At 49.5% G+C, this 70,641-nt stretch overlaps 2 protein-coding genes across 2 annotated transcripts; one reads left to right on the top strand and one right to left on the bottom strand.

Annotated features, from left to right (window-relative positions):
• The first annotated feature begins 6,459 nt into the window (after nt 1-6,459).
• Nucleotides 6,460-7,723, top strand: HSPB1 (heat shock protein family B (small) member 1). Its single transcript, XM_007517945.3, has 3 exons — nt 6,460-6,933; nt 7,172-7,235; nt 7,407-7,723. Exons 1-3 carry the CDS (start codon nt 6,573-6,575, stop codon nt 7,579-7,581), a joined length of 600 nt encoding a protein of 199 aa, XP_007518007.1. The 5' UTR covers nt 6,460-6,572; the 3' UTR covers nt 7,582-7,723.
• Nucleotides 7,724-33,372: 25,649 nt separating this feature from the next.
• Nucleotides 33,373-61,518, bottom strand: YWHAG (tyrosine 3-monooxygenase/tryptophan 5-monooxygenase activation protein gamma). The gene is made up of 2 exons (XM_007517944.3): nt 61,051-61,518; nt 33,373-36,663 (listed from the first exon to the last, which is right to left on the bottom strand). Exons 1-2 carry the CDS (start codon nt 61,135-61,137, stop codon nt 36,007-36,009), a joined length of 744 nt encoding a protein of 247 aa, XP_007518006.1. The 5' UTR covers nt 61,138-61,518; the 3' UTR covers nt 33,373-36,006.
• Nucleotides 61,519-70,641: the final 9,123 nt, after the last annotated feature.

Below are 70,641 nucleotides of genomic sequence, written 5' to 3'. Positions count from 1 at the left end.
TGGTTGAGCGCACATGCTACAGTGCACAAAGACCCAAATTTGAGCCCCTGGTCCCCACTTGCAGGGGGAAAGCTTTGCAAGTGGTGAGGCAATGCTGCAGGTGTCTCTCTGTCTCTCTTCCTCTCTAGCTCCCCCTTCCCTCTTGATTTTTTTACTGTCTCTATCCAATAAATAAATAAAGATAATTAAAGTTTTTAAAAAATTTTTTGTTCTCTTTATAAGTCAGAGCTGAACAGTGCTCTGGTAGAGAGAGAGAGAGACACAGAGAGAAACATGCATCCCTGCTTAGTTGGGGAAGGTTGAGAGCCTTCTCTTAGTAAGAATGGGACATGCTCACAATTTGCTGTGTCATTTTGGGTCCCCCTGAACCCCTTCTCCAAAAGCCCAATGGAGGGTCCACAGACTAGAACCTTGGCCCCTCTGCTCAGGGGAAATCAGCATGGCCACAGCTCTGGTCCATGGAGGGACAAGATCTGGCCTGACCACCTGCTCCAGACACCTCTGGCTGGTTCCACCACCACCACTACCATCACCTTACAGGCCCCCTCTACCACCTCTTCCACATGGAGCTTTCCAGAAAGACCAAGACCGGAGTGACTGCTTCCTCTCCTGGGTGCCTCCAGCTCAGAGTCCAGTCCAGCCCTGCTCTGAGGAGCCCTAAGAAAATTGTTGGCATCCCTTCCCTCCCCTAGCAAATGGCTGTGGAATGAGGCAATGACTGAATGAGTCAGAGGAACGGGATTCAGGGCAAGAAGGGCGCCATGGCAGCAATGAGACACTAGAGGGCGACAAAGAGGGGGAACGGAGGCCACCGGAAGTAGCGCTGCCCCCCCCCCCCCCCGAGGGTGCCAGGACCGTGACCCCCACCCCCACCTCCCAGGCCTAGGGTTTCAGCATTTTGAAGGCGGAAGAGTGGGAGGAGAAGAGGAAAAATACTGCCAGGAAGTTGTGCAGATAAACAGGAAATTCCATTGGTGTGGCGGGGACAGGGAGCTGATGCTGGGTACTGTAGGTCCTCTCCCGGTTTAAGGAGCCTATGGGGACCCCCACATTCTACTCAAAAAACAAAACCTGTGGTCCGGGTGGTGGCGCAGTGGGAGGTCCCAAATTTAATCCCCGGCAGCACGTGTACCAGACTGATGTCGGTTTTCTCTCCTATGTCTTTCATGAAAAAATAAATTAATTAAAAAACAACAACAACCAGCAGCAGCTTCTGGTCAGGGCAGCCCTGGGTCCTCACCCGCCTCCCCCATTAGCCAAGTTAAAAACTACACAATTCCCCTGCTTCCCTCTCTCAACAACCTGGTCCTGGAGCCTGACACGTGCCTTTCTCCTGAGAGGCCAGGGAGGGCCTCTCTATTTTTCTTTAAATATTTATTTATTTTGTTACAGACAGAAAGCAATGAAGAGGGGGAGATAGAGATAGGGAAACACCTGCAGACCTGCTGCACCACTCATGAAGTTTCTCCTCCTGCAGGCGGGGACTGGGAGGCTTAAACTCAGATCTTTGTGTATGGTAATATACAGTGGTGCACCTGGCTAAGCACACGCATTACAGTGCACAGGGACCCAGGTTCAAGACCTCTGTCTCTTTCCTTCTCTCTATCTCCCCCTCCCCTCTCATTTGCTCTTTTCTCCATCCAATAATAAATTAAATTTTTAAAAAGTAAGACCTGTGGTAAAATGTAGGCTCTGCTAAGCCCTTCTCTCCCTCTCTTTTTTAAAGCACTTTATTTTATTCTTATATTCATTTACTTTTCCTTTTGTTGCCCTTTTTTAAAAATTACTGTAGTTATTGTTGTTGTTCTTGATGTCGCCATTGCTGGATAGGACAGAGAGAAATGGAGAGAGGAGGGGAAGACAGAGAGGAGGAGACAAAGATAGACACCTGCAGACCTGCTTCACCGCCTGTGAAGCGACTCCCCTGCCGGTGGGAGCCGGGGGCTCGAACCAGGATCCTTATGCCGGATCCTTGCACTTTGCACCAACACCACCCCCTCTCTTTTAAAAATATTTTTATTAGCTCAGCGGGTTAAGCGCAGGTGGCGCAAAGCTCAAGGACAGGTGTAAGGATCCCTGTTCAAGCCCCCGGCTCCCCACCTGCAGGGAAACCGCTTCACAAGCGGTGAAGCAGGTCTGCAGGTGTCTCTCTATCTCTCTTTCTCCCCCTCTCTATCTTCCCCTCCTCTCTCCATTTCTCTGTGTCCTATCCAACAACGATGACATCAATAATAATAATAACTACAACAATAACACAAGGGCAACAAAAGGGAATAAGTAAATAAATATTTTTTAAATATATATTTTTTTATTTGGGAGTTGGGGCAGTAATGCAGTGGGTTAAGCGCAGGTGGCGCGAAGCACAAGGACCAGTGTAAGGATCCCAGTTCGAGCCCCCAGCTCCTTACCTGCAGGGGAACCGCTTCACAAGCGGTGAAACAGGTCTGCAGGTGTCTATCTTTCTCTCCTCCCTGTGTCTTCCCCTCCTCTCTCCATTTCTCTCTGTCCTATCCAACAACTACAGCAATAACAATAATAACAAGGGCAACAAAAATGGTCTCCAGGAGTAGTGGATTATTAGTGCAGGCACTGAGCCCCAGCAATAACCCTGGAGGCAATAAATAAATAAAGGACCAGGTAGTGGTGCACCTGGTTGAGCATACACATTACAATGCTCAAGGACCCGGGTTCAAGCTCTGGGTCCCCACCTGCAGGGGGAAAGCTTTACAAGTGGTGAAGCAGGGATGATGGTGTTTCTCTATCTCTCTCCCTATCACCCCCTTCCCTCTCAATTTCTGTCTGTGTCTATCCAATAAATAAAGATAACACCAATAAATAAATAAATACACAAAATGTTAAAAATAAGATCTGTTACCATGCAGTGGCTGGGGCGGATGGGGTGGGGGTGGTGGCAGTGTGGAGGAGAAACTGTTGATTCACTGAGCTGGAAGGAGCCTTCCAGAACATCTAGTGTGTTGGCCTCATTGTCCACATGAAGGAGGTGAGTCACCCTTGTGGGCCCCCTGCCAAGGCTGCAGAGTGAAGACACACAGGTCCCCAGACTCCCAGGCTAGACACCTTCTCTCTGGTGGATGGAGATGTCCCCCCCTTACTGGCCTCTCCTTGCCCCCTAGTTAGGACTGCTGAGGGTGGAGCAACCCAGAAGCCAAGGTCTGGGGGGAGGACAGGCTGCTGGAGATGAGTTTGGGGAAATGGGCTCCCAGAGGGACAAGTGTCTAGAAGCTTCTAGAAAGACCTGGATGCCCCCCATCCCCTTGGGCTCTGATTAATGCTGCCTGTATGGGGGGGGGATTCCCAGCAGCTCCCGCAAGGACGAGCTGCAACTATCAGCTGTCAGGCCTCCCCCCAGGGGCTTGGACAACTGCTAGAACAATCTGGAGCGTTCTCTGAGGCCAGCCTACGAGAGAGGGCGGCAGGCGGGGCTGGCCCTGTTCCAGTTGGTAGATGTCCACCCCAGGCGTGGCCAGGCCTAGGGCACAGTGGTGGGGAAGCAGGAAGCTGGCCTTGGTACGGCTGTAGAGTACCCTGACTTTGGGGCTAGGAATGAGGGGAGCACCACTCTGAGGAAATAACCCCAGACTCTGGGGTGCCACCCCCACCCCCACTCCCCCACCCCTCGTGGCTTCTGGAAGCCTGTGGAGCATGGGCAGATCTGTCCACTTAATCCCAGAAAATCCACCCCTGGCAGGGAGAGACTTTGCAAAGCCTCCGGGCAGGTGGGCATGTGGAAGCTGGTATTCAGCTGTGCCGGGCTGGGGGGGTGTGCATGGGGAGGTTGTCTCCTCCTGGAAGAAAGGGCCTGGTAAGGGCTGGGGGGGGCCCTGCCTGCACAGGGGCTTGGCACCAAGGAGACCCACCCTACCCCCAGCCCTCCCTGGATGCCTCAGAAAGTCTCTATCTCCTGTGAAGCAGAGAGAGGCAGGACACCCCCCACCCCACCCACCTCTGTCTCTCTCACGGGCGTGGGCCGCCTGGGCCCTCAGTATTCTTATCCGGAAATGGGTCTCTGTGGAGATTATCAGATCAGGGACACACAGACCATGGGGTCATGAGCCTCATTCGTCTGAGGTGAAATGGATGTGCTCAGCTCTGGCTTCCGGTGGTGTGGGGCGATTGAAGCTGTGATCTTTGACAACTCAAGCAGGAGAGTTTCTGCATCACCACTATGCACCACCTCATCCCAAGGAGGGTGAAAGCTGGGGGGTGGGGTGGCCACCCTATGCTGGCTCAAGAGGTGACCAGACCAGCACACCCAGATCCCAGCCCAGTCTTGTCTGACCCCAATACCCAGTTCCCCCTTGCCTCCCACACTCCCCACCCCTGGCCCTGCATCCACACGCCTCCTCAAAGTTGGTTGATGGTTCTGATCTTAGTTTGAAGGTGGGTGTGGATTCTCTGTTCTGCCCCCGCACCCGCCCGCAGCTGGGACAGCAGGGTGGGGACCCCACCCTGGTTCCAGGCAAGATGAAGGGAGGTTACCCCACCCAGAGCGTGGCAGCCATCCCAAGTTGAAAGTGGCTGCACCCACACCTTACAGCTGAGGGCAGGGCCCAGTGGGCAGGCAGGAGCTCGAGCAGGGGCCCTCCCTGTCTCCTGTCCTCACTCCGACTTTTGATGTATTCATAAGAGGTGAGGTGGGGTGGGGGGTGGCAGGCAGCCAGAACCCAGAAGCTTCTGGAAACAGACTGATGGGGAGGGGGCCCCCTGTAGTGTTCAGCTGGGATCCACCAGGCACCAGGCCCCCATGATTGGTCCAAGAGAGCCCCAGAGGCTCAGGGGCCTGCCTGGAGGTGACCCCAGCATGTGACCCAACCCCAGCTCTTCTCTGATGGGGAGCAGGTGGGTACCTAGGAGTTCACTCTCAAAAGGGAAACTGAGGCTGAGAGAGGAAAAAAAGAGAAAAGAAAGAATACCTGTAGCAGTGCTTTACCGTTCATGAAGCTTCCGCCTTCAGTGGGGAGTGGGGACTTGAACGCAGATCCTTGTGCATTATAACATGTGTTCTGACTGTACCAACACCCAGCCTGCCTGACTTTCTCTCCCTGCCCCCCCCCCCTTTCTTTCTCTTTTTATACCAGAGCCCTGCTCAGCTCTGGCTTATGGTAGTCAGGAGGATTGAACCTGGGACCTTAGAGCCTCAGGCAAAAGAGTGTCAATAACCATTGTGCTGTCTCCTCCACCCAGTACTATGGTACTGTTCCCTTTCCAAGCCTGGACTCTGCCAGCCAGGGGTCCTGTGGGATGGGGGAACATGAAAATGAAGCACTGAGCTCCTCAGCTGTCAAAAAGGGAAATGGGGGCGTGTAGCACACCGGGTTAAGTGTACAGTGTGAAAGCGCTACAACTGGTGCAAGGATCCCAGTTCGAGCCCCCAACTGGCTCCCCACCTGTGGGGGGAGGTCACCTCACAAATGGTGAAGCAGGTCTGCAGGTGTCTATCTCTTTCCTCCTCTGCCTTCCCCTCATCTCTCAATTTCTCTCTGTTCTATCCAGCAATAATAATAACATAACAGCAATAATAATGGGGGGAAAATGGCCTCCAGGAGCAGTGCATCCATGGTGCAGGCACCGAGCCCCAGAGATAACCTTGGAGGCAAAAAAAAAGAAGAGAAAAGAAAAGAAAAGAAAAGAAAAAGAGTGGTCTGGGTGGTGGCACAGTGGATAAAGCTTTGGATTCTCAACCATGATGTCTCAAGTTCAATCCCCGGCAGCACATGTACCAGAGTGATGTCTGGTTCTTTCTCTCTCTGCCTGTTTTTCTCATGAATAAATAAATTTTAAAAGAAAGAAAAAAAGAAAGAAAAAGAAATGGAAACTGAGGCCTTGAGGAAGGAGAGACCACAGTGTGTCCGCAGCAAAGCTCAGGCTGGAGTCTAGATGACTTTCCAGGGCTCCCCAAGAAAATGGGGATAAAGTATTGAAAGTCCACTGCTTTATCCACTGCACCACCTCCCAGACCACTAGACAGTGGTCTTCATCACGGACAGTTTGTACCCACCAGCCTGTAGCCAATGGCTCTGAGTGCCCACACTCAGCCGCAGCTCCGTTTCCCAGACTGGGGAACACAGCACAGGGCTGGTACAAGGTCCTCTGACTAGTAGCAGAACCAGGATGTGAATTTGGGGCATGTGTGTGTTTTGGGGGATTAGAAGGGGAGCTTCAGTTCCAGAGCCTGCCTCCTGACATACTTTGTGGGGTTCCAACCCCGGCTCCACAGTTCCCTAGCAACTTCTCTGGGTTTTGGCCTCAGGGACAAAAGGATGGGACTGTCCACGGGTGGCCAGCTGCTCCAGAGAAGGTTCCAGATGAGGGCTGGGCCTTCCTCGCCCCGCCCCAGCCCCGGTATGCAGGGAGGGGCCGCCCCCCAGCCGGTCATTGCCATTAATAGAGACCTGAGCCACAACTGGCTAAAAATACCCGGCTGGGAGCCCATAAAAGGCCTGGGCTCGCGCTGCTGTCCCCAGACTCCGGCTGCTGTCCCAGGCTCACCAGCTGCTGTCACCAGACTCCTGGCTGCTGTCCCCAACCGTTGCTGTCCCTGACCCAGCAGGATGACCGAACGCCGTGTGCCCTTCTCACTGCTACGCAGCCCCCACTGGGAGCCCTTCCGTGACTGGTACTCAGTCCACAGCCGCCTCCTAGACCAGCCGTTCGGGATGCCCCGGCTGCCCGAGGAGCTGGCAGCCTGGCTGGGCACTGGCGCCTGGCCCGGCTACGTGCGCCCTCTGCCTGGGCCGGTGGGGGAGACTGCCCCGGTGCCCGCCCTCAGCCGTGCACTCAGCCGCCAGCTCAGCAGTGGGGTATCCGAGATCCGCCACACGTCTGACCGGTGGCGGGTGGCGCTGGATGTCAACCACTTTGCCCCCGAGGAGCTGACAGTCAAGACCAAGGATGGTGTGGTGGAAATCACGGGTGAGCCCCTCCCACAGAGACCTTCCCACTCCCTGCACCCTGCGTGCGGCGCCCAGGTGGAGCTGTCAAGGGGACAGTGGCCCCCCCAAGCAAACTTTCCAAGATTTTCTGGGGTCCCAAGTGGGATCCCCCAAACTCCTCCCCGCCAGTCCGGGGCTGACTTGGGACCAGGTGACTGGCCGGTGGAATGTTGGCGGTCCCTCACGCCCACCTGAGCACCCTCTCCCCCCCCCCCCAGGCAAACATGAAGAGAGGCAAGACGAACACGGCTTCATCTCTCGGTGCTTCACACGCAAGTACACGTGAGTCCTGGACCTTGGGGGGCAGGGACCCTGGTGGGGAGGGGGACAGGGGGAGGAGGGGGACCTGGGGATAAAGAGCACGGGTGCCTGACTCCGCCTTCCTCCTTCTCTCTCTCTTTCTGTCTCTGTCTCTGTCTCTCTCCCTTCTTCACTCTCTCCTCCTCTGTCCAGGCTGCCCGCTGGTGTGGACCCCACGCTGGTGTCGTCGTCCCTGTCCCCCGAGGGCATGCTGACTGTGGAAGCGCCCCTGCCCAAGCCCGCCACTCAGTCCTCGGAGATCACCATCCCCGTTACCTTTGAGTCACGTGCCCAGCTGGGGGGCCCTGAGGCTGGCAAAACTGACTGATCCCGGGAGCCAAGGGGAGGCCTCCCCGCCACAGCCCTCCAGATCCCAACCCCCACCCCCAAGCCCTGGGCCCGTCCAGCCGGCGGCTCTTTTGATACGTGTCTGCCTTCTGATTTTCACAAATAAAGTTGGAGCGACTGTCCAGGTGTCTGAGCTGCTGGTGTTGGCACCAGCACTGGCTGCTACATTCGTCACAGTGATTGTGATTGCCCTGTATGCATCGGCCCCTGGGGGGTGTGAGGGAGCCCAGCAGGTGCACAACTGGGCACCCCAACACCCAGCACATTCAGGGAGAAGATGCCAGGTGCTCCAGTCCTTGTGACCCCGAGGGCCAGGCGCGTGGAGGGTGGTGGGTGGTGGGTGGTGGGAAAGGGACCCGCCCAGGCGGGGGCCAGGACAAGGGAGCTTGAGAGGCACCCTGGGGTGAGGGCAGAACAAAAGGGAGACAAGACAAGACAAGTGTAGTCAGCCAGCATGAATGAGGCTCGGGCTGGGTGGGGGTGGGGGCGGGGACAGTAACAACACACCCGCCCTGATCAGCTCCCCCATCTGGCTCCTCCTCCCCTGGCCCAGAGGCTCCCCAGGGATCTAAGTGAGGCTTTGGGGTAGGTCCAGTGACAGTCCCCACAAGGTCCCAGAGCCTGACGCCCCTCATTCTGTTCTTGCCCTTGTCCCCTACCCATTTATTCATTTATTGCCACCAGGCTCATCTGTGGGGCTCCACTCCAGATGGACTCCCCTGTTTTATTTTATTATTTTATTTAGAGTGAAACAGAGAGGGAAAAACACCATATTCCTGCTCCACCCTCCTCAAAGCTTCCCTGTGAAGGTGCTCACACATAGTGGCCATGGGCTCTCTGGGTCCTCACACATGGTAAAGAGCGCACTTTCCTGGGTGACCTAACTCCAGCCTCTACACCCCACCCCTACTCAACCCCCATTCTCCCCCCCCCAAAAAAAAAAAAAAAAAACTGCTCAGTTCTGGCCGGGGATTAAACCTGGGACTTTGGAGCCTCAGGCATGAGAGTCTCTTTGCACAACTATTAGGCTATCTATCCCCCGCCTGCCTTTTCTTTAAACCACCCAGTCATATGTGGTGCCTGGACTGACAGCTGACAGGAGCCCCCTCATTGGCAAGTCCGGTGCTCCAGCCTTTGCCCCACCCACCCCTGTGCTAATGCTCTCTCATCTACTTGCCTAGTAGCTTTTGTTTCTATCTTTATTTGATAGGACAGAGAGAAATAGAGAGAGAGAAAGGCACCTAGAGATGTGCTTCACCTCTCATGAAGCTTCCCCACAGCTGGGGACTGGGGGCTCGAATCTGGGTCCATACACACTGTAATGTGTGTGCTCAAACAGGTGCACCACTGCCTAACCCCAATAAAGAAAAACTTGAAAAAAAAAAAGGGGGAGTCGGGCAGTAGCACAGCGCGTTAAGCGCACGTGGTGCAAAGCACAAGGACCAGCATAAGGACCCTGGTTCGAGCGCCCAGCTCCCCACCTGCAGGGGAGTCACTCCACAGGTGGTGAAGTAGGTCTCCAGGTGTCTATCTTTCTCTCCTCTTCTCTGTCTTCCCTTCCTCTCTCCATTTGTCTCTATCCTATCTAACAATGACGACATCAATAACAACAATAATAACTACAACAACAATAAAAAAGACAACAAGGGCAACAAAAGGGAAAATAAATAAATAAAATTTAAAAATATATATATATTTTAAAAAGATAAAATAAGGAATAAAAACAGGGCTGGGGAAATAGCACAGTGGTTTTGCAAATGACTCTCATGCCTAAGACTCTGAAGTTCCAGGTTCAATCCCCATAACCACCATAAGCCAGAGATAAACAGTGCTTTGGTAATAAGCAAATGAACAAAAATAAATACTTGTGTTTTCTTCATCTTCATTCATATCCCCTCACCTACACCCCTCAACCCTTCTCCCTTTCCTGAGGGTAACTACCACTATTTGGTCTTAGAGTTTAAAACTACATTCACAGAGCCAGGCAGTGGTGCACCTGTTTAAGCGAACACATGATAGTGTTCAAGGACCTGGGTTCAAGCCCCTGGTCCCCACCTTTGGGGGAAGATTCATGAGTGGTGAAACAAGGCTGCAGGTGTCCCTCTCCCTCTCTATCTCCCCATCCTCTCTCAATTTCTTTAAGTCTCTATCCAATAATAAATAAATAAATAAATAAATGTGGCCCAGGAGGTGGCGCAATGGATAAAGCACTGGACTCTCAAGCATGAGGTCTTGAGTTCAATCCCCAGCAGCATGTACCAGAGTGATGTCTGGTTCTCTCTCCTATCTTTCTCATTAATAAATAAATAAAATCTTAAATATAAATAAATAATAAATTAAAAACTGCATTCACTCATTCATTCTATTTAGTTCATCTGTTTGTTGCCCTTATTGTTTTATTGTTGTAGTTATTGATGCAGTTGTTGTTGGACAGGACAGAGATAAATAGAGAGAGGAGTGGAAGACAGAGAGGGGAAGAGAAAGACTCATTGCCTGTGAAGTGACTCCCTTGCAGGTGGGGAGCAGGGGCTTGAACCAGGATCCTTACACTGGTCCTTGTGCTTTGTGCCATGTGCGCTTAACCCACTGCGCTACACTCCCTCTTTTTTCCTTTTCTTCTTCTTGTTGTTATTGATGTCATTGTTGTTGGATAGGACAGAGAGAAATGGAAAGATGAGGGGAAGACAGAGAGGGGGGAAAGACACCTACAGACCTGCTTCACCATTTGTGAAGCAACCCCCTGCAGGTGGTGAGCCAGGGGGCTCAAACCAGGATCCTTATGTCAGTCTGTGGGCTTAACCCATTAACCCACTGTGCTACCATCCAACCCTGCTCCTTTGTTTCTTTAAAGATAATTACTTATTTATGTTTTGTAAGAGTGACAGAGACCAGAGCACTGCTCAACTCTAGCTTACGGTAGTCTGGGGACTTGAACCTGTGGCCTCTGGGGCTTCAAGCATACACGTCCTGTGGTCTGAGGCTGAGTGTCCTCCCCAGCACCTCACCCAGCTCCCCCCACTTTTCTTTCTTTCTTTCTCCCTTCCTTTTCTTTCTTTCTTTCTTTCTTTCTTTCTTTCTTTCTTTCTTTCTTTCTTTCTTTAACCAGAGCTTTGCTCAGCTCTGGCTTTTGGTGGTGTGGGAGATTGAACCTGGGAGTTTGGAGCCTCAGGCATGAGAGTCTCTTTGCAATAACCATTATGCTACCTAATCCCTCCCCTGGATCCCCTCTCATTCTCCCAGTGAGCTGGGAGGATTCAGAGCAAGACTGGTCCTCCCTCCCTCCCTCCCTGGGATCTCAGCAGGACCTGGAGGGAGGCCATCAGGGAAATAACCATGCAGGCACTGTGCCCAGGCCTGGCAGCTCAGCCGGGCCCCCAGCTTCCCTACCCTTCCACCCCACCCTCTTTTTTCCTGATGGGATCCCCCAAGCCCTCCTCAAACCACACCTGTCCAACACTCAGGTGCCCCTCCCAACTCCTCAAGCTCCCAAGGCCACCACAGGCACCCCAACCTGGCCTCCAGTCCCCTGGGCCACTACCAGGGTCCCCTGGGCACAGCATGGTGGCTCTGCAGGTCCCCAGGTCGTGTGGACAGGGGGAGACAAGGTGATCCCTGCAGGGAGGTGGAGCAGACTTGGCTGACTACTGCAGTCTTGGGAGGGCTCCTGGCGGTGTGTGTGTGGGGTTACTCAGGCATCAGTTGAGGTGCAGCTGGGCACAAGGTTGGCACCAAGCCCAAGAGATGGGAAGAGCAGGGAGCAGGCTGGGAGATGGCTCACCTGGTACAGAATATGCTTGAGGTAAGATCAGAGCCCCAGCACCACATGGGAATCCCATCTGGGTGCTGTCTCTCTCTCTCTCTCTCTCTCTCTCTCTCTCTCTCCCATCCAGGGTTATCACTGGGGCTTGGTGCCTGCACTATGAATCCACTGCTCCTGAAGGCTCTTTTTTCCCCCTATTGTTGGCCTTGTTGTGATTATTATTGTTGTTGTTGTTATTGTTGGCTAGGACAGAAAGAAATTGAGAGGGGAAGGGATGACAGAGAGGGGAGAGAAGGATAGACACCTGCAGACCTGCTTCACCGCTTTTGAGGCAAGTCCCCCCCCCCCGCCCCAATGTGGGAAGCCAGGGGCTCAAACTGTGATCCTTTCTCCAGTCCTTACACTTCATACTATGTGCACTTAGCCTGGTGCACCACCACCTGGCTCCTCCTCCCATCCCACCCCCACCCCCAAAACATAAGGAGCAAAAGGGCAGACTGGAGAGATGGTTCACTGGATAGGTGCGTGCACTGTCTTGCACTCCTCCCAGGCTCAACCCCAGTACCACATGGGAGGTATTATAGCAGCAGAGGAAACTCCAGTATTGTAATCGGATTCTCAGGCCAAGAGAGACGGAACACACTGAGGCTTTAGTGCAGGAAGCAGTGTTTATTATGCTGGCAGACCCAGTCCCCGGCCTGACAATGGTGCTTGACCTTCATACAGTTCTCAACTTTCTGAGAAAGTTGCCCTCCCTCATCACTAGGCCCAGCCCAGCCCAGGGACTTGCCCTTGGCCCTGCTGCCTCCCAGTGAGAAAGCCTGTGCTCCCATGATTGCCTCCTCTGGGCCCAGCACCCGCTGCCCTGCTCTCAGGAGATGAACAGCCTGTGTGTGTGTGGGGGGGGGGCTTGGTGGGTGGGGAGGAGGAAAAAGAGGTGAAGGTGAAGGGGGCCAGGGGTGAGGGCTGGAAGGCTGGGCCTTCAGGGAGAGGGGTATTGGACAACAAGCACATCCCCCCTCACCACAGATTATACAACTCTGCTTTCTCCCCTCTCCTTCCTCTACCTCCTCTTCCTCCTCCTCCCCCTCTTCCTTCTCCTTCCCCCTCTCCCCCATCTTCCCTCCCCTTCTCCTCTCCCTCCTCTTCCTTTTCCTCTTTTTTATTCTTTGTGGCCTAGAAGAATGAACCCTGAGCATCACACACACACACACACACACACACACACACACACACACACACACACACACCATATTCTCACTGAGAGACAGACACAGACTAGAGAGAGGAGAGAGACCACAGCACTGCTCCACCATCCATGGACTTCATACCTAGAGTCTCAGGCATAGAAAGGCATTCACTCTACTGGGTGAGCTATCTCCCAGTCCCAAACACACTCTTACTTTATTTTGTGTATGTATGTATGTATGTATGTATGTATGTATGTATGTATGTATTTTGCCTCCAGGGTTATCACTGGGGCTTGGTGCCTGCACTACGAATTCACTGCTCCTGGAGGCCATTTTTCCCATTTTGTTGCCCTTGTTGTGGTTGTTATTGTTGTTACAGCTATTGTTGTTGTTGGATAGGACAAAAAGAAATGGAGAGAAGAGGGGAAGACAGAGAGGGGTAGAGAAAGACAGACACCTGCAGACCTGCTTCACCGCTTGTGATCCTTGGGCTAGTCCCTGCATTTTGTACTATGTGTGCTTAACACAGTGGCCCACCACCTGGCCCCACCTATTTTATTTTTTAATGATTATTTATGAGATAGAGAGAGAAAGAGAACAAAGTACAAGGACACGTGCAAGGATCCAGGTTTGAGTCCCCACAGTCCCCACTCTCCACAAGCAGTGAAGCAGGTCTGCAGGTGTCTATCTTTCTCTCCTCCTCTCTCTTCTTCTCCTTTCTCAATTTCTCTCCCTCTTTATTTCCCCTCCCCTCTCAGCTGCTCTCTGTCCTAGCCAACAAAATGGAAAAGATGGCCACCAGGAGCCATGGATTCACATTGCTGGCGTGGAGCACCAGCTATAACCATGGAGGTGAGAGAGAGAGAGAGAGAGAGAGAGAGAGAGAGAGAACCTAGCATCACTCTGGCATACCTTTTCCTCCTCTTTCTAATAGAGACAGAGAGAAATGGATGGGGGCAGGGGCTGAGGAGAAAGAGAGATACCTGCAGCACTGCTCCAATTCTTGAGATGTTTCCCCCCTGCAGGTGGGGGGGGTCCTGGACCTGGTAACGTGTGTACTCTACCGGATACATCACTGCCTGACTGCCTACATCCCTACTGTTGAAAAGTACCAAGGAACATAACTGGTGCCAGCTGTAATTGTGCCAGAACCATCACTGCAGTGAAGCTTGTAAACTGAGTCAGGCCCTGGGCTGGGCAGAGCTGTCAGTACTGCCAGCATGAAAGAGCCTGTGAGCCTGGGAAGGCTGGTGAGAGAGGGCCATCCCTGTCTTTCCTGGGCGCCTGCTCCACCTGCCCTGAGCTCACTCTTGGCACCTTCTGCTGTGACCTCATCCTTTTCTTCCCTCTATTAAAAAAAAAAAAAATCCCTTTATCTCTCCTTTCCTTTTTCTGCAGTGCCAGGGAATGAACCCAAAGCTTTGTTCATGTGTAAGACAGCTGAGTCATCTCTTGGCTCAATTTTTATTCCATATTTTTTCTGAGAGAGAGAGGAGAGAAAGGGGGGGTGTGAGGAAAGATACCATAGCATCACTCCATTGACCCCTGGTGTGACCCAAGCAGCCGCAGCTTATTGCTGGAATGATGGGCTGTGGGGCAGGAGGGCTACAGGGGCCCAAGGTGGCAAGAGCAGGTTCTGTATTGAGGCAACAGACTGAAGGGGGGGTGGGCATCTGTGACGGCTGATTTCAGAATCTCTGGGGACCATGCTTTTCTCTGGAGGGATCTGTTATGGAATCCCCTGGGCTTGCAAGGAGCAGACTAGGGGATCAGGGCACAGAGCAGAGGTCCCCAGTGCAGGGTCAAGGGGCAAGGCTAGAACACTCAGTGGTGGGGAGAGGGGAAGCCCTAAAGGGAAACCAGGAGAGGAGGTCAGGCAGGACCAGAGCCTCCCAGGAAGTGACCCCAGACCCCTTAGTCTGCTGGCAGTCACCCAAGTCCAAGTCCATCTTGTCAGGGGCTCCAGGGTGAGGTGGGCTGGGGCTCACTCCAGTGGGGCTCTTACCTCAGCCTCCCTGCACCCCTGCTCCCCACTCCCATTTGCAGGCACCCACAGTGGGATGTGGGGACAGACTCAGAGCTTAGGGCCATACAGCCTTGACTAAGCTACTAGCTTAGTCATTTCCAAGAATGCAGGAGTACCTGCCCTTCTGAAGCCTATGAGGCAGCCCTCAGGAAGCAGGGTCCACAGAGGGTGACCCCACATGGGTGTCTTGCACACACAGGATGCTTTGACTCCTCTTACTCAAGGACTCCAGCTCCTGGTTTTTGTTTTGTTTTGTTTTGTTTAGAGCACTATTCAGCTCTGCTTATGGTGGTGCAGGAGGATCAAACCTGGGACTTGGGAGTGCAGGGATGACAGATTTCCCCTAACCATTATGCTATTATCTCCCTCGTCACACCCCCACCCCCTTTGGAAAGATTTATTCATGAAAACCAGAAAATAGTTCACCTGGTAAAGTGCACAGTTTTCTTTTTCTTTTTTCTTTTTTTCCCTTCTTCTCCTTTTCCTTCTCCTTCTTCTTTTTCCAGCACACTGCTCAGCTCTGGCTGATGGTAGTGTTGGGACTGAGTGCAGGTCTGGGTTCTTTGGTGCCTCAGGCGTGAAAGGCTTTTGGCAGAACTATTATGCTGTCTCCCCAGCCCCTAGTGCAAAGTTTTCCATGAGCAAGGACCCAGGTTTGAGTCGGGCCACCACCTAGGAGCACTTGAACAAGGGTGATGGGACTGTACTGTCAGGTCTCTCTCTCTCTTTAAATATTTTATTTATTTATTATATAGTTACATAACCATACATATAATGTGGTTATTGCTGGGGTTTCCACATCTATATGATTCCTCTGCTCCCAGTGGATGTGTCTTTTTTTAAAAAAAATATTTATTTATTAATGTATGTATTCCCTTTTGTTGCCCTTGTTGTAGTTATTATATTGTTGTCGTCATTGTTGGATAGGACAGAGAGAAATGGTGAGAGGAGGGGAAGACAGAGAGGGGGAGAGAAAGAGACACCTGCAGCCCTGCTTCACTGCCTGTGAAACTTCCCCCTGCAGGTGGAGACTGGGGGCTTGAACCTGGGTCCCTTGTGCATTGTAACATGCACGTTCAGCCAGGTACACCACTGCTCAGCCCCTGGCCTTCTCTCTCTGTCTCTGTCTGAAGAAGGAGGAAAAAAAAAAAAGACACTCCCACCTGCAGGGGAGTCGCTTCACAAGCGGTGAAGCAGGTCTGCAGGTGTCTATCTTTCTCTCCCCCTCTCTGTCTTCCCCTCCTCTCTCCATTTCTCTCTGTCCTATCCAACAGTGACGACAGACAACAATATAATAACTACAGCAAGGGCAAAAAAAGGGAATATAAACATTAATAAATATATATTTTAAATAAGACACATCCACTGGGAGCAGAGGAATCATATAGATGTGGAAACCCCAGCAATAACCATGGTGGGGGGGGGGAGAGAAGAATGAGAAGAAAGAGGATAAAGATAGAAGAAGGAAAGAAGATTGAAGTATGAGTGAGAGAAGCAGAGCAGTGCTGTGCCATCCGAGCTGCTGCCTGGGACTGAAATTGGAACCTCAAACGTACAAGCCCCTGCACCCCGTCCTGGGCCACTCTGGTTCCTCCCCACCCCACCCCACACCCTGCTTACCTCATTGGGGGAGGCAGTTGAGAAGATGACACCCACTGGAGCCCTGTCATCTGGGTGTCTCTGCCTCACCCTGCTCCCCACCCCCGCCCCAAGTGCCCCAGGACAGATCCTAGATAAGCCACCCACGTCCAGCCTCTGCAGAATCCTGTTGGAGCTGGTGCAGAAGGTGCCTGGGGTCATTCAGATGCCACCTGCCTGCCCCTCTCCCTTTGCCCAACTTTGTGTGGGTGGGGGGCTTGGGGGCATCACATCATACCTGGGAGGCTTCTGGCTTGTGACCCCACAGCACACCTGGCCAGGTGACCCAGGACCACACAGGTTTGAGCCCTGACACCACAAGGCAGCAAGCACAGGGGTGGGGTGGGGAGCTCCAGTGCTCTGTTAACTCTCTCCCTCTCTCCCTCTGTCTGTTTGTCTCCCTTTCTCTCACTCTCTACCTGAAATACAAAGAGTTAACAGTGAAGCAAGCCAGAAGGATGAATCCCAAATGAGCTCACTCATACTTGAGGGAGCATGCAGGGTGGAACTTGAAGTTATCTCTGCTCTGTTGCAGGAGATTCACGAACACAAGGGGTGGGGGAAGGGCTGTGGGGGACCCAGCGGTCTGGGGAGGGGTGGGGGAAGACAGTGGGTGGCCGGTGTGCTGACCCCATCTGTTTCAGGAGATGTGAAACTGTCCACCCAGGGGCAAAACCAGTCTGATAAGTCAACTCTCCCCAAATAAAATGTCTTTAAGAAAACAAAAAGAGTGGTCTGGGAGGTAGCACAGTGATAAACCTTTGAACTCTCAAGCATGAGGTCCTGAGTTCCATCCCCGGCAGCACATGTACCAGAGTGATGTCTGGTTCTTTCTCTCTCTTTCTCTTATCATTTCTCATGAATAAATAAATAAAATATTTAAAAAAAAAGAAAGAAAGAGGGAGGGAGATGGGCAGTGGCAAAGCGGGTTAAGCACACGTGGTGCGAAGCGCAAGAACCAGCTTAAGGATCCCGGTTCGAGGCCCTAGCTCCCCACCTGCAGGGGAGTCGCTTCACAGGCGGTGAAGGTCTACAGGTGTCTATCTTTCTCTCCCACCTCTGTCTTCCACTCCTCTCTCTATTTCTCCCTGTCCTATCTAACAATGATGACATCAATAACAACAACAATTACTACTACAACAATAAAAAACAACAAGGGCAACAAAAGAGAAAATAAATAAATAAATATTTTTAAAATTATTTTTTAAAAGAAGAGAGAAGCACAAGGACCAGCTAAAAACCCTGGTTTGAACCCCCAGGTCCCCAGCTGCGGGGGGGGGGGGTCACTTCACAAGGGATAAGGCAGATTTTCAGATGTCTCTCTCTCTCCCCCTCTCTATCTTCCTGTCCTCTCTCAATTTCTCTCTGTCCTATCCAACAACAATAACAACAGCAGCAATGACAATTATAATAACAACAAGGGCAACAAAATGGAAAAAATGGCCTCCAGGAGCAGTGAATTAGTAATGCAGGCACCAAGCCCCAGTGATAATCCTGGAGGAAAAAAAAAAAAAAGAATGGAAAAGCCAGCCAGGAAAGGTAGAATCACACATACAGAACAAAAACAAAAACACACTGGGGGCTGGGCAGTGCCGCACCTGACTCAGCACACATTACCAAAAACAAAAACACAGCCCTACTGTGGTGGTGGCTCCAAGGACTGTCGTCTACTCTGCCCACAGGCCCAGGCTGAATAAGACAAGGCTTAGAGACTAGGGACCAGGGAGGTGGCTTAGCCTGTCCATGTACAGGCCTTGCACACCTGAGGCCTCAGAGGTCCTAGGATCAATCCCTGGCATCGCACTGTGCCAGAATTGAGCTGGCCTATCAGTCTGTCACTAACCCTTAGTCTCAAAACACTCACGAAAGACATGTCTCTGATATCTGATTACTGTAAAAAATGGCGACTAATCCCTAGCACTGCAAAAACGGTATCATCTGTTTTCCATCTACACCATGCCTCGGCCTCGCGAGAGCTTAATGTGCAGCTTGGCGATACGAGAATCCGGCATGAAGCCCAGCCAGTCTATCTTGGCGTTACTCTTGATCGCACTCTGTCATTTCACAAACATCTCATAAAAACTGCAGCAAAGGTGGGCGTGAGGAATAACATCATTGCAAGACTGGCCAGCTCCTCATGGGGCGCGAGCACTTCCACACTGCGATCGTCATCTCTGGCATTATGCTATTCCACTGCAGAATACTGTGCCCCAGTATGGTTCCGTAGCCCCCATGCCCACTTGGTCGATTCCAAATTATATTCCTCCATGAGGATAATTTCTGGAACCATCCGTTCCACCCCGGTTCCATGGCTGCCAGTTCTTAGCAACATCGCCCCGCCAGATATTCGTCGGGATGCGGCATCATCTAAGTTCATTTCCCACGTCTACGCTCGACCGGACCTGCCAATATACGCGGATATCTTCGCCCACCCTGTCCAACGCTTGACGTCTCGTCACCCAATCTGGTCCCCTACGCCTACACTGAACTTCTCTGTTCCAGTCTCTTGGAAACAGAGCTGGCAGTCAGCTGAGGTAAAGAACAAACACCTCATCACAGACCCCTGCAAGCGTCAACCCGGCTTTGACCTAGCACGTTATGATTGGGCCCTCCTCAATCGCTATCGAACAGGCCATGGCCGGTGCGCCGCTATGTTCCATCGCTGGGGAGCCAGAGACGACCCGAACTGCCCCTGCGGCTCCAGACAGACTATGACCCACATAATCAACGACTGCCACCTCTCCAGATTCAAAGGAGGTCTCGAAACTTTACATCAGGCTCAACCTGACGCTGTTGACTGGCTACGGAAGGGCAAACGCTAGAAGAAGAAGTCTCAAAATGAATAAATCATTCTTAGATGATGTATTTATTTTTTAAATTTATTTTTATTATTGGATAGAGACACAGAAATTGAGAGGGGAAAGGGGAGATAGGGAAACAGACAGACACCTGCAGCCCTGCTTCACCACTCATGAAGGTTTCCCCCTGCACGTGGGGACCAGGGGCTTGAGTCTGGATCCTTGTGCACTGTAATGTGTGCACTTAACCAGGTGCGCCACTGCTCGGCCCCCTAAAGATGTACTTATTGGGCGGGGAGACAACATGTGCAGAGATTCTCATACATGAGGCTCCAAAGTCCCAGGTCAATTCCCTCCACTATAATAAGGCAGAGTTGTGCCTGAAAATAAATAATAAAGGGGGCCAAGAGGTGATGCATCCAGTTAAGTGCACATAGTACTAAGCTCAAGGATCTGCGCAAGGATACAGGTTCAAGCCCCTGGCCCCCACCTACAGAGGGAAAGCTTCACAAGCAGTGAAAAACCACAGCCTGGATCTGGCACATGCGGTGCTGGGGATCAAACTAAGGACCCCATGCTGTAAAGTCCAATGTCACTGCACCCCTCCCAGGCCACATAACAAATAAATCTTGTTTAAAAAGCGACAGTGACAGCTTTCGGTTAAGGAGGAAGCACTCGCGGCTCTGTCTTGCCTGGGCAGGGCCTGGGATCCAGCCCTGTTCCAGGCAGAGTTCCCACTGGGGTGGAGCCCTCAGCCTGGGCGGGATGGGAACCGGAACCGCAGAGTCACCAAAGTGGCAGCCAGCCAGGGCCCCTGAGCTACAATGGCAGGAAGGCCCAACAGGGCTGGCAGAGGCCTACAGATCTGGTCCTGGGTGACTGTGGCTCTGGCTCTGAGCTCATGGGACTCTTTTATTAGTTATTTATTTTCTTTTTTAAAATATTTATGTGTGGTCTGGGAGGTGGCGCAGTGGTGTAGCTTTGGACTCTCAAGCATGAGGTCCTGAGTTTGATCCCCAGCAGCACATGTGCCAGAGTGATGTCTGGTTCTTTCTCTTTCCTCCTATCTTTCTCATAAATAAATAAAATCTTTAAAAAAAAAATTTATGTATTTATATATTCCCTTTTGTTGTCCTTGTTTTATTGTTGTAGTTGTTATTGATGCCATCGTTGTTGAACAGGACAGAGAGTAATGGAGAGAGGAGGGGAGGACAGAGAGGGGAGAGAAAGATAGAAACCTGCAGACCTTCACCGCCTGTGAAGCAACTCCCCTGCAGGTGGGGAGCCAGGGGCTGGAACCGGGATCCTTATGCTGGTCCTTGTGCTTCGCGCCATGTGCACTTAACCCACTGCACTACCACCCGACTTCTGCTGAAGTCTTTTTAAAAGTATTTATTGGGGGCGCTGGCTGGTGGTGCACCTGGCGGAGCACACCTGGCTAGTGTTGTATTCTTTACATTGGGTTGTTCTAGTTCTCCCCCGCCAAGAGAATTGGATCAGTCCTGTTAGTTTCGGGGGCCCGCTTGGCCCTGCCCCTAGGAACCCCGCCAGAGTTCCAGAGTTCCAGAGTTCCAGAGTTGGAGAGTTAGAGAGAGTGTTTGGCGCTGCTGCAGGGGAAGGATGCAGGACAGATATGTGTGGTGATTGGTTTGGGTTAGTTTATGAATCATTGTTCCTGAATAAAGAAATACAGCTTCCCTGCCCAGCCGTTGTCTCCATGTCTCTGTTACCCGCCCGTGAAGCTAGCCCGGCCAGCTGGAGCCTCCGAATTTTAACAACAAATGGTGCCCACGTGGACCTGACCTGCGCATCTCTCAGATAAGTAAAGACAATTTGGCTACCTATGTACTATGGCCTTCTCTTCTGCTTGTGAAGAGATCTCCAAAGGCCTCTGCTCTTTCTTCACGAGACTGTTTTGCTGTTTCTGGAACATTTATCTCTGGACCGCTCTGTGGTTTCCACGCGCTCCGAACTCAGAACAGCCAGCGGGAATAGCCAGCGGGTGGGAGGCGAGGCGCGGAGCAGCTGTTTCCACCTGGTTAAACAGCCAGCCAGCTGGCTGCGCCCAGACAACCCTGCGCACCGCGCCCGCAGCCCCACAGCCCGCAGGAGGCTGACGCCAGCCCGCAGGAGCCCGATGCCACCACGCAGGAGCCCGATGCCACCACACAGGAGCCTGATGCCAGCGCACAGGAGCCCGATGTCAACATGCTAGAGCCCAATGCCAACACGCTGGAGCCCGATGCCACCACGCAGGAGCCCAATGCCAGCACGCAGGCCAGCCCACAGGAGCCGGCTCTCCACCGCGTGGCGCAGGGCACTGGACGCGTGATCCCTCCACGCTGCTCAGCCACTGCGAGCAGGGCAGCAGACATGGCAGGGCCATGGGGCAGGGCCACGGCGGCCTATCATGGCCGCCACCCCTGGGCACCTCGGCCCGCGCCTTTTACAATGCTGGCCTGCCCGCCCTCTTGCTATGAATTCTGGAACGATCCCGGAACTCCCGGACCCCCGGGCTCCCTGCCGAAACTGGGCACACGAGATCTCCAGCTGCCGGTCTGAGGCAGACAAGCTGGAGTACGCAGAGATTTGTGAAGAGATCGCAACCTGAAATTCCTAGAAGTGAAGCTGCCCAAGAGACCACCACTGGACAACGCACCCCCCCAACAACTAAGACAGTACAGATTTAAGTTCATGTTTAAAATGACGTCTTCGTAACAAAGGTTTCTCTCCTTGTGTATTAATGACCATGTTTATGTGTATGTTTAAAGTTTGGTAAACAATAACTTTAAGGCTAAAATCTTACTAGTCAAAGTTAAATGAAAAAGGTTTTCAACGTAATTCTCATAAAGATGAAATTAACTTACATTTAAAGTCTGAGGTAAAAATTAGTTAACAATCAATATATTTTAACTAAGTTGGTCTAAACAAAAGGTTAAATAGACTTGTTGATATGTAAAACTCTCCATTACCTTCTCTATTAGAAATGGTAGATCGCACAATGGCTATGCTAATTATTCTCACGCCTGAGGTTTCCTTTCCTGAGTACAACGTGACTCCATCTTGAATGGGTGTAACAAAAGGTTACAAAAAGACGTTGCTGATATGTAAAAGTCTCAAATTCCTTCTCTATTAGAAATATGCTAATAACAAGTTTTGTTTCATAGTAAGTAAATTGCAGCCAGCTGCCTTTGGGACTCTAGGCCGTTCCCCGCCCCCATGCAAATGCCCGTCGAGGCAAGTACGCCCCCCAGAGGCAAGAAAGTACGCCCCCCAGAGGCAAGAAATGTTTTTTTTTTTAAGCTGATAAAATTTTGCCCACAGAGGCAAAAATGGCCCCCTCAGGCCTTCCCTTGGCAGCACACTGGTTCTTGTTACTTGCTTACATGTTTCTCCATGTTTGTGCCAGTTTCTTTTTTTAAAAAATGCCTGTACCATATAGGTTTCTGTTCACCCCACACCCTTGATACTGTGGTCATTTAGTTAAAAAGAAAAGGGGGAACTGTTGTATGCTTTATATTGGGTTGTTCTAGTTCTCCCCCCCCAAGAGAATGGGATCAGTCCAGTTAGTTTCGCGGGCCTGCTTGGCCCCGCCCCTAGGAACCCCGCTAGAGTTCGAGAGTTCCATGGTTGGAGAGTTCCGGAGTTGGAGAGAGTGCTTGCGCCCCCGCAAAGAGACAGCAGAGTTCTGTTTGGTGATTAGTTTGGTTTAGTTTATGAATCGTTGATCCTGAATAAAGAAATACAGCTTCCCTGCCCAGCCGTCTGTCTCTGGTCGTCTCTGTTACCCGCCCATGAAGCTAGCCCGGCCAGCTAGAGCCTCCGAATTTTAACAACAGGCTAGTGCACATGTCATATTGCGCAAGAACCCAGGTACAAGCCCCCCCCGCCCCCTCCCCATCTGCAGGGGGAAGCTTCACGAGTGGTGAAGCAGGGCTATAGGTGTCTCTCTTTCTCTCTCCCCCTTCCTCTCAATTTCTATCTTTATCCAATAAATAAATATAATTAAAAATTTTTTAAGTATTTATTGGGGGCCGGTGGTAGTGCAGCGGGTTGAGTGCACATGGCTCGAAGCGCAAGGATCTGCTTAAGAAGCCGGGTTCCAGGCCCCTGGCTCCCCCCCTGCAGGGTGTTTGCTTCATAGGCGGTGAAGCAAGTCTGCAGGTATCTTTCTCTCCCCTTTTCTGTCTTCCCCATTTCTTTTGATTTCTGTCTTATCCAACAACAATGACAGCAATAACAACAATAGTAATAACAACAACAACAATTATAAACAACAAGGGCAACAAAAGGGGGAAAAAATAACCTCCAGGAGCAGCAGATTCATAGTGCAGGTACCGAGCCCCAGCAATAACCCTGGAGGCAAAAAAAAAAGAAAGAAAGAAACAAAAAAAAAGTATTTGTTGGGGCCAGTTGGTACACCTGGTTGAGCACATGTCTTACAAAGCGCATGGACCCAGGTTTGAGCCCTCAGTCCCCACCTGCAGGGGGAAGGCTTCACAAATGGTGAAGCAGGGTTGCGGGTGTTTCTCTGTCTCTCTCCCTCTCTATCACTCCCTTCCCTCTCAATTTCTGGCTTTCTCTATCTGACAAATAAAGAAATTATATATATATATATATATATATATATATATATATATATATATTTGCCTCCAGGGTACTGCTGGGGCTCACTGCCTGCACTATGAATTCACTGCTCCTGTGGCCCTTTTTAATTTTTACTTTTATTGGATAGGGCAGAGAGAAGTTGAGAGAGGAGGGAGAGATAGAAAGGGAGTGAGAGGGAATCAAGCGTTAGCTCAGCGGGTTAAGCGCATGTGACACAAAGTGCAAGGACCGGCATAAGGATCCCAGTTCCAGCCCCCGGCTCCCCACCTGCAGGGGCATCGCTTCACAGGTAGTGAAGCAGGTCTGCAGGTGTCTATCTCTCCCTCTCTCTGTCTTCCCCTCTTCTCTCCATTTCTCTCTGTCCTATCCAACAAAAACTACACCAATAACAACAACAATAATAACTACGATAACAATAAAAACAAAAAACAAGGGCAACAAAAGGAAAAAAGGGGGGGGAGTGAAAGGGTGGGGGTAGATAGCATAGTGGCTACACAAAGAGACTGTCATACCTGAGACTCCAATGTCCCATGTTCAATTCCTTACACCACCACAAACCAGAGCTGAACAGTGCTCTGGTAAAAAGAAAAAAAGAGAGAGAGAGAGAGGGAGAGAGACGGAGAGATTCCTGCAGACCTACTTCACAGCTTGTGAAGCTTTCTCCTTGCAGGTGGGGAGGTGGGGAGCTGGGGGCTCGAACCAGGATCCTTGAATGGGTCCTTACACTTTGTACTATGTACGCTTAACTCAGTGCACCACCAACCAACCCCCTTAAAATATTTCTTTATTGTAGTCCAGGAGGGCACACAGTTGATAGTGTGGCTCTCAAGCAAGCTGAGGTCCCAAGTTCCATCCCTAGGTAGGGTGCCAGTCTTTTTTTTTTTTTTCTCCTCCAGGGTTATTGCTGGGCTCGGTGCCTGCACCATGAATCCACCGCTCCTGGAGGCCATTTTTTCCCCCTTTTTGTTGCCCTAGTTGTTGCAGGGTGTCAGTCTTTTTTAAAAAAATATTTATTTATTCCCTTTTGTTGCCCTTGTTTTATTGTTGTAGTTTTTATTGTTATTGTTGGATAGGACAGAGAGAAATGGAGAGAGAAGGAGAAGACAGAGAGGGGGAGAGAAAGATAGACACCTGCAGACCTGCTTCACTGCTTGTGAAGCAACTCCCCTGCAGGTGGGGAGCTGGGGCTCTGAACTGGTAGGCTTATACCAGTCTTTGCACTTTGTGCCACCTGCACTTTACCAGCTGCACTACCACCCGACACCCAGGGTGCCATTCTCATCCACACAGCTCAGGTTGGAGGCTTGGTGCTACCTGATGAGTACCACATCTCGGGGGAAGCTCATCTGTCTCTATCTAAATAAGAAAATGCCTCTGGGAACACTGAGCTCCCCACCCTTTCCTTCCTCCTCTGAACCCCACTTCCCCTTTCCCTCAGCCTGGTGACCTAGGAAGCCCAGTTTATTTTTGCTAAAGGACACACACACACACCCAAGGGACTCTTACACACACACACACACACACACACACACACACACACACACACACACACACACACACACACACGTACACACACCAAAGGACCCTTACACACACACACACACACACACACACACACACACACACACACACACACACACACACACACACCTGCAGCCCAGTTAAGGACCCTGAAGACCCCCTTCTCTAAGCACCTGATCCACAAGGGGCCAGTTCTCATGGAGTGGGAGGGAGAGTGGGGTTACAGGGTCAGCCTCCACCAAGCTGCCACACCAGCTGGGGCCTCAGTCTCTCAGCCCCACCTGCCAGGGGTCACAGCTGGCCTGTGGCGCCCCCTGCTGGACACCGCAGGAATGGACACCAGCCAGGGACTGTCCAGGGGTTCTGAGACTGGCAGAGATGACACACTGCATGAGAACTCTCTGGAGTCTCTGCCCAGGTGCTGGATGCTGCCAGGTCCAGAGGAACCAAAGACAGGAAACCCAGTTTTGGAGAGCAGGGGCACTTCTAGCACCACATCTACCAGACCTGAGTCTTTTGTCTGGGTGGGTAGGGTTTTAGGATTTGCTTTATTTATTGCTTTATTTATTATAGTTGACACACTTCCAGGACATCACCATTCTGGGTCACTACTTCATGCAGACAGAGACTGAGAAGAAGAGACACCGCAGCATCAGAGCTTCCTCCATTGTTAGGGCACCTCCCACATGGCGCCAGGGTTCAAATCAGGGTTGCTTGACAGGGCAGGAAAACTCTCCAGTGTGCTATCTCTCTGGCCCCTACCAGGCCTCTGCTGTGTGTGTGTGAGGAGGGGGGGTTGATGTGGGGACCCTTCTGTTTTCAGAACTCTTCTAGTTGCTGGATTTACTATTTATTTTTTTTTACTTTTATTTTTTTATTTATTTCCTTTTGTTGCCCTTGTTGCTTTATTGTTGTAATTATTATTATTGTCTGTCTTCATTGTTGGATAGGACAGAGAGAAATGGAGAGAGGAGGGGAAGACAGAGGGGGGAGAGAAAGACACCTGCAGACCTGCTTCACCTTCCGCAGGTCCTTGCACTCGCTACACGTGCACTTAACCAGCTGTGGTACCACCCGACTCCCTATTTTATTTATTTGCCTCCAGGGTTATTGCTGGGGCTTGGTGCCTGCAACATGAATCCACTGCTCCTGGTGGCTATTTTTTCCCTTTTGCTGCCCTTGTTATGGTTATTATTATTGTTGTTATTGATGTCATTGCTGTTGGATAGGACAGAGAGAAATGGAGAGGGGAGGGGAAGACAGAGAGGGGGAGAGAAAGATAGACACCTGCAGACCGGCTTCACCGCCTGTAAAGTGACTCCCCTGCAGGTGGGGAGCTGGGGTTCGAACCAGGATCCTTACTCTGTTCCTTGCGCTTTGGGCCATGCTTTGCTATTGCCCGACCCTCTTTATTTTTATTTATTTATTTATTTAGGATATACAGAGAGAAATTGAAAAGGGCAGATGTGAAGAAAGAGAGACACCTGTAGGCCTGCTTCACCACTCATGAAGCTTCCTCCCTGTAGGTGGGGACCGGGGTCTTAAAGCTGCGTCCTTGCGCACTGGGATGCGGCTGCGCCAGTGACCTAGCCCCTCGTGTTGTTGTTGTTGTTCTTCTTCTTTTTAAAATGTATTTACTGGGAACCAGGCAGTGGCACACCTGGTTAAGCACACATAATTTTTTGGGTAAGATTTTATTTATTATTATTATTTTTTGCACTCACCAGTGATTTGGTGGGTTCCTGAAGTCGCTCTAGTCCTGTCTTGTTGCGGTCACAAGTGGTCTCCTTTCGTTTTATTTATTTATGAGAAAGGAGGAGAAAGAACCAGACATCACTCTGGCACATGTGTTTCCTGGGATCGAACTTAAGATCTCATGCTTGAATCCAAAGCTTTATCACTTCACCACCTCCCAGACCACTAAGCACACATAATATTAAGTGTAAGGATCTGGGTTTGGGCCTCCCTCCATCCCCCAACCCCCCCCACCCCACCCCCCACTTGCTTCACAAGCTGCAAAGCAGGTCTGCAGATGTCTCTTTTTCTTTCTGTGTTCTGTCCAATAAAATGGAAGCAATAGCCACCAGGAACAGTGGATTTGTCGTGCCAGCACCGAGCCTCCAGCAACAACCCTGGAGGCAAAATAAATTATATATGTATTAGTTTAACTTATTTATCATGGGATAGAAACAGAGAGAAGGGGAGTAGGGTGGTAGTGCAGTGGGTTAAGTGCAGGTGGCACAAAGTGCAAGGACCTGCTTAAGGATCCCTGTTTGAGCCCCCGGCTCCCCACCTGCAGTGGAGTCGCTTCACAGGTGGTGAAGCAAGTCTGCAGGTGTCTGTCTTTCTTTACCTTTCTCTGTCTTCCCCTCCTCTCTCCATTTCTCTCTGTCCTCTCCAACAATGACAACAATAATAACTTACAACAATAAAACAAGGGCAACAAAAGGTAATAAATAAATATCTAAAAAAAGAAAAAAAGAAATGAGAGAAATTGAGATGGGAGAGGGAGAGAAACAAAGAGACACCTGCAGCCCTGTTTCACCCTCGTGTAGTGTCCCCCTGCAGGTGAGGACCAGGGTCTTGAACCCGAGTCCTTGCATGCTATAATGTATGTGTGCTTAACCAAGTGCGCCATCACTTGGCTTCTAAGATTTATTTATTTTCTAGTGAAAGAGGTAGGGACAGACAGAGAAGCAAAACATCACTGACATATGTGAAGTCAGGGATTGAACTCCAGACCTCGTGTCTCAGAGTCCAATGCCTTCTCAAAGGTGGCCCCTCCCAGACAACAGGACTGCAGACATGCCATCTAGCCTAGAGGCATGTCATGACCCTTCTTGAGATGGGGCACCTGGTTAACCACACACATTACAGTGAGCAACGACCCAGGTTCAAGCCCCCATCCCCACCTGCAGGAGGAAAGCTTCACAAGCGGTGAAGCAGGGCTGCAGATGTCTCTCTCCCTTTCTCTCCCCTCTCAATTTCTCTAATACTAAAAATAAGTAAAATTAATTAATTAATAAAAAAATGACCCATGTTTTGAAATGCAAGCCTAGTTGTTGTTTTGTGGAACCAACCCGTCTCCCTCCCAGACCCAAGATTGGATCCGGGGGACCGTGGCCCTCCATCTCTACCACCTGATCTGAGGGCGATCTCTGAACAAGGGACATCCAAGAACAGTGGGGACAATGCAGGCACAGGTGTGTGTGTGTGTGGGGGGGGGGGAGACCCAACTGTGACATCAGAGCCTAGCGGCAGGTAAGCTGGCGAGGTGGATTTGTCCAGAGACTGGGGTGACCTGGGTGGGGCCACGCAATCGCCAGGTGTGTCCCTGCCCGTGACAGATGGTGGCATCTGACCCTGCTCTGAGCCGAGGCCTTGTAACATGGCCAGGACATGGGCCTCCCGGGGCTGGGCTCAGACAGCGCAGCTAAGGCAGCCAAGCAGCCTGCACGGTTGGTGCTCGTGCAGATGGGGAAACTGGGGAACAGGCTGCATGGTGTTTCTGCAGATGGGGAAACTGAGGCCAGGCCCTCCCAGCCCCCAGGAGCCTGAGATTCTGCCCTGGCAACTGAGCTCAGCTCTGGCAACTGAGCCCAGAAATGGACAATGACAATGCGCCAGAAGGTGCAAGGATGTCCTGCGAACCCCAGACTCTGGCGACAAAAGCAGAAAGAAAGAAGAGGGGTGGCGTGATAAAAAAGGGATGAATCCGGACGCAGGGCTGTGGGCCCGCGGCTGCGCAGAAGGGCCCTGATTCAGGCAGGCCCAGTAACAGGCTTCCCATTGGTGGAGCGAGCCCCGGCGGACTGTGATTGGCTCCCGCGTGCCCCACCGCCCACTTCCGGGTATCTGGACGCCAGCTCCATCGAGGAGGGCCTCCGTGGATGCAGAGCAGCTGCAGGGCCCGCCGGCGCGCGCTGGGGGGCAGCAGAGGACCGTGCCGCGGGGAGCCCCCACGGAGGACCCTGCAGCCCCGCAGGATTCAGTGACCCAGATACCTGGTCAGAGGTGGTCAGACCAGTCCACCATGGGCCCAGGCTGCTGTTTTTCTCTCCTTTTCCTTCCCCTTTCCTTGTATTTCAGTTTCCCTTTGGCCATGTCAACACCAGAGTAAGTTGTCTCAATGCACCCTGGGTTGGGGTGCAGCCTGACCTTGGGTAGGCAGCACGGGGAGCCCCCAAGGAGGCAGTCACTAGCCCCAAGCTGCTCTGTCTGCAGGTTGCTATTTCCTAAGGCTTACCTTAGGCAAAATCTAAACTCAGGTTTATGGTGGTGCAGGGGATTGACAGCCCCCCCCCCAGAGTCTTAGGCATGCAAATATTTTTGTATGAGTATTTTCTTTCTTTTTAAAATCTTTTTATTATTGGATAGATGCAGAAAGTGAGAAGGGATGCGGAGATAGGGAGTCCCACCTGCAAGAGGAAGCTTCACAAGCAGGGAACCAGGGCTACAGGTGTCTCTCTCCCTCTTCTCAATTTCTCTCATCTCTATCCAAAAGAAATGAATACTAAAAAGTAAATAAAGGGGCTGGGTGGTGGTGCACCTGGTTGAGCGTACATATTACAGTGCACAAGGACCCAGGTTCGAGCCCCTGGTCCCCACCCACAGGGGGAAAGCTTTGCGAGTGATGAAGCAGGACTGCAGGTGTCTCTCCCTGTCTCTATCCAATAAATAAAGATAATTTTTAAAAAAGTAAATAAAAAGGGGTCAGGTGGTAGTGCAGCAGGTTAAGGCAGGTGGCACAAAGCACAAGGACCGGCAGAAGGATCCCTGTTCAAGCTCCTGGCTCCCCACCTGCAGGGGAGTCACTTCACAGGTGGTGAAGCAGGTCTGCAGGTGTGTCTTTCTCTCCCCGTCTTCCCCTCCTCTCCATTTCTCTGTCCTATCCAACAATGACGACATCAACAATAAAACAAGGGCAACAAAGGGAATAAATATTAAAAAATAAAAAGTAAATAAAAGACTCTATGGTAACAAATTAAGTGATCCAGGTGGAAACAAGTGCAAAATGTGGAACTTTTAAGGCCTAGTAGCCTGACCTCTCGGGGAAAATCTTTCATGTAAATAAGCTAAAGAAACCAAAAGAAACATTGCAGCCCTGGAGGTGGCACAGCAAAAGAGCACTGGACTCACACAAGGCCCCAAGTTGGATCCCCAGATGGATTCAGACTTCTATTAACTAGGTAGATAGCATAATGGTTATGCAAAGTGACTTTCATGCCTGAGGCTCCAAATTTCCAGGTTCAACCCCCCACCACTGTGGTACCACCATAAGCCAGAGCTGATCTCTGGTAAAAAAAAAAAAAAAAAATGTATCGGGAGTCAGGTGGTAGCGCAGTGGGTTAAGCATAGATGGCAAAAAGCACAAGGACCGGCATAAGCATCCTGGTTGAGCCCCGGCTCCTCACCTGCAGGGGAGTCGCTTCACAAGCCGTGAAGCAGGTCTGCAGGTGTTTCTCTTCCTGTCTTCCCCTCCTCTCCATTTCTCTCTGTCCTATCCAACCACGACATCAATAACAATAGTAACAGCAACAATAAAAAAGAACAAAGGCAACAAAAGGGAATAAATAATAAGTTTTTTTTTTAAATAATAAGTTTTTTTTTTAATTATGTATCCAGGGGGTCGGGCGGTAGCGCAGCAGGTTAAGCGCATGTGGCGCAAAGCGCAAGGACCGGTGAAAGGATCCTGGTTCAAGCTCCAGGCTCCCCACCTGTAGGGGAGTCGCTTCACAGGTGGTGAAGCAGATCTGCAGGTGTCTCTTTCTCTCCCCCTCTCTCTCCATTTCTCTCTGTACTATCCAACAACAAACAACATCAACAACAATAACCACAACAAGGCTACACCAACAAGGGCAACAATAGGGGAAAAAAATGGCCTCCAGGAGCAGTGGATTCATGGTGCAGGCACTGAGCCCCAGAAATAACCCTGGAGGCAATATATATATATATCTGAAGCAAATCTTAAAAAAAAAAAAAAAAGTAAAGCAGAGTCCTAATAATAAAATTCAACTAATAAATTTCAATCAGATTCTAATTGGTGGTAGGTGGGAGAGAGACTATCATAAGTACTATTCTTGAGACAACTGGGGAAGTGAAAAGTGATGTTAGGGACTTATTTCCTTGGGTGTGATGCTTATCCACCAATTAGGTCAATCCTTGGTATCAAATGTGCCAGCGTGGCTGAGTGCTGGTGCACCTGGTTAAGCAAACACATTGCATTGCACAAGGAATCAGGTTCAAGTCCTTGGTCCCCACCTGGAGGGGAGAAGCTTAACAAGTGGTGAAGCAGGGCTGCAGGTGTCTGTCTCTCTCCCTCTCTACCCCCTCCCATCAACTTCTGTCTCTAATAATTAAAAAGATTTAAAGAATGTGCCAGTGGCGCTCTGGTTCTCTTAATCTGCCCCCCCATACCTGTCCTGCTCTTTAATAGTTGTATTTTTTACCAGAGCGCTGCTCAGCTCTAATTCATCAACCATAGTACTGCAGGGGATTGAACCTGGGCCCTCAAAGTCTCAGGCAGGAGATTCTCTTTGCATAACCATTGGCTCCAAGATCTTTTTAAGAACTTCCTGATGGAGACAGGTGGTGTCAACATGTACAGGATTACCACATACAGAGACCTTCTGGCCCCCACCTGCAGAGGAAGCTTCACTAGTGGTTCTGAAGGTGTCTCTCTTTCTCCCTAGCTTCCTGTCTCTATGCAGTATTTAAAATAAAAAGAGGCCTCGTGAGTGGTGGAGCAGGGTTGCAGGTGTTTCGTTCCTTCTCACTATTTCTGCCTCTACCAGAAAAAAAGAAAAAACACTCACCAGGACTGCTGGAGTTGTTATGCAGGCATCAAGGCCCAGCAATAACCTTGGTGACTAAAATAATGAATCCCGTCAAGGGCAGCACTGCTCTGTGGAGGCGAGGTTCTGAGTTCACGCCCCGGCGTCACATGTGCCAGAGCCATGCTGAGAAAACGTTGTGTGAGGTGGATCTAAAAGTACTGCACCAGTGAATTTTTTTCTTTTTCACAGATCCCTGCACAGCTCTGGCTTATGGTGGTAATGGAGATTGAACCTGGCACCTCAGAGCCTCTTGCATGAGTCTCTTTGCATACCTCTTATGCTATTTCTCTCACCCTCAATGAACGTATGTATAATTTTTACCAGAGCACTGCTCAGCTCTGGCTAATGGTGGTGCAAGGAATTGAACTTCGAACTTCAGAGCCTCAGGCATGACAGTCTCTTTGCATCACCGTTATGCTATCTACCCCCGCTCCCAATGAATTCTTATCATTTATCAGATGTGGCTGTGTTTAACTATTGGTGCTGAAAACCAAACCTGGGAAACTTTGGGGCAACTCCACTCAGAGCCAGCTTTTCCAGAGCCAGAGGGAGCAGAAAGAAACCACAGGACCAAAGCTTCCTCCAGTGCAGTGTGGACCCAAACCAGGACAGGGGACCTGTGCCTGACAAAGGAGACGTGATCCTCAGAGGCCGCCCAGGGCCTCCTGCGCAGTCCTGCTCGCTCCCCCTGTACTGTCTCTTAGCCCACACTAATGAACTCTTTAGAGATCTCTAGAGATCTGTGCATCTGTGTGGCCATCGGAGCAGATTCCAGGCACTGGGAAGCTGCAGGGAACGAAGCAGCCTGTGCCGTCAGCGTTTCCAGGAACTGCCTGCTGGCTGCCCGCTCAGCCTGTTCCTCTCAAGCTCAGCCTGTTCCTCTCAAGTCTGACTGTGCCCGTCTGCACTTCCCCGTTGGCAAGTCCGGGGCCTCATCTCTGCTGTCAGTGGGCCCCTTGTGCTGGGTGGCTCCACTTCCTGTCTCCTGCTGAGCAGGAGCAGTGGCAGCCCTGGTGAAAGCCTGGGATCCTCGTTCTCGAAATGTGAACTCAAGTACAAAGCCCTTCTCTCCCACTGTGTGGACCACCACTCCAGCTTCAAAGCCTTGGCCCTTGCTGAGCAAACCCCTCATCAGGAGAGGGCCAACTGTCAATACTGAGGCCTGAGACATAGGAAGTCAGGCCTGTGGCTGGGCCCCAGCTTTCTCTCAGACCTGCACCCCCAGCCCAACTCAGGGCTGGGCTGCTCCAACGACACCCCCACACTCTTTTCCCCCAAGGTGTGGCACTTGTTCTAGGCCAGTCAGGACCAGGCCCGAGATACCCGCCCCTGCCACTCTAGTCAAACTGTCAACAGCAAGGGGAACGCATCCAACAAAGCGAGGAGCAGCGGCCTCAGATCTGTAAGTTTATTTGCTCAATGTATGACAGCTACGTAATGACTGACATTCATGATATTCCGTCACTGAGGAAAACTGCTAAGAACGGTCCGTGTGTGAAAGAATTCCTTAGAGAAACACGGAGTTGGAAAAATAATCACTGATTAGACCTTAAAAAGAGTTCACTGCATAACATGACAAAAAAAGCACAAAGGCTCATTCAGAGAACACTGTTCTCCTACACTGTAATAGTTAGAATTTCACCATGACAAACACCAGACATTAAGATTAAGCTAACACTGGTGTTTCTTTTTGCCTCCCCCCCCACCCGCCCCACTTAAAAACAAAATATAGAATTGCATCTCACTATGGTAACATCCAAAACAGATCAAATTTGTTACGATCACTATTTGGTAGAGCAAACTTGACCCCCCCCCAAAAAAAAAGGGAAAAATTAAATTAAAAAAAAACTTAAAAAAAATTTTTTTGAAGACATAATTTTTTTTTGTCATAGGAATACATAACACCTACAGTATAAGTTAATAAATTTCAAGCTACTGTATAGAAATACAACACTAGCATGCACAATATTGTTTGAATAGAGTAATGGAAGAGTGATCATCTCACTAGAGACAATATCAGAGGCAAGTACATTTCTTTAAAAACAAAGGAAACGAACCATTCAAGCTGCTTAAACATCAAGCCTCCCATCCCCTTTTTTTTTTTTAAAGCCCTCGAGTATGATTTTTATCTTGCAAGAGTCTAAAAAGCAGCCAGAGCCAAAAGCTGAAATTGAAAAAAATAGGTTTTGTAATTCCAGTAAATCATTTCCAAATGCTACAAAGGACACGACACAGCTCACTGGACATGACAGGAAAAAAAGGTCCCCCTCCCCACCCTCAGATTGGACTCTGGGCCTCTTTAGGGGGACAGAAGCCATGAGACTTGCTCCTGGTTCTGTTCCCGGGGACCCCCGCTTGAGCATGTGGAGGGTCCTTGGAAAGAGTTGTCCTGGGAAAAGGCAAGTCTCTGTGCAATGTCAGAGTCCCGTCAGTGCTGTTCCAGCGTCACCATCACGGGTCCTGGGGAAGGCTACTCTGTCCCTAACTGGTATCTACTGCCAGTTCCTCCGTCAGCCCTCTCCTTGCCTGAACAACCCAAGAACATGCGCTGTGTTCTGACACACTGACTGATCCAGAATGAGAACTGGGGATGCTGAGAGCAAAGCTGTGCCGAGAGTGGTGGTGTCCTCTGACGCCAGAGTGCACGCTGAACGCACAAGAGGGAAAGCCCACGTCTGACGTCAATGCTTTTGTTCAAAAAAAAAAAAAAAGTGGTCAAATACGAGTTGAAGGTTTGCTGTATGATGGTGGCTTCAGTTTAATCTTCCTGTGATAAGCAGTCTGAGGAAGGAGTATTTTCAAGGGAAGAGAAACTGACACTCTCACGAGAGGCCCCGCCTTCCTTCCTGGTGGATTTCCAGGCATCCACACACTGCCCTGCACTCTTTCTCACAGCAGCCCCTGGGCAGCTGGGATAAGCCCATGGCTTAGCTTCTCAGCTTCCTGCTCAGCAGAGGCTACCGGCGGAGGGTACAGTGGACACTCAGTGCCAAGCAGAATTCTAGAAGCCAGGGCCTCCTGGGAAAAATACCAACATGATCAGTGACATACAGACCTGAATTTTCTCTAATTTTTTTTTTTGTGTGTGTATGTGTGTGTGTGGGGGGGTTCTATTAAAGTGATTAATAATAATTTTTGTGGTGGATGAAGGGAAAGGTCAAAAAAGGAAAAAAAAAAAAATCCCACAGCCACCTGCCAAGCACGTACTAACCAAAAACTCAAGCTGCTTTGATTCCCCACCCCCCACCCCAGGCAAAGCCCACGGGGTAAGGAGACCGGAGCAGTGGACAGCAGAAGCCAGCCTGGGGAAGGAAGGCTGAGTGAGGATGTGAAGCCAAAAGAACCAACAAGGAAAAACACACAAGCGATGGCCTGATGGGTATGTATGGCTGTAATGTAGATGCTGTAAACTGCAATGTAGTGTTAATACTGTTGGTCGGAGACTGCGCACAACTGAGGAGGCCTAAACCGTAAGGACAGACGTAACTCATGCTCTAAGTCTGTTAGTTTGGGGTTTACACTACTCCCATGTCTGGGAGGGTATATCCTAGGGGAGGGAAAAAACAAAACAAAACAAAACAAAAAACCCAGCTCAAACAGATGAGAGACCCAAGAAATACCCAAGACTTAAGACAAGAGCATATGTACATAAAAATCCTTACTGGAACCACAGAACTTATTGATGAGGGCCATTCCTTTGTGAGCTTCCGTTTCGTCTGAAAACCCTAGCGTCTAGCAATAAGTTAAACTAAAGACAGACAGCTCTGCTTGCGTCAGCCTACACAACAGTCCGGATGCCGTGTGAGGCTGCTATTCCAACATCAGCAGCAGCACAGCTAGCCTGACTTTCCACTCATGGTATTTTGGCAAAAATGTCAAAAGAGGCGATCAAAGACAGGACAGGTCGTGGGTTTCTCCCTAGGAAGGTCAGCCCTCCCTTGCCCTCCCCCACCCGACCCCCAACTCATGGGAAAAAAATAAAGACTGCAGTAGTAGCATCAGCGTGCGCTGCCAGTCCAGCCGGGGCCTTAGTTGTTGCCTTCGCCGCCGTCGTCATCCTGCTGGTCGCTTGTCCAGAGCGTGAGGTTGTCTCGGAGCAGCTGCATGATGAGCGTGGAGTCCTTGTAGGAGTCCTCGTTCAGCGTGTCGAGCTCGGCGATGGCGTCGTCAAAGGCGGTCTTGGCCAAGTGGCAGGCCTGCTCCGGGGCGTTCTGGATCTCGTAGTAGAACACGGAGTAGTTGAGCGCCAGGCCGAGCCGGATGGGGTGGGTGGGCTGCATGTGCTCCTTGCTGATCTCGTGGGCCTCGCTGTAGGCCTTCTCGGATGACTCCACCACTGTCGCCCGCTTCTCCCCGGTGGCCACCTCGGCCAGGTAGCGGTAGTAGTCGCCCTTCATCTTCAGGTAGAAGACTTTGCTCTCGTACTGGGTCTCACCGCAATTCTTGATCAGGTAGTTGTCTAGCAGGCTCAGCACATCCTGACACACGGCCTCCAGCTCCTTCTCGATCTTCTCGCGATAGGCGCGGACCATCTCAATCTTCTTCTCATTGCCATCGGCCGAGGTCTTCTGCTCAATGCTGCTGATGACCCTCCAGGAGGAGCGGCGGGCCCCCACCACGTTCTTGTAGGCCACGGACAGCAGGTTGCGTTCTTCGTTGGACAGCGGCTCATTCAGCTCGGTCACCTGAGAGGAGGGGAGAGAGGGCATGGACAGGTGAGCGCACTGGGGCCTTGGTGCCACTGCTGGTCAGTAAGTAATGGGAAGACAAGTCCCACCAGAGCTGGGGAGACAGACAGACCCCTGGCAGTGCGTCGCACATTCAAGCCTAAAGGTCCGAGGGCCAGTTCAACTGTACCTAAGCCAGAAACAAGCAGCCCAGGAGACAGTACGACGGAGTATTGGACTCTCAAGCATGAGGCTGAGTTCGACCCCCAGCACTGCGTGCAGTGCCAGAGGGGAGGCTCTTAAGTTCTCTCCGCCTCTATCATCCCTCAATCTTCAGAGAGGGAGGAGAGCAAGAAGATATGCCGAGTGGTTGCCAGAGAGGAGATGATATGTGGTCTGGAGGTGGCTTTTTCTTTTTCTCTCCTCCTATCTTTCTCATAAATAGTATCTTTAAAAAAAGAAAAGAGAAGGGGTGATAATGGAACCAGCAAAAGAGAGAGCTCAAAGGTGTCTGCACCCATTTGCTGGTTAGAACAAGACACAGGATGGTCATGCAGCTACTCCAGGACAGGGCTCTCCATCCAGTCTGGGTGAGGCGTCAAACCAAATTCTCATCAACTGCGGGAATGTGTGAGATTACATACACACTGGCCCAAGGGTGTCACGTCTAGATGGCTTGTTTAACACTTTAAGGAGCTTTTTTTTTTGCCTCCAGGACTATTGCTGGGGCTCTGTGCCTGCACCGTGAATCCACTGCTCCTAGAGACCATTTTTATCCATTTTTTTGTTGCCCTTGTTGTTATTGTTGCCATTGACATTGTTGGATAGGACAGAGAAAAATCGAGAGGAGGGGAGACAGAGGGGGGAGAAAGATGGACACCTGCAGACCTGCTTCACTGCTGGTGAAGTGACCCTCTTGCAGGTGGGGAGCTGGGGGCTCGAACCAGGATCTTAAGGCAGGTCCTTGTGTTTTGCACCATGTGTGCTTAAGCTGCTGCACTGCCACCCAATCCCCCCTTCCTCTTCTTCTTTTTTTTTTTTTTTTTGATATTTTATTTATTTATGAGAAAGACAGGAGGAGAGAAAAGAACCAGACATTACCCTGGCACATGTGCTACTGGGGATCAAATTCAGAACCTCATGTTTGAGAGTCAAAAGCTTTATCACTGCACCGCCTCGCGGACCAACCCAGCTTCCATTTTAAAGTACCTTTGAGGAAAAATTGTGGAGAATCAGCTGGTGGCACACCTGGCTGAACACACAGTTACAATGCTCAAGGACCTGGGTTCAAGACCTCAGTGGTGAAGTAGGGCTGCAGATGTCTCTCCCTCTATATCCCCCTTCCTCTTGATTCTGGTTGTTTCTTATCAATTAAGAGATTTTAAAAAAGAAGAAAAAAGAAAAAAAAGAAGGGCAGGGTGGTGACGTACTTGGTTGAGTGCACATGTCACAATGTGTGAGGCCCCAGGTTTGAGCCCCCTGGGCCCCACCTGCAGAGTGAAAGCTTTGCAAGTGGTTAAGCAGTTATGTCTCTCTCTCCCTCCCTCCATCTCTATCACTCCTTCTCTCTTGATTTCTGGCTATCTCTATCCAATAAAGATAATAAAAAATTTTTTTTTAATATTTATTCTCTTTTTGTTGCCCTTGTTTTATTGTTGTATTGATGTCATCGTTGTTGGATAGGACAGAGAGACGGAGAGAAGAGGGGAAGACAGAGAGGGGGAGAGAAAGAGAGACACCTGCAGACCTGCTTCACCGCTTGTGAAGTGACCCCCTGCAGGGAGCAGGGGGCTTGAACCGAGATCCTTATGCTGGTCCTTGTGCTTTGCGCCACCTGCGCTTAACCCGCTGTGCACTACCTGGGACACCCGGCCTCACAGAAGGACGGAAAAGGAAGAAAGCCATCTTCCTCAGGGCTTCAAGTCACCACCCCACAGGCTGAGCACCTTGTGGAGACACGTACCATGGAGACCACAATGAACCCACCCTCGCTAGTCAGAATTCCCGAGACTCTCAAGATCCACAAGCTACGTCTGACAGCCACGTGAAGCTAAATCTTAAAAGGCCTGAGCTCACTCTTTTGTCCTGTTCTGAGATCACCTTGTTACTTGATGGGTTAACTGGATGTCTGGCCTGGTGAGTGAATACTAAGTTACAGCACCATGGCTCCCAAGACTGAATCAAAACAGGTCACGCTGAACAGGCTACTGTGTTTGAACTACGCATCCATCATGCTTTGCTCACCAATTCTCACAACCTCCACTTGAACATTTCCTAACAGATTATGTTCTCCTGTGTGGGCATTTTGTTATGATTATTTAAAATTTTTTATCTACTTTTTTTCTGTCTCCAGGGTTATTGCTGGAGCTCAGTGCCTGCACTACGAATCCACTGCTCCTGGAGGATATTTCCCCCCTTTTGTTGCTTTTATTTATCAGTTGTTATTATTGCTATCATTTGTTGTTGGATAGGACAGAGAGAAATGGAGAGAGATGGGGAAGACAGAGAGGGGGAGAGAAAGATACCTGTAGACCTGCCTCACTGTCTGTGAAATGACCCCCTGCAGGAGGGGAGCCGGGGGCTTGAGCTGGGACCCTTTACCTGGTCCTTGCGCTTCTTGCCATGTGCACTTAACCCACTGCGCTATACTGCCCAGCCCCCTATCTACTTTATTTTCATGAGAGAGATACAAGGGGTGGTGGGGGTGGGGAGACCAGAGCACTGCTCAGTTCTGGATGATGGTGGTGCTGGGAATTGAACCTGAGACCTTAAGAGCCTCAGGCAGGGGGCCAGGCAGTGGCACACCTGGTTAGCACATACATTACAGTACACAAGGACCCAGGTTCAAGTCCCTGCTCCCCACCTGCAGGGGGAAAGTTTCACAAATGGTCAAGTAGGGCTGCAGGTTATCTCTCTTTTAAAGATATTATTTATTTAAGAAGAATGATGGGAGAAGACAGAGAAAGGACCAGACATCACTCTGGTACATGTGCTGACAGGGATTAAACTCAGGACCTCATGCTTGAGAGTCCAATGCTTTATCCACTGCACCACTTCCCCGACTACTCTTTCTGTATCTGTTACTATCTTCCCCTCCCCTCCTGTCTCTATCCAATAATAAATAAAATTTTAAAATATACAGAAACTTAAAAAAAGAAAGAAAAGAATAGAAACCAGGACAGAGGAGGCATCTTCTCCCAGACTACCCCACCCCAAGCCTCGGTGGACATCCATTCAGACAGGAGTGCTGGGACTGAACCAGGAGCTCAGGCATGAAAGATTAGTACCCAGTCTTCAACTCCGAATCTTCTTAGGTCCCAGGTGTCGGAAGCACGAGCTTGTAAGCCCCTAGAACTCCTGCATTCAGAGAACTTGGGGAGACTAGAGAAACTTCCTAATCTGTGAGCCGGATTTCAGACTATTTCGTAAGACTGTGTGTGTATCAAATGAACAAGAGTGTTCCTGGAACACTGGGAAAAATCTGACACAGAAACCCTTGAAGGGGCTCCTGGCTGGCCTTCCCCTGTCAAGTACCTCTTCCCCATTTCTCCTGCTGTCTAACTTCACTTCCTTCTCACAGGCTGTGGTGGCCAAGGGCCGGACCTACCCTCCAGTCTGCAGCCTCACCACACAGCTGCATGTCCAGTGGCTTCACAGCTGGAAAATGCCACACGCTAGACAGCAAACTCCACCGGCTCTATTAGTCACTGTTCTCAAGTTCTTTATTTTTCTTTTTCTTTAAGATTTTATTTATTTACTCATGAGAAAGCTAGGCAGACAGAGAAAGAAGCAGACATCACTCTGGTACACATGCTGCCAGGGATCGAACTCAGGACCTCATGCCTGAGAGTCCAATGATTTAACCACTGCACCACCTCCTGGACCACCGTGCTCAAGTTCTTACTGGGCCCAACTTATACTGAGGCACATTACATTACAGTGCGTGATGACCCGGCTTCAAGCCCCCAGCCCCCACCTACAGAGGGAAAGCTTCACAAGTGAAGCAGGGCTGCAGGTATCTCTCTGCCTATCTCCCCTTCCCCTCTCAATTTCTCCATCTCTATTTGATAATAAATAAATGCTTAGAAAATATTATTTTTTGATATTTATTTTCCCTTTTGTTGTCATTTTATTGTTGTTGTTATTGATATCGTCGTTGGATAGAACAGAGAGAAATGGAGAGAGATGGGGAAGACAGAGAGGGGAAAGATAAGACACCTGCAGACCTGCTTCACCACCTGTGAAGAGACTCCCCTGCAGGTGGGGTGGTGGGGGCTCAAACCGGGATCTATCCGCCAGTCCTTGTGCTTTGAGCCACGTGTGTTTAACCCGCTGCGCTACCGCCCAACTCCCAGAAATTATCTTTTAAAAAACATTTAACAAGTAAAAGTCTCGGCTATGCATGTACTGGATGCAGTCTGGAGTACCCATGGGGGACTTGGGCTACATCTCCCACAGCTAAAGGAGGAGGACCTCTCTCTCTCCTGACTGCACTCAGGACCCACCACACCTCAGTGCAAGCAGGTAACGCTGGGCACCACCACCAGGAACCAGTGTCCCCGGGGGTGGCCATGGACACCAGCCTCTGGCCTTTCCCCTCGATCCTGCTGTCCCCACTCCAAGAGCCAACAGCTATTTAGAACTCACATTACCTCACCACGCACCAGGCCACCAGGGCTCCTGCCACCAAGGGACGCTGGGCTGCAGGCCCCAGAGGGAGCACGCTGGTGGCCTCAGACAAACTGACGGGAGATTGTGAAATGCCGGCCCCGTCTCTAGATGCAGAGACTCAACCACACTGAGACACAGCCAGGTGCTTTCTGCCAGCACAAAATCCAGTTAGAGAAGACCTTTAACTTGAAAGTCTGTTAAAGAGAAAAGTAAGATGTATTTGCCTAGAACCGAGAAGTCGGGGGGTCGGGGAACAGAGCATAATGCTTCTACAAAGAGACTCTCCTGCCTGAGGCTCTGAAGTCCCAGGTTCAATCCCCCACAACACCATAAGCCAGAGCTGAGCAGTGCTCTGGTAAATAAAGAGGGGGAAAAATGTGGTCAGAATCTTGAAAGGCTCTCTTCTCAAATCTTTTTTTAAGATTTTATTTTATTTATTAATGAGAAAGATAGGAGAGAAAGAACCAGACATTACTGGTTCATGTGCTGCCGGGGATTGAACTCAAGACCTCATGCTTGAGAGCCTAGTGCTTTAGCCACTGCGCCACCTCCCGGAACACTCTCAATTCTTACTAGTTCAAGTTCCTATTTATTTTTTATAATTTTTTTCTCCAGGGTTATTGCTGGGCTCAGTGCCTGCACCATGAATCCACCACTCCTGGAGGCCAATTTTTCCCCCTTTTGTTGCCCTTGTTGTTGTAGCCTCGTTGTAGTTATTATTATTATCATTTTTGATGTTCGTTGTTGGATAGGACAGAGAGAAAATGGACAGAGGAGGGGAAGACAGATGGGGGAGAGAAAGATAGACACCTGCAGACCTACTTCACTGCCTGTGAAGCGACTCCCCTGCAGGTGGGAAGCCGGGGGCTCGAACCAGGATCCTTACGCCGGTCCTTGCGCTTTGTGTCACGTGCGCTTAACCCACTGCGCCACCGCCCGACCCCCTATTTTTTATAAATTTAAAAAAATATTTTGTCAATGAGATTTACATGAGAGGAAGAGAGAGGTCAGGGCACCCACCACACGGGCACACGGCACAGAGCAAACTGGGAGCCTGGCATGCAAGTCTCATGCCCTCACAGCTGAAAAGGACATAACCACATCCAAGTCCAGCAGAGAAGCAGTTACAGAAGCCAGGACTCCCCACTTCTGTACCCCATAAAGAATTCTGGTTCATGGAACACTTGGTTGAGTGCATGTTACAATGTGCACAAGAACAAGGGTTCAAGCCCCCAGTCCTCACCTGCAGGAAGAAAGCTTTGTGAGTGGTAAAGCATGGCTACAGGAGTAAAAAAGATAGTAAGAAAGATATTAAATTAAAAAAAAAAAAGAATTTTGGTTCAAGGTGGGGGTAGACAGCATAATGGTTATGCAAAGAGACTCTCATGCCTGAGGCTCCAAAGTCCCAGGTTCAGTCACCTGCACCATCATAAGCCAGAGTGCTGTGGTTAAAAAAAAAAAAAAACAAAACCCAATAGTATTAACAGGTGTGGGTGTGGCTTAGGAAGAGAAGGCAGGACCAAAAGGGGGGATGAATATAGATACTTATAGAAATAATAACCCATATCAGTGACTTGGGACAACTACTACAGTTCCCAGTGGAGGGAAGGGGGACACAGAATCCTGGTGGGACTTCCAGAACAGTGAACAGAACAGACTCTCCCCGCAAACATCTCCAACTATCCATCTATTGATCTTAAACCTCACCAACTACAGCTGAGACACCCACAGAAGCACTGCAGCCTCAGCTACCAAGTTTGCAGGTGCTACCATGATGCCACCCTGACTTCCCTGGGCAGACGACCTCACCAATGTGTCCTGGAACCTCACCTCTCCAGAGCCCCGCCCCACTAGGGAAAGAGAAACAGGATAGGGGTGTGGATGGACCTGCCAACATCCATATCCAGTGGAGAAGCAATTACAGAAGCCAGAACTCCCACCTTGTGGGAGTTATAAAGAATTTTGGTTCAGGGGCCACCGGGTGGTGGTGCACCTGGTTAAGTGCACATGTTACAGTGCGCAAGGACCAGGGTTCAAGCTCCTGGCCCCCACCTACAGGGGGAAAGCTTTATGAGTGACGAAGCAGTGTTATAAGTGTGTGTGTTTCTCTGTCCTCTCAATTTCTGGCTATCTCTACCCAATAAATAAAAATGAAAAGAATAGGGAAGCTTCCAATGGAGGGGATGGAACACAGAAGCCTGGTGTTGGGAACTGTACAGAATCATACCCATTATCTTACAATCTTGTGATTCATTATTAAATCACTAATAATAAACAGAAAAAAAAAAAAAAGGACACCATCATAAGGCTGCCAACAGCATTTCTGTTCTCTTGGGTTTGGAGTACCAGTGCCCAGCAGGGTACGACATGGAAAGACCAAGGTGGTGATTCCTGTATTCTGAACCTTGCACTGGAAACCAAAAAACAAGGACGATGTGGGTAAGAGGCAGCCTGTCTGGGCATTGGGTTCAACCAGTAAAACACTGTGAAGACACAGACTTCGTTCAGTTCCCAAACACCAGTCTTTCTCAAAATCTTATCTGCGAAGCTTGGGGGAGGAAGCAGTCATCACCAAGCAACGACTGACTTTAAGGGTGGGAAGGCAGCTCTGAATGTCAAGAGCACAGGACTTGCATGTCTGGGGCCCCCATGAATTCTTTCTGGAATTTATGCTGAACTCCCACCTAGCTGAGAAGTGCTCTAGTCTGTCTTTGTAAATAAGTCTATGAAAAAACTAATATTTACTAACACACTCAGGAGGTAGCTTGACCGACAAAGCAGGTCTGCAGGAGTCCTCTCTCCCTCTGGTCTTCCCCTTCTCTCTCAATTTCTCTCTGTCCTATCCAGCAACAGCAATAGCAACAAAATAGAAAAAAAAAAAAAAAAATGGCCACCAGGAGCAGTGGATTCACAGTGCAGGCACCCAGTCCCATCGATAACCCTGGAGGCAAAAAAAAATCAAGCCCAAGTTCCCTGATAACTGAAACTTAGAAGATAACACAATTGTGCGACCCACCGTCTTAGGAGAAATAAGACAGGTTCCATTTGTGTTGAGCAAAGTACTAGGAAACATGTTCCATGTTTGACCTAACTTACATAACCACCTTCTCCAAGACCAACAAGGTGGACAAACGGCAAATCTGCAGGAGTTTGAAGGGTTTTCGATGTTTCCGCTAACAATGGAACGTCTCATAAAATTACTGAAAACAGATCAACTCATGGGACAACTGCTGCAGAGGTAGCATATTCACAAACTTTCCCTAGGACTCTTTTGGAAAACAGTAAGACGTCGAAACAAGTACTTGTAGCTAAAAAGTTTTCCATGACTAGTATAAAGGGGGGGGGGGGTTTTTTCCAAGTGAAAATACAAGTCAACACTAGCGTAGCTTCAAAACATTTTTTCTATGGCAGTTCAGCAGATAAAGCTTTGGACCTTCAAGCAAGAGATGCCAGAGTGAGGCTGCTTCTCTGATAGACAAATGCATTTAAATATTTACTAGCAAGACCAACAGCAGCACTCTGGCGTATGCAATGCCTTTAAAAAAATTATTTATTCATTTTCCCTTCTGTTGCCCTTGTCTTTTTATTGTTGTAGTAGTTATTGTTGTTGTTATTGATATCATCGTTGTTAGATAGGTCAGAGAGAAATGGAGAGAGGAGGGGAAGACAGAGGGGGAGAGAAAGACAGACACCTGCAGACAAGCTTCACCACCTGTGAAGCGACTCCCCTGCAGGTGGGGAGCCAGGGGTTCAAACAGGGGGTCCTTATGCTTTGTGCCATGTGCACTTAATCTGCTGTGCTACCGCCCAACTCTTATGCAATGCCTTTTATTTCAGGAGGTGTCACACCTTTATTCAACGCCCACATGATGGCAGGATTTTCACCTTCCTATCTCTTGTCTCACCAAGATGCTCATTATCAACACTTCTTCTAGCGTTTGCCCATTATCAACACTAAAATCCTTTAAAAAAAAAGGGGGGGGGGAGAAATTGAGAGGGGATGGGAGGAGAGACACCTGCAACCTTCCTTCACCACTCGTGAAGCTTTCCTCCCTCTGCCAGGTGGGGACCAGGGGCTTGAACCTGGATCCTTGTGCACAGTAATGTGCACACTTAAGCAGGTGTACCACCGCCTGCCCCCAACACTAAAATCCATACAACGAATGTAAAGTGACAGTCCAAGCCAGGGCCAGGAGCTAGCTAACCCACGCTTTATGACCCTGTGCAAGGACCCTTTATGACCCTGTGCAAGGACCAGGTTCAAGCTCCCCTCCCTACCTGCCACTGCTTGGGTACATACTGCAAAGGGAAAGCTTCTTGGGTGTCTCCTGTGACACAGCAGAGCTGTGGTGTCTCCTGTCTTAGTCAAAAGCCACGCTGCCAGAAGTAGGACAATCATGTTGTTCACCTAGTGAAAATGCTGGCACCAGAAGTGACAAACTTAGTGCCTTTGGTAGGGGCCAGAGGGTGGCACACGTGGTTGAGTGCACACATTTCAGGGCGCAAGGACCCAGGTTCAGAGCCTATTCCCCACCTGCAGGCGTCTGTCTCCCTCGCTCCTCTCAATTTTCTCTCTGATCAAGTAACAAGTAAATAGATTTTTTAAAAAGCGGGGGTCGGGCTGTAGTGCAGGATCCCCAAGCACACATGGCGCTAACTTGGAAGACCGGCATAAGAATCCCAGTTTGAGCCCCCGGCTCCCTACCTGCCAGGGAGTCACTTCACAAGTAGTGAAGCACGTCTGCAGGTGGTGTCTATCTTTCTCTCCCCATCTGTCTTCCCATCTTCCATTTCTTTCTGTCCTATCCGGCAATGACATAATCAATAACAATAATAATAAGGACAAAAAAAAAAAAAAGCAACCTTACTGTCTCTCACCAAACTTTCAGAGTATGAGCTAGGAGTCATTCAGCAAGTAGAATCCAATCTACAGGTGTGTGTGAGGGGAGGAATAATGATTATGCAAACACTCATGCCTGAAGCCATGAGGTCCCAGATTTAAGCCGCCACACCACCATGAGCCACACCACCATCAGCCAGAGCTGAGCAGTGCTCTAATTTAAAATAAAATGAAATTCGGGGGTCAGGCCCTGGCACCACACAGGCTGGTGAAGCTCCCTGGATGCTGGGACAGGGCTGTGTTGTCTGTCCTCCAGAATGAGCCTGGGAGGTGGTACATCACGTCAACAATGTTGGACCTCAAGCACAAGGTGCAACGGTCAAAGCCCAGCATCCTTTCTTTTTTAATTATCTTTATTTATTGGATGGAGACAGGCAAAAATCAAGGAAGGGGGAGGGGAAAAATCAAGAGGGAAGGGGGAGAAAGAGAGGGTGAGAGACAGACACCTACAGCACTACTTCACCACTTTTGAAGCATTCCCCCTGCTGGGGGGAGGACCGGGGGATTGAACCCAGGTCCTTGAGCACTGTAACCTGTGCACTCAGCCAGGTGCACCACTAACTGGCCCCAAAAGCCCAGCATCCTATGTGCCGTAGTATAGCTCTGGTTCTTTTTCTCCTCCGCTTTCTCTCATATAAGTAAGTCTCAGGGGCCAGGCACAGCGGGTTAAGCGCACGTGGCGCAAAGCACAAGGACCGGCTCCCCACCTGCAAGGGGGCCGCTTCGCAAGTGGTGAAGTGAGTCTGCAGGTGTCTACTTTTCTCTCCCCGTCTTGCCCTCCTCTCTCCATTCCTCTCTGTCCTACCCAATAACAAAATGGAAAAAAATGGCCTCCAGGAGCAGTGGCTTCGTAGTGCAGGCACCGAGCCCCGGCGATAACCCTGGAGACAAAGGCCCCAAGTTCAATTCCCAGCAACACTTGTACCAGAGTGATGTTCTGGTTCACTTTTTTCTCTCCTCTCTCATTAGTGTAAGAAAATTTCTGAGAGGAGTCTCACTGTAGCACAGCGGGCTAAGCACACGTGATACAAAGCGCAAGGACCGGCTGAAGGATCCCAGTTTGAGCCCCTGGCTCCCCACCTGCAGGGAGGTTGATTCACAAGCAGTGAAGCAGGTCTGCGGGTGTCTTCCCCTCCTCTCTCCATTTCTCTCTGTCCTATCCAACAACATCAATAACCACAACAATGTTAAACAACAAGGGCAACAAAAGGGAAAATAAATAAAATTATATATATGAGGGGAGATGTGAACATATATAACATATATGCAAGCAAAGTAACACCCTAGTTCTGTCCTTCCCTCTCCCACTGGTCACAACATCAATCTTACTAAGGCTGAAATTTCACCATCTTCCCTTCTTCCTGAATAAGGGAATCTAGTTCCAAAAAGATAGTATTTTAAGCATTTTTTGTTTGTTTTTTAAGATTTTATTAAATGAGAAATATAGGGGAGTCGGGCGGTAGCACAGCGGGTTAAGCGCAGGTGGCGCCAAGCACAAGGACCAGTGTAAGGATCCTGGTTCGAACCCCCAGCTCCCCACCTGCAGGGGAATTGCTTCACAAGCGGTGAAACAGGACTGCAGGTGTCTTTCTCTCCCCTTCTTTGTCTTCCCCTCCTCTCTCCATTTCTCTCTGTCCTATCCAACAACAACGAGACCAACAACGATAAAACAACAAGGGCAACAAAAGGGAATATAAATAAACAAATATTTTTTTTAAAAAAAAGAGAAATATAGGAGAAAGAACCAGACCTTCACTCTGGTATATGTACTGCTGGGGACTGAGCGAGACTTCATGCTTGAGAGGTCCAGTGCCTTACCCACTGTGCCATCTCTCCTGGACCACAAAAGAACAGCCTCTTCCATGCATCCATGGTGACTGAGTTTAAGGCAAAAATGATTTGTATCTGCTTGACAAGCAGCTAGAGCCATGAGAAAGTGGTACTTGTTTCCTGATGAAATCAGCTGGGAGGAGTGATAAAGCCAGAGCTAACAGAAGATTGTCTATTGTCCTCTCCAAAAAGGGGAGAGTGAAGAGGGTGATTATGTGTTCGAGGAGGAAGTAAAGGCCCACAGTGACAGGGCTCTTAACCTACAGGTGCAGATCGCCCCCCAAAAGTGAGGGCTGAAGAGAAGCAATGCAAGGGTGCCAACAGAAGAGAAGCCAATTATCTGACATCAGGATTAAATCTTGTTTTTGTCTTCCAGAGCACTGCTCAGCTCCGGCTGATGGCAGTGCAAGGGGTTGAACCTGGGACTTCAGAGCCTCTCTGCATAACCATTGTGCTATCTACCCCTGCTGTGGATCGTTTCAAGCAAGAAACATCACACGGAGGCTGTCAAATAGGAATGGAAAGTGATCATGCTGGCAATCTGGGTGGAAGTCAAATATGTGGTCACTGCAGTGGGAAAAAAGGCCACCTCCCATGATACGGAGTTCCTCAGGGCTCAGGAGCGACACTTCGCCAGCATGCTTCTGCTGTCCCCTTCCCACTTGTTATTTTTCTTGCTGTAAAAAGGTCAGTGGGGGGAGGGGCAGAGGGTAGATAGCAAAATGGTTATGCAAACAGACTCTCATGCCTGAGGCTCTAAAGTCCCAGGTTCAATTCCCCCGCACCACCATAAGCCAGCACCACCATAAGCCAGAGTTGAAGAGTGCTCTGGTAAAAAATAAATAAATAAATAAGTCAGTGGGGATCAAGTGAGTTCTGCACCAATTATCTGCAATATATTCCAACAGCATTCAACGAAAACTCAAAGGAGTTGGGAACAGATGGTGGCGCACCTGGTGAAGCACACACACATTACAGTGCACAAGGACCCAGGTTCCAGTCCCTGGTCCCCACTTGCTGGGGTGGAAGCTTCACAAGAGGTGAAGCAGGTGTGCAGGTGTCTATGTCTCTATCTCCCTCTTCCTTCTCCAGTTCTGCCTCTACCCAATAAGAAATCAATAAATACAATTTTAAAAGGGCAGTGGGTAAGTTATGGTTATGCAAACAGACTCTTATGCCTGAGGCTCCAAAGATCCAGGTTCAATTCCCCCATACACCACCATAAGCCAGAGCTAAGCAGGCTGTGATAAAAAATAGTAGTAATAGGGAGTCGGGCGGGTAGTGCAGCAGGTTAAGTGCACACTGCGCTAAGCGCAAGGACCGGTTTAAGGATCCTGGTTCAAGCCCCTGGCTCCCCACCTGCAGGGGAGTCGCTTCACAGGTGGTGAAGCAGGTCTGCAGGTGTCTATCCTTCTCTCCCCTTCTCTGTCTTCCCCTCCTCTTTCCATTTCTCTGTCCTATCCAACAACGATGGCATCAATAACAACTACAACAATAAAAAAAGGGCAACAAAAGGGAAAGTAAATAAATATAATTAAAAAATTTTCAAGTTAGTACTAATAAAAACTGTTTTTGAAGCTTTAGGCACAAGTATATCCCCAGTGGTATTTATAAAGTCTGGGGAAGTGCAACACAGTAGCACCGTGGTGGTGCACCTGGCTGAGCACACATTACAACACAGGTTAGAGCCCCCAGCCCTCACCTGCAAGGGAAAAGCTTTGTCAGTGGTGAAGCGCAGCTGCAGGCCTCTGGTCTTCTTCCCTATCACCTCCCCCGAACAGTGCAACACAGCCACAGGATGATTCAAGCAGTAAGCATACTTGTTCATGACAGAAAAAACCGAGGGGCCAGGTGGTGGTGCGTTAGGTTAAGCCCACGTAGTGCAAAGCCCACGGACCCCCACAAGGATCCCAGTTCAAGCCCCCGACTCCCCACCTGCAAGGGATTTGTTTCACAAACAATGAAACAGGTCTTTCTCTCCCTTGGCTTCCCCTCTTCTCCCAATTTCTTTCTGTCCTATCCAGCAATAGCAACAATAATTAACAGCAACAACAGAAATAAAGATGGCCTCCAGGAGCAGTGGATTCCTAGTGCAGGGTTAGGGTGGAGGATTGATAGCATAATGGTTATGCAAACAGACTCTCATGCCTGAGGCTCCTAAGTCCCAGGTTCAAGCCCCTGTAAGACCATAACCCAGAGCTTAACAGTGCTCTGTTTAAAAAAAAAAAAAAAGGGGGGGGGTCGGGCTGTAGCGCAGCGGGTTAAGCGCATGTGGCACAAAGCACAAGAACCGGCATAAGGATCCCGGTTCAAACCCCAGCTCCCCACCTGCAGGGGAGTCGCTTCACAGGCGATGAAGCAGGTCTGCAGGTGTCTATCTTTCTCTCCTCCTCTGTCTTCCCCTCCCTCTCCATTTCTCTCTGTCCTATCCAACAATGACAACAACAATAATAACTACAACAATAAAACAACAAGGGCAACAAAAGGGAATGAATAAATAAAATAAATTTTTAAAAAAAGGTTTAAAAAATAAAGGGTATCACTGGAGGCAAAATAATTTCAGCCTATTCCTTCTCTAGCCACTCACCATACTAGCCCCCCCATGCCCTTTCTGTTAATTTCCACCTGTTAATTCTCATTTCTCTACTTAAGAGACAAATTGAGAGGGAAACAGGAGATAAGTGTCCCTGCAGCACTGCTTCACCACTTAAGAAAACTTACCCCCTTCAGGTAGGGACCGGGGACTTGAACCAAGATCCTTGTCACCACCTGCACCACCCCATCCTATTCTCTTTGCCCCCCCACCCCCGCACTAGTTTAGTTTTAACCCTGAACATTTTTTCTTTTTAACAGAGAGGAGCGAGAAGTCCAGAGTGTCACACACTAGTACAGATGACAAGTCAGGACTGAAGTCAGGATCTCATGCTTGGGAGTCCAAAGCTTTATCCACTGCACCACCCCCTGGGCTGATGATGTCTCAATTCCTACTAGAGGCCCTGCATACGGACCGTTCACTGCACTGAATGGAGTGAGACCACATGGAAACAGTAAGTCAGCTTCCGTCTCCATCCTTAAGATAATGGCCATTATCAACAGCTCCACTGGTGAGGGCAATGGATTCACATGCAAGACCGATCCAAATAGTGCTCGGGCTAATCTCTTTCTTCTATGACAGACTTGACTGAGGCCAGGTGGGTGGTGGCGCACCTGCTAGAGCACACATTACAATACACAAGGACCAGGGTTCGGGCCCCCAGTCCCCGTCTGCAGAGGGAACCATTTGTGAGTGGTGAAGCAGGGCTGCAGGTGTGTCTCTCCCTACCCTCTCACTTTCTGGATGTCTCTAGACAATATATTAAAAAAAAAAAAAAAAAAAACTTGACCAACTTATTTTTTGTATCTAGAGATTTAATAATAAAATACAACTTTAGGGGGCCAGGTGGTAGCGAGTGGATTAACTGCACATGACTTGAAGCGCAAAGACTAGCTCAAGGGGGAGTCGGGCTGTAGCTCAGCAGGTTAAGCGCACTTGGCGCAAAGCGCAAGGTCTGGTGTAAGATCCGAGTTCGAGCCCCCGGCTCCCCACCTGCAGGGGAGTCCCTTCACAGGAGGTGAAGCAGGTCTGCAGGTGTCTGTCTTTCTCTCCCTCTGTCTTCCCCTCCTCTCTCCATTTCTCTCTGTCCTATCCAACAACAACAACATCAATAACAACAAGGGCAACAAAAAAGAATAAATAAATATTAAAAAAAGGAAAAAGAAAAAAAAAAAAACTAGCTCAAGGGTCCTGGTTCGAGCGCCCCACCCCGTTCCCCACCTGCAGGAGGGGAAGCATTGAAGCAGGTCTGTAGGTGTCTATCTTTCTCTCCCCCTCCTCTCTCCATTTCTCTGTTCTATCCCACAACAACAGCAACAACAACAAAAATGCTAACAAGGACAACAGAAGGGGAAAAAACAGCCTCCAGGAGTAGTGGATTCCTAGTGCAGGCACCGAGCCCCAGTGATAACCCTGGTGGTGGGGGGGACGGGACAATTTTAAAGAAATAAGTTCAGTAGCTGCCCTGTAGGCCACTCTGTTCCTAGACCTGGGCTACCTACATCCAGTTTTTGTGAATCCCTTCAGCAAGGATCCACCTCTTGCAGAAAGCCACATAAGATCTACTCACTCAGAGTGGGGTAGGGAAGCCCCACAGGGCACACGCTGTGCAGCTCCCCGGAAGCCTTCCACTGGGCCACAGAGCCACCTACTGGTCGGTACCTCAGTACTGAAGTGCCTCTCTGGCATCCACACCCCCAAGCTTGTGGAGGGAGGGGCAGAGAAGGGAGTTCCCCAGAGCCACAGCCATGACAGGCTCAGCTGCTGCCTTCACAGCTGTCAGAGCTGCCAGGCTGTGCTCTGGTAACTTATGAGTAAGAGCTGAAAGCGGACTCTACACCTGGGTCCCGCTGGCTGGAAAATGGGGGCGGGATAGATAGCATGGTGGTTCTGCAAAGAGACTCTCAGGCCTGAGCCTCCGGAAGTCCTAGGCTCATTCCCCTGCACCACCATAAGCCAGAGCAGAGCTGAGCAAGACTAGTAGAGAAAGAAAAAGAGAGAGAGAGAGAGAGAGAGAGAAACGCCAATGAGTCTATTTGGGAATGTAAAAGGTTAGCTACTTTATAAGATCACTGTTTCTTTTCTTTTTTTACCACATACATTTTTATTTAAAACCAAAGCACTGCACAGCTATGGTTGCTACATGGGATTGAAGCCCGGACTTTGGAGCCTCAGGCTCGAGAGTCTCTTTGCAGAACCCTTATGCTATCTAACCCCCCTACACTTAAGTTTCTTTTTTTTTTAATTTTTTTATTATCTTTATTTATTGGATAGACAGCCAGAAATCAAGAGGGAAGGGGTGATAGAGAGGGAGAGAGACAGAGAGACACCTGCAGCCCTGCTTTACCACTGCAGGTGGGGACCAGGGGCTCGAACCCAGGTCCTTGCGCATTGTAATACATGTGCTTAACCAGGTGTGCCACCACCCGGCCCCTACACTTAAGTTTCTAAGACATATTTTATTCCTAAAATAGAGGCCAGAGCATCCCTCCAGGATATGCAGTGTCAGGCATCAAACTCAGGGCCTTGTGCTTCGAAGTACGAAATTGTACTTCTACACTGCCAAAACCAGTTCATTTCTACCTAGTCACAAAGTTATTAATATAACATTATATTAATATAGTATTAATATAATAGCAGTCTACCAGGTGAAGGTGAATTACCCAGAGAGTAACACATTGAACACTGTTGCCGGGATCCTGACTTGTGCCAGAATAATGTGCTGGTTCTCTCTCAAGAATACATATTTCTTTAAAAAAAGAATTATTCACGTGGCACAAAGCACAAGAACTGGCGTAAGGATCCCGGCTCAAGCCCTAAGCTCCCCACCTGCAAGGGTGTTGCTTCACAAGCGGTGAGGCAGGTCTGCAGGTGTCTTTCTCTCCCCTCTCTCCAACAACATTAATAACAATAATAATAACCACAACAATGATTTAAAAACAAGGGCCGGGGGTCAGGCAGTAGCACAATGGGTTAAGCACAAGTGGCACAAAGCTCAAGGACTGGCGTAGGGATCCTGGTTCGAGCCACCAGCTCCCCACCTGCAGGGGAGTTGCTTCACAAGCGGTGAATCCAGTCTGCAGGTGTCTATCTTTCTCTCCATTTCTCTGTCCTATCCAACAACAATGACATCAATAACAACAAAAATAACCACAACAATGATTAAAAAAAAAAACAAGGACCTCCCTAATACTTCCTCTCCACTTTTCCAAGCTTTGGGTCCATGATTGCTCAACAATTTGTTTGGCTTTGTATGTTAACTCTCTTTTCAGTCACCAGGTTCCAGGTGTCATCAGGATGCCGGCCAGACTTCCCTGGATTGAAGACCCCACCAATGTGTCCTGGAGCTCAGCTTCCCCAGAGACCCATCCTACTAGGGAAAGAGAGAGGCAGACTGGGAGTATGGACCGACCAGTCAACGCCCATGTTCAGCGAGGAAGCAATTACAGAAGCCAGACCTTCTACCTTCTGCAACCCTCAATGACCCTGGGTCCATGCTCCCAGAGGGATAGAGAATGGGAAAGCTATCGGGGGAGGGGGTGGGATATGGAGATTGGGTGGTGGGAATTGTGTGGAGTTGTACCCCTCCTACCCTATGGTTTTGTTAATAAAAAAAAAAAAAAAAAAGCAACTCTGAAGAATCCTAATAAACTTTTTTTTTTAGCAAAAAAAAAAAAAAAAACAAGGGCAACAAAGGGGAAAAAAATAGCCTCCAGGAGCACCAAGCCCCAGTGACAACCCTGGAAACAAAACAAAACGAGACAAAACGAGACAAAAAAAAAAAAAAAAACGGGCCAAAAAAGGGGGAAAAAAATAGCCTCCAATAGCAGTGGATTCATAGTGCAGGCACCTGAGCCCCAGCAATAACCCTAGAGGGGGAAAAAAATTATCTACTTCTAGGAGACACTATGAATGAAACTCTGGGTTAGAGTCTATCAACTCTTTGAAAAGACAAACACAGGTAAGATTCAGTTTTTGTTTCTATAAGGGGGGGGGATACACTGTATGTCTTAAAAATTAACTTATGGGGAGTCGGGCTGTAGCGCAGCGGGTTAAGCGCAGGTGGCGCCAAGCACAAGGACCGGCATAAGGATCCCGGTTCGAACCCCAGCTCCCCACCTGCAGGGGAGTCGCTTCACAGGCGGTGAAGCAGGTCTGCAGGTGTCTATCTTTCTCTCCTCCTCTCTGTCTTCCCCTCCTCTCTCCATTTCTCTCTGCCCTATCCAACAACAACAACAATAATAATAACTACAACAATAAAACAACAAGGGCAACAAAAGGGAATAAATAAAATAAAATAAAAATTAACTTATGGGGCCAGGAGGTGTCACACGTGGTTGAGCGCACATTACAGTGCACAAAGACCCAGGTTCAAGTCCCCTGGTGCCCACCTGCAGGGGGAAAGCTTCACAAGCGGTGAAGCAGGGCTGCAGTTGTCTCTGTCTCTCTCCCTGTCTATTACCCCCTTCCCTCTCAATTTCTGGCTGTGTCTATCCAATAAGTACTTTAAATATATATATAACTTATAGTGGGCAAGGGTAGACAGCATAATGGTTATGCAAACGGACTCTCCTGCCTGAGGGTCTGAGGTCCCAGGTTCAATCCCCTGCACCACCACAAGCCAGAGCGGAGCAGTGCTCTGGTCAAACTTATAGTGAAGTAGAGCTTTAGGTGTCTCCCTATTCTCTCTTAATTTCTATCCAATAATAAATTTTAAAAAATTAACTTAATGTCTGTGGATGTCATCTTGTTTGTTTTTCTCCCCAACATCCAGACAGAAGCGGGGGGGGGGGGGGGGGGCAGACTTAATAAAAATTGCAGGGGCCAGGCCGTGGCGCACTTGGTTAAGTGCACACACTACAGTGCACAAGGACCCAGGTTCAAGCCCCTTAATCCCCACCTGCAGATGGAAAAGCTTCAGAGTGGTGAAACAGGGCTGCAGGTGTCTGTCTCTTTCCTTCTGTCTCTCTCCCCTCTCAATTTCTGTCTCTATCCAATAATAAAAAATAAAATAAAATATTAAAAAAAGAAATGAGAGTTATTTGAAAGGCCTTAGAATTTGGAATCTAGGGCTACGGAGACAGCATAATTCTGCAAAGACCTTCATACCTGAGACTCTGGGGTCCCAGGTTCAATCCCTAGCCCCACCATAAGCCAGAGCTGAATAGTGTTCCTGGTCATTCTTTTTGTTCATGTACTCTCTCCCCCTCATTAAAAGTAAAAAAAAAAAAAAATCAAGTTGGAGGGGCCAGCCGGTGGCGCACCAGGTTGAGCACACACCTTACAATGCACAAGGACAGAGATTCATGCCCCTGGTCCCTACCTGCAGGGGGAAAGCTTCACGAGTGCTGCAGTAGTGCTGCTGGTGTCTGTCTCTCTCCCTCTCAACTCCTCTGTCTCTATCCAATAATATTTTTTTAACAAGTTGGAAACCAATGAAATCTGTAGTCTACAGTACCTAGTAAAATATTCCAGGAAATAAGACAGTGGTATGTATATGTGATCCTGATGGGAGTAAGATAGTGTCGTAGTTATGCAGAGACTCTCACATCTGAGGCTCCAAAGTCCCAGGTTCAATCCCCAACACAAGCCAGAACTGAGCAGTGCTCTGGCAAAAAAAAAAAAAAAAAAAAGCCTATGTGATCATGTGATCCCCACCCCTTTGACTACTGAACATTCAGGCTGATCTCGGCTTTCCCTGTGAATTCTGCTACGAGTGCAGAATGAACTGGGTGCCCTGGGAGATGCAAGGGTTAGGATCAGTGAGCCTGGGAGTGAGACACTTCAGGGCTCCCGGGCACCGGGAAATCAAATGCCCATCACATCATAGGCAGAAGCCATTGTGGCCAGCCTCAGCCACATGGCAGAGATCTTTCTAACCAAGTCAGCTTTGGGGGCGGGGGGAAATGAGACCGAGCAAGACCACCCCACCACTTTCTCTGATCTCTAAGTAGTCCCTGATCTGAGGAACAATCAGATTCTCTGGGGGGAGTATTTGCTTTGTAAACCCTTGAACTTGCCAAATGGAAGCCTAGTTGAGAAAAGCCCTCTAGCCCTCCAACTCCTGCTGAAATGTTAAGTTGGGAAACAGCCAACAAGATAGCGGCCCCACTGGTTGCGGGCTGTCCCAGGCACCTCCTTAAGGACACATTCCTGACTCAGAAGACATGTGCTGACACCCAGCCAGCTGTAGCTGGACCATCGTCACCACTAAAGAACTGTTTCTTGTTTTTGTTTTTTTTTTAACTGGAGGTTAGACTGTACAACAGAGCACCGGGTGCTACTCGGCTGCAGGCTTTAAAGGGCTAGCTGACACCGCTTTCACCTCGGTAGCGTCCGAGCAGCTGTCTCCATTCCTGCAGCTTAGAATCTGGCTTAATAAACAAGCCCCCCCCCCCCACACACACACACACAAGCTGAGAGACGAAGCCTCTCGGGGCCTCTGGTGATCCAAAGGCCTCTCATGGGGATGCGTTTAGCAAAATCTTTTATCTCAGTACAACCCAAAAAGAACAGTCTTGTTATTTATTTATTTATTTAATTACAGGAGGAAAAAAAAATCACTCATTAGTCACTTCAGTTATGGCAAAGAAAAACCACACTAAGAATAAAATAAAGAACCTGCTTGTATTTTTTCCCACCTCCCCCCAAGAAGAGAACAATAGAAAGCACAGGTGTGGATACCGGCTGGCAGAAGCCCACCGCCCCCTCCCAACCCAGAGGTATCATCACTCCATTAGTGATAATGGCTATTGATCTGGCATCCTGGAAGAGCAAGGAGGAAAGACACAACACTTATTGATTCCACAAGGAAGGCTTGCTTTTTCTTTCTCTTTTTCTTCTTCCTTTTTTACGTAATTCAAATAACCACCAATGCCCTCCAACCCATCGGTGAGCTGCTTAACTCAGTAACTTCAAAAAAATTAGTAGCCTGGAACAGAACCTTTCCTCCTCCCAGGCAACTACCAGTAGCCTACTATTAACCTGGAGATAAAACCCAAAGGACGGGAGGAGGTGGGCGGTAGCGCAGCGGTAAAGCGCAAGGACCAGCGTAAGGATCCTGGTTCGAGCTCCCAGCTCCCGGCTCCCGGCTCCCGGCTCCCGGCTCCCGGCTCCCCACCTACAGGGGAGTCACTTCACAGTGAAACAGGTCTGCAGGTGTCTGTCTTTCTCTCCCCCCCCTGTCTTCCCCTCCTCTCTCCAATTTCTCTCTGTCCTATCCAACAACTACAACACTAAAAACCAACATGGGCAACAAAAGGGAATAAGTAAATATTTTTTTTTAAATAACAAAATCCGGCAGGGGAGATATCATAATGGTTATGTAAACAGACTCTCATGCCTGAGGCTCCTAAGTCCCAGGTTCAATCCCCCACACCCTATAAGTCAGAGCTGAGCAGTGCTCTGTATCTCTCTCAAAAATAATTTTTAAAATAATAATAAAATCCAAAGAACGAGACCACTGCTAGCTCGTGAGGGGGGCACACCTAAGGGCTTACTCTCTGCCTAAACACGTCTGTGTTAGGGCTAAACTTCTCTTGCTCCTCGCTTTCAAAATGCTGTTTTCTTCTATCCTGCCCAGCTCTTTAATTTCTTTAAGTGTAAACAGATCTAACCCCTTGTGGTTGGGGAGGTGGCGCAGTGGAAAGAGCATGGAAATCTCAAGCATGAGGTGCTGAGTTCAATCCCCCAGCAGCACATGTGCCAGAGTGTTGTCTGGTTCTTTCTCTTGCCCTATTTTCTTCATGAATAAAATCTTTAAAAAAAAAAATCTGGCTGTTTTATTGTCAAGATGATTTCTCCCTTGGAAGGAAATGCCTTTGTGTGGTTGAACTGAATATTCTGTTCCCTCCTGTATTTTTTTTTTTTTTTTTGCACATTCCCCTGAAGAGATGGGGAAGAAAAAAAGTTTTCAAAAACTTTTTTTGTTTGGAGGCCAGGTGGTGGCGCACCTGGTTAAGCGCAAACATTACAGTGTGCAAGGACCCAGGTTCAAGCCCCTGGTCCCCACCTGCAGGGAGGAAGCTTCACAAGTGGTGAAGCAGGGCTGCAGGTGTCTCTCTGCCTCTCTATCTGTCCCTAGCCAATAACATAAGTAAAAATATTTTTAAAAAATTTTAAAAAGCCAACATACTTGAACACTGTATCTCTTGAGTGGACTAATCTCACTTAATGCTCACAGCTTGCTCAAGTAGCTTATTGCCCCCATTGTACATGTAAGAAAAATGAGGTCAGAAGCCTGCTTCTCCAAAGGCACAGGTAACAGGCATAAAATTGGCTTGCTTTACTTGACAAAGTGTTTTTTCCTCCAGAAAGTATAACTAGTAAGAGAACTTCCCTAATCCAAGGTTGAAATGCTTTCTAATGGGTCCTTCGTTTTGACTGAAAATGATCCAGTAAGGTAAGGTCTTATTTTTTTCAGGTTTTTATTAAAACCTGCCAACTTAACGTGCAATATCAAGTATGAAGTCTGCCCCTACGCTTATCATCAAAACACAGCTCATTCTAAAATGCCTTGTCTTTATTCCTTTGTTGCCGTATTAAAAAAAAAAAAGTTCAAAAATTGAAATATGTGCTATCAGCTTGTGAAAACAGTAGAGATAGGAAGATGGCCAGGCATGTCTATAGATCCCCGATTTGCATGTTTCAAACTAAAGGAAATTCTGGGCTTGGGGATAGGTCTTTATCTATGGAGATCAAATGCTCTCAACTCCACCTGGGTGATTTGCCGTTTCTGCATTACCCTGGACATATGCCATCTGCACACTCCCTACCAGCCCTTAGGTGCATTGCAGCCTCTGTGTCATTGTGTGTGACATCACTGGGTTGCTATGGATATAAGGTGCGAGGTCACTCACTTTCCTGTGAAACTGGAAACATGGAAAAAAATTAGAAAAATTTTAAGGCAGGCAGACTGGAGATTCGGTGCGCAGTTGACAAACGATTTATTTGAGCTTTAAATTGCTGTGGTGCCGCCACTGTGACCATACAGCAGTCACCTCCGATTTCAGAATGAGACAAAATCCTTGCGAACATGGCTGGCTTCAACATAAAAGTGAGCAAGCAAGAATGCCTCTGTAAGACTCTGCCTTGGAAAGATGGAAATGTGCAAGGCGTCCTCCTGCATCCACTCCCAACTGGAGAAGCCTTTTCAAACCTTTGTTACATAAGGCAGGGAGTTAAATACTAAGGGGGTGGGAGACCTCAATCTCGGATTCAATCATTTACCGGGTTTCAATGTGCCAATGCTCAATCAATACCCCCTACCCCTCCTCTAATATCAAACTGGTCGGTGAATACGGTGTCACTGAAAAAAAAAATTTTTTTTTAATGGTGCAACAGACAGGAACCAGGCAGAAACCTGCATCCCAGACAAAATGCGACAACTGGATAAACACAAAAAATATAAAAAGAAAGAAATATAAAAACCTGAGACAGAGCTAACCAAATTTAATTTTTAAAAAAAGGAGGGGGGACCCTTTCCTCTTTAAGAATACCTCCTCCCAGCTTTCCCTCACCCAGACTAGGCTCTCTGCAATATGACAAATGCAGAATCTTCTAGAATGACTAGAGACTACCTCCCACCACCGCTTTGTTTGCAATCTCAGATTGGGGGGTGGAAGGGGAGGATGATTTTTTTTTTCAACTAAAGAGAAATCTCAAAAAATGTATGTGCCTCTCGATCCTAGGGGGTCAGGCCGGGAAATCATTCATGACCTTTCTGTTTAAAATATAAATAAATAAAAAGATAAAAAAAGATAAAATAAAAACCTTGGGGAGGTGGGAGGGGGGCATTTTAAAAAATGGAGAGATGGCGTGTTGGAGATCAATGGAGGGAGAGGGAAATCCCCTCCTTCCCCTTTTGCTCACTAAAATTGAGATTAAAGATTACTGAGCAGTGGGGACTAGAGAGAGAAAGGAGCCTTTTGTTAAGAAAGGAGGGGGGGGAAAGAAGAAAAAAAAAAAACCTTAAGCAAAGAGGTTTCGATTTTGCACCACGGAGCCCAGGTTTTCAGGAAAAAGCATTTCCCCCCCGCCCGGGGGAGGTGCAAAGTTAAGGAAGGAGAGAAAAGAGATCAATTATTTTTTTTTGGGGGGGGGGAGTGGTGGTGGTGTGGGTGGGGACTTGGGGGTGGGAGGGCTCGGAAAACCGGGAGACCCGCAGAGTGAATGGGGAGGCGCCGCCCAGCCGCCGGGGAGAGAAAGAGGAACCGCATCCATGCGGCCCCCGCCCCCACGCCGGGCGGGGAAGGAGGGGAAGTGGGGCACAAAGGATGCGCAGCCCCCGCGCCCCGGCTCCCAGCCCCCAGCCCGGGGGCCCCCCCTCCCCGCGCCCCTACAGCCCCACAGGCGTCTCCCGGGTCCGCGCGCACCGGGCAGGGGAGGGGACGGGGAGGGAGAGGGCACTCACGTTCTTCATGGCCGCGGCCATGTCGTCGTAGCGCTCCGCCTGCTCCGCCAGCCGGGCTTTCTGCACCAGTTGCTCGCGGTCCACCATCTTCGCGGGGCGGCCTGAAGGGATCGGAAGGGCGGTGGCGGCGGCGGGAGCCCGTGTGCCGGAGGAAACCGACCCACGAAGCGGGAGGTGGAGGCGACTGGAGGCGGCGGGCAGAGGCTGCTGCGACTGGGACCTGCGACCGCGAGACCCGGCGCGAGGTGGCTGCGGCTGCTGTGCGTGCCGCGGACGGACAACCCCCCTGCAGCCCCGCCCACGCTGCGTGACGTCTCAGGCTCCGCCCACGTCCGTGCGCCAGGCCACGCCCGGATCCCGCGGCTTCTCGCGCTGCCCCTCTCGCTCAACTCGGGGTCTTCACTTCACCGCAGCCCCCCAAAAATCCCTGTTGTTCCTTCTCCCACACCCACTGCCGCCTCCTAGATCCTACGCCCCGGCTGCTGCACAGGCCGCCCGCCCTTTCCCCCCATCCCGGGTCTCTCAACCTCCTCTAGCGCGAGGGCCTCTGGGTGTTGTAGTTAATGCTCGGGTGGGGCTCTGCGTGCGGAGATCAAGGACAAAGGGGCGGTCGAGACTACAACTCCCAGTGGCCCTAGCGCGGGCAGAGGAGGGGAGGGGCTAGGATTCCGCGGCCGCTGGGGACCCCTGGCGGGGACCGTGGCCGCATCAGGCCGAGCCAGTGCTGATTCACGGCCCCGCCCCAGCTTCTACGGGAAATTTCTAGGGGGAGGGGGTCAGGGCCTCAGCCCTTGGAGCCAGGTCGCCAAGATAAAGTCACTGGAGAACGAAAGAGAGAGGGCGCGTCCACTGTAGATTCCAATTGTCAGAGATGGTTGAATTAAAGAACAGATGGGGGTGGGGGGGCTGTCCCCTCCACTTTGCACATACACACACAGAGGCCCAGCTCTCCCAGCCCCACCCACTATGAGGTTCATGCACCTGCCCTGGGGGGAAACGGAAGGACAAATTTCCCCCAGCAGCACGGGTTAAATTTGCAGAAAGGATGCAGCTGTCTGTGCACACGGACCCCCACCCCCCTTCAACCTCTTCTTCCTCTGCAGGGTTGGAGTGTGAACCATGCAAGCCAGCCACCAAAATTCTCCGGTTAATGAACCCCTTCTCTGCACATAGAGGACTCACAGCACTGGAGTAGGAAGACAAAAATCAAATCGTGCTGCTAAATTGGCCTTTGCAAAGTTCATGTGGCTCCCACTCCCCAAAATTTCCACTGCACCTTTTTCTCGACTTTATTTACCTCGGTTTTCTGTGGAGCATCTACTGTGCTTCCCAGCACTGTGTTTTAAGCTATGGGGCACAACAGTGAGACACACACACACACACACACACACACACACACACCCTACTCAAGAAAACAAACACGGTAAAGAGAAATGTGTAGAATCCACTAGAAAGTGAGAAAAGCACAAAGAAAATATTATGCAGTATAATATAGAGTAAAGACATATCTGTCTTTATGCCTGAGGCCAGAAGCCTGGAACCCTACCCTCAAGGAATTTAGAATGTTATGTGCTCTAAGGGCTTCTTCTACTCCTCCTCCTCCTCCTCCTCTTCTTCCTTTTTGTCGTTGGAGCTGGAAAGGAAAAGATTCTGAAATGCTTCTCCAGGGAGTTTGGTCACATTTCCAGCCCAGCTCCTAGAGGAGGGATAGGACTTGAAGTCACATTTGTTTGAGAGCAGGCAACAAGATGGGCTTGTGCTCCACCCCATATCTACTGATTGATGGACAAACAACCCACCCACATGTCTGTTGCCTGAGATGATGGACTGGGGATGAACTCCAGTGTCTAGAACTTCTGCAACAATCAGAAAGCCTTGGAGAGATGGAACCAGGGCAGAAAATGATGATGTTATTCGCAGTGTGTCTTCTTTGTGGCTGACACAGTGCTTGGCACACAGCAAATATACGGCATGTGGAATAAAGAGATGGGGACAGAAACAGCTCAGCGATAGCATGATTTAAAACTGCCAGTGATTTAACTGCCAGGGAGATCCTGCTATGACCTCCTGTAGCTTATGTGAAGAGGATGAACAGCACCGAGGGGCGGTCCACAGATGGAGCAGTACTGTGATCTCTCCTCTCTCTGTGTGTCTCTCACTCAATATAAAAATTAATATTAGAGGGTGGGGGGTATAGCATAATGGTTATGCAAAAATACTTTCATGCCTGAGGCTCTCAAGTTCCAGGTTCAACCCTCCACACTGCCATAAGCCAGAGCTGAGCAGTGCTCTGGTAAAAAAATAATAATAATAATTAATATTAGGCTGGGGGTGGAGGAGACATCATAGTTATGCAAAAAGACTTTCATGGGGGATTGGGCAGTAGTACAGCGGTTTAATTGCAACTGGCAGGAAGGGCAAGGACCAGCTTAAGAATCCAGGTTCAAGCCCCAAGCTCCCCAGCTGCAGGGGGGTCGCTTCACAGGCAGTGAAGCAGATCTGCAGGTGTCTATCTTTCTCTCCCCCTTTCTGTCTCCCCTCTTCTCTTGATTTCCCTCTGTCTTGTCCAAGAACAACATCAATGGCAACAATAACAAAAATGACAACAAGGGTAACAAACTGGGAAAAATGGCTTCCAGGAGCAGTGGATTCATAGTGCAGGCACTGAGCCCCAGCAATAACCCTGGAGGCGGAAAAAAAAAAGGGGTTCATGGGGGCCAGGCAGTATCACACCAGTTTAAGCTCGCATAGTACAAAGCTCAAGGACCTGAACAAGGGTTCTGGTTCGAGCCCCAGTTCCTACCGGCAGGGAGGATTGCTTTACAAGCAGTGAAGCAGGTCTGCATGTGTCTGTCTTTCTCTCCCCTTCTCTATCTTCCCCTCCTCTCTCAATTTATCTCTGTCCTATCCTATCCTATTAAAAAATTTTTAAGGTGTCCAGGAGCCATGGATTTATAGTGCAGGCACTGAGCCCCAGCAATAATCCTGGAGGCAAAAAAAAAAAAAAAAAGTTTCATGCCTTAGGTCCTGAAGTTTCAGATTCAATCCCCAGCATTGTTATAAGCAGAGCTGAGCAGTGCTCTGGAAAATAAATAAATAAATAAAGGCTCAGAGATAAAATGTTTGCAGTAAGTCCTGGGTTCACCCCCTTGCCACCTCATTAACAAAAGAAATAATGAATGGGGAGGGAATGAATTAATGAATGAATGGGTCAGGGAGATAGCTGAGCCTAAGCACACTGGATTTTCAGGTTCAGTCTTTAGTATCTCCATAAACCAGACCTGAGTAGTATATCCTCTCTCTCTCTCAAAATCAGACAAACAAATATTTGCAGCAGGAAAGTGGTCCAGCAGGTAGAGCCCAGGACTTGCATGCCTGAGGGCCCTGCTTCAATCCCTGGTGCCCGCACACACTATAGCCATGCTCTGCTTTTTCTCTCTGCCATACAAACTGAACGAGAAGATCTAGAAGTAGCTCTCTGCTCCCCTCCTCCAACAGAGGAGCCTGCTGGCCTTCTCTTAACTCTCACCACCCAGAAAAATGCAGCCCTGCTGGTGGCCAGAAGCCCTCCCACTTCCTTCTGTCTCTTACAGGAGTGTAGCCAAGTCATCAGCTTCCTCCCTCCCTCACTTCTCTCTTTCTCAATCTCTCTCTCTCTCTCTCATGCTGGCCAGGCCTGAACCATCCTGGCCCTCCTGGGCCAATGGGAACAAAACCCTCTGGGGCCAGCCCTGACAGTCTGCATGTAGGATCATGGATTCTGCACTGTGGGCCCCCAATGACAAATCTCAGAGGACTTCCTGGAACCTTTGGTCTGCCTCTCTGACCCCGGTTCCTCTCCCCTACCCCATCCCATCCCCCACAGTCCAGTGTGCCTGACGGAAATAGGAAAAGAAAAAAAAATCCAGGCCAAATCTACTGGAGAAAAGTCAAGCAGATGAAAGAAAAGCATGTTCCAGAGCCGAGCCAAACAAGAATGACTTCTGCAGTCTCTACACTGAGCTCTGGGGGGGGGGGGGGGGGGAGGCAGGGGAGGGCTGGCCTTGTTCTCCTTTCCCTTTGGAGGGTGTGTCTGTCTGTGCGTGTGTGCTGGTGTGTGTGCGCAGCACTAAAATGTTAAACTTTAAAGCCCCGCGTTGTTCATAGGGTTGCTTCAGAGCAAATGGCATCACTCTGGCTTCCTCCTGTTCTTGCAGGTCCTACCGGAAGCACCTTTAAGTGGGCAGATGGGGAAAACCAGCCTTCTGGTTCTGCCCGGCCCCAGCTTAAATTGCAAGGCCTTTCCTCTCCTTAGGACTCAGTTTCCCTGCCTTAGAAGGGGGAGATTCAACTGAAAGAGAATGGAGTGCCCCGCCCAGCTGTATTAGTCCTGGTGTTTCTATTCTGCATAGTCCTGTTCCAAACTGGAGAGTTATTAGCTGGGGAAACAAGTCAGTCAAACTGAAAGAGTCGAGTCCCAGCAAACCAAGAGGCTCAAAATCAACCCTGCATTTCCCATCCAAACAAAAATGGACACCAGCGGATGTGTGATCCGACCCATGTCACACAGCGAGGGACTAGCACAGGCAGCTTTGGAACCCAGGCAGACCTTCTGAGGGGTGGGGTTGGCACTCTGGGAGACTGGCCAGAGCCCGGAGCCCTGGGCGGGCACCCTGGAGGGTTACCTCCCTCGCCTGGGTGCTGCAATGCAACCTCGGGGCTGAGCTGGCAGAGAAGCAGGTCCACCCTAGAGCCGGTAGCACCCTGCTGTTTCTGCGCGCGCATCAATCACTGCAGCCCCAGCCCGGCTTGGCTGGGAGGCTCCCTGATTGGCGCAAGGGGAGGCGGCAGCATCCTCCCAGCAGCCTGCCCCGCCCTGTCCTCGGGGACCGCGTCCTGGTCTCTGCCGGGGCGGGCAGGCTGGGCCGCTGCAGGGGCAGGGCTCTGGCAAGGACGGCGTTGCTTCGCCTCTCAAGGACACCGGAGGGGGGGGTGGGTAGTGGCTAGTGCTGGGGGGCACCCACAGGTCGGAGCCTCGCTTTGCTGTCTATCTTCCTAGGTGACCTTGAGCAAACCACTTGGCTTCTCAGGGCTCCCAGGGGGTGCATTTTTGTCAAATCTGAATGTCTGACTCCTGGGGAGGTGTCTCAGTACGCAGAGCAAGCACATACCTTGCAAACGTGAGGGCCCAGGTTCTATGCGAGACACCACCAGCCTAGCTCCCTTAGTAAATAAATAAATATTTAGAAAGAAGGGGTCAGGAGGTGGTGCACTGGGTAGAGTACACATATTGCCATAGGAGAGGAGCTGGGCTCAAGCCCCAAGTTCCCACCTGCAGGACTACTTCACACGCGGTGCAGTAGTGCTGCAGGTGTTACCCTTTCGCTCTCTCCCTCTTCTTTCCCCTCCCCATTTTTTTCAATTATTTTAATTATTTTTAAAAATTATTTATTTATTCCCTTTTGTTGCCCTTGTTATCTTATTGTTGTAGTTATTATTGTTTGTCGTTATTGATGTCGTCGTTGTTGGATAGGACAGAGAGAAATGGAGAGAGGAGGGGAAGACAGAGGGAGAGAGAAAGGTAAGACACCTGCAGACCTGCTTCACCACTTGTGAAGTGACTCCCCTGCAGCTGGGGAGCTGGGAGCTGGAACCGGGATCCCTTATGCCGGTCCTTGCGTTTTGCGCCAAGTGTGCTTGCTACCACCCGTCTCCCTATTTTTATTTTTTTAACCAGAGCACTGTTCAGCTTATGGTGGTGTGGGGGATTGAACCTGGGACTTTGGAGCCTCAGGCATGAGAGTCTGTTTGCATAACCATTATGCTATCTACCCTCCACCCTTTTTCACTGTTTTTGCAAAAAAAAAGAATGGCCACCAGTCATGGTGGAGTCATCATGCAAGGCACTGAGACCCAGTGGTAATTTTCGTGGCACAAAATAGTATTTATTTGGCTCCCTACCTGCAGGGGAGTCACTTCAGAGGTGGTGAAGCAGGTCTGCAGGTGTCTATTTTTCTCTCCCCTCTCTGTCTTCCCCTTCTCTCTCAATTTCTCTCTGTCCTATCCAACAACAGCAATAACTGCAATAACAACAACAGTAAAAACAAAAACAAAAACAAAAAAAAGGGCAACAAGATGGGGAAAATGGCCGCCAGGAGCACTAGATTTGTAGTGCAGACACCCAGCCCTAACAATAATACTGGAGGCAAAAAAATAAAATAAAATAAAATAGATCATCATTATTATTATGGTTGTTAGCAGATATCTCCCCCAGTATAGCACACACATGACCATGCACAAGGACCCAGATTAAAAAAAGATTATTTATTTTCCCTTTTGTTTTATTGTTGTTGTTGATGTCATTCTTGGATAGGACAGAGAGAAATGGAGAGAGGAGGGGGAGAGAAAGATAGACACCTGCAGACCTGCTTCACCGCTCACGAAGCAACCCCCCTGCAGGTGGGGAGCAGGGGGCTCCAGCCGGGATTCTTATGCTGGTCCTTGCACTTCTCACCATGTGCACTTAACCCCACTGTGCTACCGCCTGACCCCCCAGATTTTTTTTTGCCTCCAGGGCTATCACTGGGGCTCTGTGCCTGCACTATGAATCCGCTGCTCCTGGAGGCTGTTTTTTCCCTTTTGTTGCCCTTGTTATTATTATTATTATTGGTGTTATTGCTGTCGTTGTTGGATAGGACAGAGAGAAATCAAGAAAGTACAGAAGACAGAAAGGGGGAGAGAAAGATAGATACCTGCAGACCTGCTTCACCACCTATGAAGCGACCCCCCTACGGGTGGGGATCCAGTGGCTGGAACTGGGATCTTTAGTTCAGTCACAAGGACCCAGATTTTTAAAAATTATTTCATTTTAATGAGAAAGAAGAGAGACCAGAGCACTACTCAGCACTGACTTACAGTGGTGCTGGGAACAGAACCTGGGACCTCAGAGTCTCAGGCATGAAAGCCTTTTTGCATAACCACTGTGCTATCTCCCCAGCCAAAGACTCTGATGTGAAGCCCGGACCATTACATGGAGACATCTACAGAGGGGAAGCTTCATGAGTAGTGGATTGGTTCTGTGAGGTCTCTGTTTCTCTCTATCTCTCTCTGTCTCTCACCCTCTATCTAAAGGGCAGAAAGAAAAAAAAAAGATGTGCATCTCTAAAATAAAAGAATTAAATGAGAAAAGAAGAAGTAGTAGTAGTGGTCTGGGAGGAGGTGCAGTAGATAAAGCATTGGCTTCTCAACCATGAGGTCCTAAGTTCAATTCCAAGCAGCATATGCACCAGAGTTATGTTTGGTTCTTTCTCTCTTCTCCTATCTTTTTAATAAATAAATAAATTCTTTTTCTTTTCTTTAAAGTTTTTTTATTATTATCTTTCTTATTATTGGATAGAGACAGTCAGGAATTGATAGGGAAGGGGAAGATAGAGAGGGAGAGAGACAGATACCTGCAGCCCTGCTTCACCACTTGTGAAGCTCCCCCTGCAAGTGGGGATCAGGGCGTTGAACCTGGGTCCTTGTGCACTGTAATGTGTGCTCTCAACCAGGTGAGCCACCACCCCCGGCCCCTTCTTTTCTCTTTTTTTAACCTCCAGGTTTATTGCTGGGCCTCGGTGCCAGCACTATGAATCCTCTACTCCTGGTGGCCACTTTTTTTTTTTTTTAAGATTTTATTTATTTATGAGAAAGAAAGGAGGAGAGAGAAAGAACCAGACATCACTCTGGCACATGTGCTGCCGGGGATCGAACTCGGGACCTCATGCTTGAGAGTCCAAAGCTTTATCACTGCACCACCTCCCAGACCACGCTGGTGGCCTTTTTTTTTTTTAAATTGTATAGGACAGAAAGAAATAGAAAGAGAAGGGGGAGAGAGAGAGGGAGAAAGAAAGACACCTGCAGCATACTTGCTTCACCACTTGTGAAGTGACCTACCTACAGGTGGGGAGCGAGGGGCTCGAATTAGGATCCTCATGTGAGGTTCGTATTATCTGCACTTAATCCGGTGTGCGACAGCCTGGCCCCCAATAAATAAATTCTTTTTATTTTATTTTATTTTTTAAAGAAATTCTTAAAAAGAAAGGAAGGAAGGAAGGAAGGAAGGAAGGAAGGAAGGAAGAAAGAAAGAAAGAAAGAAAGAAAGAAAGAAAGAAAGAAAGAAAGAAAACAAGAATTTGATGGGAGTCTCTCTCTCCTTGTATCATATCCAGAGTTTCATCAGTCTGGGTTGGCTTCTTCAGAGAAAGAGAAAGAATGAAGGAGCCCAGAACACAAATTTCCCTCCAGTGCTGTGACATCCGGGCTTGAACCTGGGTCATACACATGGCAAAGCAGCGCACTATCCAGGCGAGGTATTTCGCCAACCTCTGGGAGCCATCTTAGGACTCCCAGCCTTCCACAGACATTCAGTTCTGCTGTCTCACTGTCCTGTCAGCCTCCCCAGGGGAAGGGCTGAAAGGAATTTCTAGATGCAGGGCCCAGCCTCTGGCTCCCTCACCCTGGCTCCCCCACATATGCCAATGTGCCAAAGACCTGTCCTTCAACTGGGCTCTGAAGCCCCGCCTGTATCTCTGTACCCTCTGGCTGTATCTTACCCAAGACACCTGGCTGGCACCACTCATCCTTCCAAGTCCAGGCCTTTCCAAAGCTGCTGCCCCTGTGTGCACCCCTGGCCTCTCTCTCTAGCAGCCTCTTCCTCTTCACTTGATATCCTCTGCTTCCTCCTTTTTTTTTTTTGTTGTTATTGTTGTTGCTGTTGTTGTTGGATAGGACAGAGAGAAATGGAGAGATGAGGGGAAGACAGAGAGGGGCAGAGAAAGACACCTGCAGACCTGCTTCACCACTTGTGAAGCGACCCCCCTGCAGGCAGGGAACCTTCACACTATGTGCACTTAGCCCTGTGCACTACTGCCCACTCCTCCCCGCCCTTCTCAACGCCCCTAGCACATTCTGCCTTCCGGGCCTCTTAGGGACAGATTTCCCCAGAAACAGCAATCCACTGATTTTCTTCACCTTTGCCAGAATGTCTTCAAGTTAACATCATGTGGTGGTAGAATAGGCAGCATTCATCCAGACTTTTTCTTATTATATCTTTATTAATTTATTATTGGATAGAGACAGAGAGAAATCGAATGGGGAAGAGGAGGTAGAGAAGGAAAAAGGCAGAGAGACACCTGCAGCCCTACTTCACCACTTCTAAAGCAAAAAAAAAATTTTTTTTTAATTATCTTTATTTATTTGATAGAGAAGTCAGACATTGAAAGGGTAGAGGAGATAACAGAGGGAGAGAGACAGAGAGAGACCAGCAACACTGCTTCACCACTTAAAAGCTTTTGCCCTGTGGGTAGGAACCAGGAGATCAAACCCTTGCGCACTGTAACATGTGTGCTCAACCAGTTGTTCCACTACACCAGCCCCCAGACTTTTTCTACTCTACTCAGACCTCAGCCTTGGGCTTCTGGGACAGCTCACCTAGATAGTGCACCTGCTTTAATATGTATAGGACCCAGGTCTGAGCCTACTACACTTCAGCTGTTGTAGTCTCTCTCTCTCTCTCTCACTCTTTTTTTAAAATTTTGATATTTATTTATTTTCCCTTTTTTGCCCTTGTTT

Source organism: Erinaceus europaeus, chromosome 15 (assembly GCF_950295315.1).
Source record: "Erinaceus europaeus chromosome 15, mEriEur2.1, whole genome shotgun sequence".
NCBI classification, from domain to species: domain Eukaryota; kingdom Metazoa; phylum Chordata; class Mammalia; order Eulipotyphla; family Erinaceidae; genus Erinaceus; species Erinaceus europaeus.
The sequence above is the reverse complement of the archived record's forward strand: the minus strand, read 5'-3'. Positions and strand labels throughout refer to the sequence as shown.

What these genes read in the sequence shown, in the direction of transcription:
- YWHAG (XM_007517944.3), bottom strand. Translation starts at nt 61,137, where the DNA reads ATGGTGGACCGCGAGCAACTGGTGCAGAAAGCCCGGCTGGCGGAGCAG. An exon ending in TGGCCGCGGCCATGAAGAAC is followed by an intron (nt 36,664 to 61,050) that starts GTGAGTGCCCTC and finishes CCCTCCTCTCAG; the next exon opens with GTGACCGAGCTGAATGAGCC.
- HSPB1 (XM_007517945.3), top strand. Translation starts at nt 6,573, where the DNA reads ATGACCGAACGCCGTGTGCCCTTCTCACTGCTACGCAGCCCCCACTGG. An exon ending in TGGTGTGGTGGAAATCACGG is followed by an intron (nt 6,934 to 7,171) that starts GTGAGCCCCTCC and finishes CCCCCCCCCCAG; the next exon opens with GCAAACATGAAGAGAGGCAA. An exon ending in TGCTTCACACGCAAGTACAC is followed by an intron (nt 7,236 to 7,406) that starts GTGAGTCCTGGA and finishes TCCTCTGTCCAG; the next exon opens with GCTGCCCGCTGGTGTGGACC.